Below are 72,089 nucleotides of genomic sequence, written 5' to 3'. Positions count from 1 at the left end.
GTTTTTCTTTTGTAACATACACTGTAACATGCAAATCAAACCAATACAAGTTTATTTTCTGCCTTTTAGCTACTGTTAAAGTTCTTGTTCGTTTATTCTATTCTTCATTCACGACTGGGTTCGAATCGAGAGCCTAGTCGAGGACGAGGTCATCACTCAATGTAAGTTCAGGCTTGGCCATAACATCACAATTGGTTTGATCATTTATCTAATATTTTTAATCATTTGTGTTGAATTAAACCACGTATCCTTAAAACCGCGTACAAATTTAATTGTTATTCAATTTTGGGGTAAACAAACTAGAGTTTGATGAAGTTGGTAGGGATTTTCTGAATGGGAAATAATGATAAAGGCAAGGTTAACGTGTTGAGAGTGGAGTTATTTGATGAGTGTAGGAGTTAAGTGTAGTTAGAAGTTGTGTTACTTATTTGTTAAGAGTTAGTTAGTTAGTTAAATGAGTGAGCTGTCATTAGTTGGTTAGTGGAAGTTAGCACTATATATAACTAAATGTACTGGTTAGAAAATATACACAGAATTTATTTGATCTCTCTCTTCTGCAAGCTTCCATTTTCCCCAATACTCTGCGACTATTTTCTTCAATCTCCATTGTTGTAGTTTCTTCATCTCAAGCTCATAATTTGACATGGTATCAAAGTTATGGGCGATTGAAGCCTGATCGTTTGATTTCATTGGAAATTCACCGGAGTTTTGAAGACCATGGCTGTCGATGACACTTTGCTGGAGAAGTTGAGCCACAATCATCCGTTGTTTTTTACGGCGAATGATAACTCAGGTGCGGTACTGATTTCACTACAACTGCGAAGGATAAAGAATTACTCTATGTGGAGCCGAGCGATGAAAATTGCGATCCTTGGTCACAACAAGTTAGGGTTCATCGAAGGGACATGCAAAAAGGGAGAATTATAGTCCAAATCTCATTGATTTGTGGGAGCGATGTAACATCATTGCCTTATCATGGATAATAAATTGTGTTTTAGCTGACTTACTAAGTGGAATTGTCTATTCCTCAAATACATGTGCAATTTAGAATGAATTGAAGAAGTGATTTAATAAGGTAGATTGCTCTAGGATTTTCTAGATTCATAAGCAAATTGCTATGATGCCAGGGTACTAGCTCAATATCAACATACTTCTCAAAGTTAAAGTTTCTTTGGGCAGAATTTGATTGTTTGGCCCCAATTCCGGGATGTGACTGTGCTAAATCGCGTGAATTTGTTGCTTTTATGGAATGATTCAAGCCATTACAATTTCTCACGGGACTTAATGAGTCTTATGAATGGCCACGTAGCCAAATCATTATGATAGTGCCAGTTCCTATTTTGAACAAGGCCTACTCCATGCTCACTGAACGAGAGAGTCTGATAAGTAGGGATTTTGATCGCTTATTTGCTCTCTTTTACTTGCGTTTGAGCTAAAAAATACTTAAAGGTATTCTTGAAAACTAACAAAATGTGCTTACTTGCAAGAACATTGGGAAACGAGCCAAAGAAGTCAAAATCAACTCAAAATAGAGTCAAAAGTGTACAAGAACTAAAATCCGGCAAAAAGGCTAGCAGTACGGACCGCACAATTCTAGTGCGGCCACAGAATGAAGAATCAGAGAGTAGTGTTTTGGGCAGCTCAGGAAGTGCAGACCGCACCGAAATTGTGCGACCGTAGGAGGTCAAGTGCAACCGCAGTCATTATTATGTGGTCCGCAAGATTGAAGATTTAGAGAGTTGTTTCAAGTCCAAAAGCAGAAGAGTGCGGACCGCATCACTTTTGTGTGGCCGTATAATCAGAAGTGCGGCCGCACCCACTTTTGTGCTGCCGCAGAAGCCTGAAGTTCCAAGCCCAAGTTCCTAAAATTGCGGACCGCACGATAATTGTGCGGCCGCAGAAGCCCATTGTGCGGACCACACCAAAATTATGCGGCCGCACAACCTTTGCAGGGGCATTTTTGTCCGATATTTTTAGTTTACTATAAATAGTACTTTTTGTCATTTTTAGGTTAAGTTCAGTTTTCCAGAAGTGCATCTGAGCCGCTCTCTTTACTTCTTTGAGTAATTTTGTATTAGATTAACTTCTAAACAATAGATTTTCTTTGTTTAATTAATTATTATGCATTCTATTTCAATTTCTTCTTGTATTTCTTTATTTTTCATGAGTTGCTAAATCTTTAGCTAGGGTTGTGATCCAACCCTAGTGTGGGTACTTAATGGGTATTTAATTTTAGGGCTTGTATGAGATTGGGTTTGTGATATTTAGCCTTGTTTATGCTTGAATTCTAGAATTAATGGTTGTAAACATTGATTCATGCCTAATTGACTTAGTTTCTACTTGAGAAAGAGAGATTAAGTCTAGGAAAACTTGGCTAACAAGGAATTGGGGTGAACTCAAGAAATTGATAGCTCCAATTAAAGGGTCAAATCTAGAGATAGTAAGACCCGACTTGAGCATATATCACTTGATTTGTGCAATACCCATTTGAATTTGAGAAAGCCAAATTGGGCAAAATCACTCAAACTACCAAGAGGTATAGAGTGGAAAATTGCGTGTGATTGTTATATCACGACCCTGACTAATCAAACTTGCCCTAGAGTTTACAAACCGTTAGGTAACCACCTAGGTGGAAGTTACGACCCTAGATCCTTTATCATTTGAAAAACAACCAAAACCAAAAATATTGTCTTCTAGTTTATTAACTGCAATTAATAGTATAAAGTAGAAATAGAAACACCAAACAAAAATGTGAAAGTGCAATTTGAGACATTTATACAATTACACTAGGTATACACTTAATCCCATTTCTAACTCCCTGAAGAATCGACCCCGACTCACGTTGGGTTTTATTATTGCTGTGACCGCCTCACTACCTAATTATGGTGTGAGTTTGGGCGACATCAAAGGAGCATGTCTACTGCTTCTGCCTCTACCGAAGGACCAGAAATGACATCTCTAATGGCTGCTAGGAGAAGAGGTAAGCAAAGACAAAAGAGGAACTATATTGTGCAGTGTGATTTTTGCAAAATGAAGGGACATACACATGCAGAATGCTTCAAAATCATAGGATATCCAGCTGACTATAAGCTTAATAAGAAGTTTGGGAACAATACTGTTAACAATATGACAATGGAAGATCATAGAGGAATGGATTTTGGTGGAAACAACAGCAGCACAAATACTACAACTGGTTTACCGACTCCATACTTCACACCAGATAATATAATCATATTTTGCAGTTACTTAACAAGGATGATAATGCAGAAAGCTCAGCCAATATGGCAGGTACTATCAAAGCATTATTGGTTAATTCTGATTTTAGAAACTGGATTGTGGATACAGGAGCAACAAATCACATAATTTCAGATCTAACTATATTGTTTGAAAGGATCAATTGATTCCAATGGTATGCCTCTAAGGCATTCTTAAAGAAATAAACAACAACCAACATGGATGACATAGTTCATCATAGGATCAAAATCTAAGAGCACAGCACAACCACCACATTTTATTCATCCCTCTATTGCTTATGACTTACTAAGACCTTCGTACTGGCAATCCTTAGCTACCTTCACTTCCATAGTGGAACCTAAGACATTTCATGAAGCATCTAAGAATCCACTATGGATTGAGGATATGAAGATAGAGTTGAAGGCTCTTGAAAATAACAAGATCTAGGAACTAGTTGCGTTACCCCCCGGCAAGGTGCCTATTGGGTGCAAGCGGGTATACAAGTTAAATACAAAGCTAATAGGAACACTGAAAGATACAAAGCCCAGTGAGTGGCTAAGGGATATTCAAAATGAGGGGTTAGACTACAATGAAACCTTCTCCCTGATAGTGAAGATTGTTAATGTTAGGGCAGTGATGTCTCTAGTAGCAATGAAGGTTGGCACTTGAACCAAATGGATATCTACAATGCCTTCCTTCAAGAAGACTTGTATGATGAAGTCTACATGTATCTCCCACAAGGTTTTGCAAGCCAGAGGGAGAAGAATGTAGTATGTAGGCTTGTCAAATCCTTATATGGATTAAAGCGAGCAAACATGCAATGGAATGTCAAATTGACAGATGCACTGCTCAATCTAGGTTTCGCTCAGAGTTCACTAAACTATTCATTGTTTAACAAAAGACCAGACAAGAGCATTATAGTAATCTTAGTCTATGTTGATGACATGTTAATCACATGCGGTGATATGAATTTGATAGAGTCCACTAAAAAAGATCTACAATAATTTTTCAAGATAAAAGACCTTGGTGAATTGAAGTATTTTTTGGGAATTGAATTCTCTAGATCATACAAGAGAATTTTGATGAACCAAAGAAAATACACCTTAGAGCTAATTGCAGATTTAGGCATGAGTGTTGCCTAACCAATTGAGACTCTCTTAGAGTTCAATCAAAAGCTTACAACAAGGGAACTTGCTGAAATTACTGGAACCACAGAAAATGAGTTTTTGGAAGACAAAGGGCAGTATCAGAAGTTAATTGGTAAGTTGCAGTACCTGACTATGACTAGGCCAGATATTGCCTATGCAGAGCAAACTCTTAGTCAATTCATGCAATAACTTAAAAGATCCTATTGGGAAGCAGTCTTAAGAGTAGTGATGTATGTGAAGATGGCACTTGGAATGGGAATATTAATGAGTAGTAAGAAGAGCAATACATTGACAACATTCTGTGATGCTGGTTGGGCATCATGCCCGTAGTGAAGCATGGTGAGTCACTCATTGCTTGGAAAGTAAAACAACAAACTACAATATCAAGAAGCTCAGCAAAATCTGAATACAAGAGCATAGCTTCTACACTATCAGAACTTATATGGATAATTGGTTTATTTAAGGAACCGGGAGCTGAAGTAAGGAAACCTGCTAATTTATGTTATGATAGCAAAGCAGCATTACAAATTGCGACTAATCCAGTATATCATGAGAAAAAAAACATATAGAAGTAGATTGTTAGTTCATAAAGGAGAAGATTTAACAAGGGTTAGTGCAAACACATCATATCAGTTCAAATGAGCAACAAGCAGACATTCTAATTAAAGCATTGTTGAGATCACAGCTTGAATATATGGTCTCCAAGTTGGGAGTGCTTAATATTTTTTGCATCTACCAGCTTGAGGGGGAGTGTTGAGAGTGGAGTTACTTGATGCGTCTAGGAGTTAACTGTAGTTAGAAGTAGTGTTAATTATTTATTAAGTGTTAGTTAGTTAGTTAAATGAGTGAGCTGTCATTAGTTGGTCAGTGAAAGTTAACACTGCATATAATTAAATGTACTAGTTAGAAAATTACCACAGAATTCATTCGTTCTCTCTCTCTTCTGCAAGCTTCCATTTTCCCCGATACTCTGCAGTTATTTTCTTCAATCTCCATTGCTGTAATTTCTTCATCTCAAGCTCATAATTTGACATAACAACTGGGAAAAAAAATTCATCCATAACAAAAGAAAAGAGCTAATTATTCAAGTTGTAAAAATAGTATTAAATTTTTCAATAATAAAGTCACTCAATTTAATTCAACTTTTTCAAAAAATAAGTCGAAAAATTAACTTTCCGGTGCCTGAATGATGATGTGGTATGCCGCGTCATCCACTAAAGTTTCGAATTTCTCAAATATCATCCAATTTACAAAAAAATTCAACATCTCCCTTTGTTTCTTAAATAAATTTCGTACCACACAAATAATATTTACTCGAAAGATATATTTCAAAATAAGAAGACATAATTTTACTAGCAAATTGACAGATGCACTGCTCAATCTAGGTTTCGCTCAGAGTTCACTAAACTATTCATTGTTTACCAAAAGACCAGACAAGAGCATTATAGTAATCTTAGTCTATGTTGATGACATGTTAATCACATGCGGTGATATGAATTTGATAGAGTCCACTAAAAAAGATCTACAACAATTTTTCAAGATAAAAGACCTTGGTGAATTGAAGTATTTTTGGGGAATTGAATTCTCTAGATCACACACGAGAATTTTGATGAACCAAAGAAAATACACCTTAGAGCTAATTGCAGATTTAGGCATGAGTGTTGCCTAACCAATTGAGACTCTCTTAGAGTTCAATCAAAAGCTTACAACAAGGGAACTTGCTGAAATTACTGGAACCACAGAAAATGAGTTTTTGGAAGACAAAGGGCAGTATCAGAAGTTAATTGGTAAGTTGCAGTACCTGACTATGACTAGGCCAGATATTGCCTATGCAGAGCAAACTCTTAGTCAATTCATGCAACAACTTAAAAGATCCCATTGGGAAGCAGTCTTAAGAGTAGTGATATATGTGAAGATGGCACTTGGAATGGGAATATTAATGAGTAGTAAGAAGAGCAACACATTGACAACATTCTATGATGCTGGTTGGGAATCATGCCCGTAGTGAAGCATGGTGAGTCATTCATTGCTTGGAAATCAAAACAACAAACTACAATATCAAGAAGCTCAGCAAAATCTGAATACAAGAGCATAGCTTCTACACTATCAGAACTTATATGGATAATTGGTTTATTTAAGGAACCGGGAGCTGAAGTAAGGAAACCTGTTAATTTATGTTATGATAGCAAAGCAGCATTGCAAATTGCGACTAATCAGTATATCATGAGAAAAAAAATATATAGAAGTAGATTGTCAGTTCATAAAGGAGAAGATTTAACAAGGGTTAGTGCAAACACATCATATCAGTTCAAATGAGCAACAAGCAGACATTCTAATTAAAGCATTGTTGAGAACACAACTTGAATATATGGTCTCCAAGTTGGGAGTGCTTAATGTTTTTTGCATCTACCAGCTTGAGGGAGAGTGTTGAGAGTGGAGTTACTTGATGCGTCTAGGAGTTAACTGTAGTTAGAAGTAGTGTTAATTATTTATTAAGTGTTAGTTAGTTAGTTAAATGAGTGAGTTGTCATTAGTTGGTTAGTGGAAGTTAGCACTGCATATAATTAAATGTACTGGTTAGAAAATTACCACAGAATTCATTCGATCTCTCTCTCTTCTGCAAGCTTCCATTTTCCACGATACTCTACAGCTATTTTCTTCAATCTCCATTGCTGTAATTTCTTCATCTCAAGCTCATAATTTGACATAACAACCGGGAAAAAAAAATTCATCCATAAAAAAAAAGAGCTAATTATTCAAGTTGTAAAAATAGTATTAAATTTTTCAATAATAAAGTCACTCAATTTAATTCAACTTTTTCAAAAAATAAGTCGAAAAATTAACTTTCCGGTGCCTGAAAGATGATATGGTATGCCGCGTCATCCACTAAAGTTTCGAATTTCTCAAATATCATCCAATTTACAAAAAAATTCAACATCTCCCTTTATTTCTTAAATAAGTTTCGTACCACACAAATAATATTTACTCGAAAGATATATTTCAAAATAAGAAGACATAATTTTACTAGCAATAACTTTTGCATCCATTTATCCTTTTTTTTGGGGTCAGAAATTCATTTATCAAAATACACGTATTTTAACTATATAATAAGCAAAAGACATAGGTACGACAAAGGGTATTACGGTAAATTTAAATTGCTATATGGGGGCATTAAGATAAAAGTACAAACTTATAGACTGCCAGATGTCCCACTTTAGATACCACGTGTATTAGCTTTTGGCTTTCTTGGCCATCTGAGAAAAAGTTTTCAATTCTTGCTCCATCTTTGACCTTCCACTTTCTCCTTCCCCTTTCTGGTGAGCTTCGTCTTTCTTCTTCCTCTTTGCTTGTCACGACCCAAAACCCGAGCCCGATCGTAATGGCTCCTCTTGTGAAGACAAGGCCAACCGATACATTCTCCATTCATTTTAAGCAATTTAAAATAGTACAAATTAAGTCATTAAACATAATAAAATCCCAAAATACAGTAAATAATACAATTTGCGGAAACAACATGGCCCGACATCGGGGTGTCACCAGTTATCAGCATCTATCAATATAATACAAGTATGAAGAGTCTACTCAAATTATTACAGAACATTAATAAGAGAAAAAAATGAGATAGGGGGGAGAAGTACGGGGCTGCGAACACTGCATCGTGAACTCCGGAATCTGTTGGAAGCTCTCAACCCTTGCCAACAGGACCTGAAGCACCTGAATCTGCATACGGGGTGCAGGGAGTAAAGTGAGTACTCCAACTCAGTGAGTAATAATAATAAATGAAGACTGAGAAATAAGAAATCACATAAGGCACATCACAGGCTATAAGGAAGCAGTAAAAGCTAGTAAAAGTAATGAAATAGTGAAAATATGCAAAGTCTCTTCACTTTCAGTTTAAGCTTCTTAAAATCCCTTTTTAAGCAGTTAAGCAAGTAAAAGACAGGCAACTAGAAAAGGTAAACACATAAAGAGACGCCCCTCGGGCACAATACCAACAGAATCAGCCCCTCGGGCAACACATGGAACAATAACCAGTCCATCGGGCTATATCTCACATCACAATAGGTACCCCCGCTCACTGGGGGTGTGCAGACTCCTGGAGGGGCCCCTTACGGCCCAAGCGTAATATCAAGCCATCTTATGGTATCATCACTAGGCTCTCAGCCTCATATCAACAAGCCACCTCATGGCGTACAAATTTCAGGCCCTCGGCCTCATAATCATAATCAGTGTTTCCTCACAACATAGTCCCTCGGCCTTACTCAATCAGAATCTCACAAGTCACTCGGGCAACAGTAAAACATGGTGCTCAGCCCAAAATATCATTTAAGTGTTAAAGCAGAGTAAACATGGCTGAGTTATGAAAACAGTAGAATATAGCATGACTAAGTACAAGTATAAAGTCAAAACAGTGAGAAAATATTAGTAAAAATCCCTTAAGGGTTCAAATAAATGACACGAGGCCCAAATATGGCATTCAACCCAAAACATGATGATAACAAATAGTTTTCAATCAAATACATGGTAAAACAGTCATTCTGGATGGACTAAGTCATAATTCCCAACAGTGCACGACCTCACGCTCGTCATCTAGCGTGTGTGTCACCTCAATATAGCACAACGATGTGCAATCCAGGGTTTCACACCCTCAGGACAATATTTACAATCATTACTCACCTCAATCCGGCCCAAACTCTAGCCCGTGATGCCTTTACCCCTCGAATCGGCCTCAACTCGCGTCAAATCTATCCAAAATCAGAATCACGATGTCAAAATACGCTAAGGGAATGAAGCCCATGCGAAAATAATCAATTTACAAAACAAATTCCGAAATTACCAAAACTCGACCCCCGGGCTCACGTCTCGGAATTCGATAAAATTTACATCAATAGATTCTTTACCTCCCCACGAGTTCATACATATCAAAAGTACGAAAATCTGACCACAAATGTTCTCTCAAATCCTCAAATCTAGGTCTCCAATACCAAACCCTAGTTTCCCCAATTTTAACCCTTAAATTCCATTAATTATAGCTCTAATCCGTGAAATAATACCATAGGAACGAGTTTTAGGTCCAAAATCCTTACCTCAATGAAACTCCCTTGAAATCCTCCTTCAAATCGCCCAAAAAGCTCCAAAAGCGACTTAGAAATGGTGGAATAGCTCAAAAATCGCGAAGGAAATAATTTATACCTTCTGGCCCAGGCATTTCGTATCTGCGGCTAATTCCCCGCTTCTGTAGTACCGCTTTTGCGGTCCTTGAACCGCTTCTGCAGTTTCCACTTAAGCAGCCAAAATTGCATCTGCGATGCATTGCCCGCACCTGCGCCATCGCAGGTGCGGCTCCTTAACCGCTTCTGCGGTCCTTGCCTACCTAGGCTCTTTCGCTTCTGCGACTGGTTTCCCGCATCTGTGGTCCCCAATCCACAGGTGCGGAAACAACAGAAACAACAACATTTGCATCTTCACCAAACTCTCAATCTCTCAGTCAACCATCCGAAATCACCCCGAGGCCCCCGGGACCTCGACCAAAAGCACAAATAAGTCACATACCACCATCCAAACTTGTACCAATCTTCAAAACATCTCAACAACATTGAAAAAACCAAAACACATCGGATTCAAGCCTAAGTTTCCAAAATCTTCCGAATTCCATTTTTGATCAAAAAGTCTACCAAACCACGTCCGAATGACCTGAAATTTTGCACACACATCCCAAATGACCCAACGGAACTACTGCAACTCCGGAATTCCATTCCACCCCTATATCAAAATCTCACCTATCAACCGGAAAACGCCAAAAATCCAATTTTGCCAATTCAAGCCTAAATCTACTCTGGATCTCCAAAACATATTCCGATCAAGCTCCTAAGTCCCAAATCACCTCCCGAAGTTATCCGAACCATCAGAACTCACATCCGAGCCCTCTAACACATAAGTTAATATCTGGTTGACTTTTCCAACTTAAGCTTCCTCAAAAGAGACTAAGTGTCTCAAACCTTACCAAATCCTTTTCGAACCCGAGCCAATCAACCCGGTCACATATAGAACCGATAGACAAATCAATAAGAAGCAAAAATAGGGAAAACGGAGCGGTAACTCATGAGACAACTGGTTGGGTCGTCACATTGCTTTTTCTTTACTGATTTCACCTTCTTCCACTACTAGAAATCCGGAAAAAAGCGACCGCAAAAAGCGACCAAAGTTGGTCGCTATTGGGCTAAAAAGCGACCAAAAAGCGACCAAAAGGGCCTGGTAGCTATATTGATGGTCCCTTTTATTTAGGGACCAAATTTGGTCGCTAATTAGCGACCAACTTTGGTCTCTAAGCTAAATGGACCAATCTTTCCGGATATTGACTATAGAGACCAACTTTGGTCGCTTTATTAATTTAATAATATAAATTTGGCGACCAAAGTTGGTCTCTAAATATAAAATACGTTATTTATTTATTTATTATTAATCATTAAAAAGCGACCAACTTTGGTCTCTAATCCAAATATTATATTTTAAAATCTGGAAATTAGAGACCAATGTTGGTCGCTTTTTTATTCAATTATTTATTTATTTTATTAAACTAGCGACCAACTTTGGTCCCTAAATACATGAATTTAATTTATTTTTTAAATATTAGCGACCAACTTTGGTCGCTATATCACCAGAAATTTTATTTTTTTAATGAAATAGCGACCAAGTTTGGTCGCTTTTTGTAGAAATCTGGGTAAATAGCGACCAACGTTGGTCGCTATTCTCCAGAAAATTATTTTTTTAACATGAAAAGCGACCAAATAGAGACCAACTTTGGTCGCTTTTCTGTGTATTATTTTGGCAGAAACTGCCTGTTTTGCCAGCTACACCACCTGCCAGTCATACCAAAACTTTAACAAGCAACAACAACAACAATTCAACAACAATTCCAATAACAATACCAAACAACAAACCCAACAACAACAACAACAACAACACAAAAACAACATTAAAAGCTACATTAAAACCAAGAAAGTGTAAATTTCAATAGAACTACCAAACTAAGTTAACTTTTATTACAACCCAATGGAAAACAAATTGTTTTTGTCTAGTTCAAATTGTCTAAAATTCATTCATTGTTTGGTACATCATTATCATCACCGTCTGATGAAGTTTCATCATCATCACGGTATTGAGAAGGTTCTACTTGTCAATGACGGGAAGAATGATCACGGGGAGGACGGGAGGAACGGCCACTTGGAGGGCGGGACGAACGAGCACGGGGACGGGCAGCCTCTGGCAATGATGGCCGAGACCGGGGAATCGAAAAAGATCCATCTAGGAGATTTTTGATCTGCTCTTGCATGCTCTGGCACTAAGCGACCACGCCAATATACTGAGCATCTTTAAGCTTTTCTCTTTCCTTGGATGCTTCTAGCTCGGATGTGAGCTTTGTCACATTCTCCCGCATAGCGGAGAGGCTCTCCCCATCAAGTTGCCCGGCGAGGAAGTCCCTATTCCTTCCATTCCACACCTATAGCGATGGAATGTCTTAGTAGGAAGGTCGTATACCTTCCCCCATTTTGGACCGCCTGCAGCCTGCGTCCATAGTCTTTCAACATCCTCAGCCGAAAGTTGGAATGGCGCGCCCGACTCATTAGGTAGTTGGCTGCGTATGAATTCCTCAGCTTCAACTCTGAAGCGATCCTATAAGAAAAAGTAAATTGAATTAGTATTTCAAAATTTATATAAAAGTAAATGAAAATACTTAATGAAAAGTGAAAACTTACATGTACAGTCGAGGCACGTCCCTCGACCCACCTTTCTTGATCCATCTCTTTCTTCTTCTTCACAATATGAGTCTCCCTGAATAGCTCATCTTGGTTCATCGGACGGCCCAACTTCTTTTCCTGAAAACTCATAAATTTTAATTAATAAATAGAATAGATATACTTTGAAAATTAAAATAAATTAAGCAATTACGTACCATTCTTCTTTTTATTGTCCCCTGGCTGACCGCACCTCCAGTGTGCAATGATCCTCCCTTCTCAGATACGCGAGCTTTCTTTCCTTTTTCGCTCTTCTGTAAGAACTCTGCAGTAAGCCATTGCCTTTGCAAATCATCCCAAAACTCCTGAAGCAACCAGCCAGGCTTCTGGTTCAGCTGTCTAGCTATGGAGAAAGAATGCAACAACCGCTTGCGAGCTTTGAGATTAAAATTTGCTGCCACGTCCGCGCTATACTGGTGTTCCCATACACACTTGCTCTGTATTTCAAAATTTAAATATTATATGGAAATATCATAAATATAAATAATTATACTGCTTAAAAGAACATTTATACCTTAAATTCATTGAAAATTGCCTCCTTCAGTGAGAATGGGAATTCACGCCAAGACGCATAAGGGGCATCATAAAGCTTTCTGGTTGCTTTGGTGATTATCCTCGTAGTAATATTACTCGGGAGGAACCTGCAATTTAATAAATAAAACAAATTAATATCTTAGTAAAAACTGTACAAAAAAATAAACATAAAAATAACAAATAACTCTTACCCATCACTCTCAGGGACTATGATGATCCTGCCATACTGATCATAATGCACCTCCTCGTCAGAAGCAGTAGCAACATCAGCATCATCGTCTGAAACATGTGTATCAGAGGCATGTGTGGAAGGAGTAGGGGGTCAGAGCTACTATCCCGCAAGTGAAGGCCTCCAATAGGTGGAGTCGCTGATGACGATAGATGTGATCCCTATGACTGCGACATAGCTGCACGGATCGCAAGTGGCTGTGATACTGACTGCTGTGACCCGAGTGGCTGTGACACTGATGGCTGTGATCCATGTGGCTGTGACATGGATCGATGCGATCCATGTGATGTTGCTGGGTGGGATCCACGTGGTATTGAGGCAGGTGGACTGTATGTCGGACGCACAATCCGATGGCCCTGTGAAGAAACACCCGGGATTTGCACGAAGGTGTAGGGCTGGTGATGTTGTGGCAGCTCAGTATAGCCATGGGGTAGAGGCTGTGTCATAGTGATAGGCAAATCAGAAGATGGTGGAAAAGATTGATGAGTAGTATCTTCTACCCTCCTCTTTTGCTTCCTAGCCTTTTCTCGACCCCGAAACCACTACCTTCATTGTTACCTCGACCCTTGCCTGTCATCTGCATAATATAATACATATTTAGATTGAAACATATAAGGAAACTATCTATAAATGAGAGTTATCGAAGAAACCAACTTTTTAAAGCTCATCGACGTATTCTTCCTCGTCAGAGAATTCTTCTTCCTCACTAGTTTGAGCTTCATCAGTTGATTCTTCTTCCTCGTTTTCTATAATTCTTACTTCATTTATATCAACTTCTTCCAATATGTGTTCAGGATGTTCCAAATCATTTTCTAAAAGTTCGTCCACTATTTGGTGAACACTGGAGATATCGTTTTGATATGCAACATCCAACACATTCTCGACTTCGACCCTACCTACAGGCTTAGTTTTGATTACAACCCACCAATCGGACTTATTCCGCCGAAATGGATAAGGAGCATAATACACTGGCCTAACATTATGTGCAATTATGAAAGGATCATAGCGATCATACTCTCTCGTATGATTAACCTCAATTATGTTGTATTGATTGTGTACTCTCGTACCTCTTGTTGGATTTGGGTCAAACCACTTGCATCTAAAGAGAATAATTTTCTTAAATGGCCTACCTGAATATTCTAGTTCTATTATTTCTTTGAGCACACCATAATAATCAATATCTCCAACTTGGTTGCCATCACCACCTTGAACCCACACCCCACTGTTGTTGCTTTTTTTATTTTTAGAGCAACCCTCTGTATGAAACTTATAACCATTCACAACGTACTTGGAATATGTTGTGACCTCAACCCCAGGTCCCCAAGATATATCTTTTAAAAATTGATTTACACCATTATTTGGATCATTTACGTACACATTGTTAACAAAATTCATAAGTTAGCATAACTTCCAAACATTGTTTACCTACATAGTGTTAGAATATTTTAAGGATATACTTACAAATTGTTTGGACCACCTATGAAATGCCGTATATACAGCATCTTGGCCAAATTGACCTACGAAGTGATTGTGACACATCAAGTATTTTTAGCAGTTGCATTGAGATGTAATCACAGTAAATTTTATATTTTGATAACTATTAAATCAATACTTACTTGAGAAATGGTACTACTTCGGGACAATTTAGCAACACATGAAGTGTAGCTGACTTGAACTCCATATCACTCAAATTTCTCTTTCTACCATCCTTAGAACATCGGCCTGGTTGATTGAATATGGACATAGGCGGATATAATAGATCATTCGTAAGGTCGACCGTGTGCCTGTTGGGCCTATTCCTAGCACATGGCACGTTGCTCTCAAAATAATAAGAACAAAAATGAGCAGTTTCCTTTGCAAGATAAGCTTCGCATATAGATCCTTCAATTATATTCCTCTGCTTAACAAATTGTTTGCATTTGCCAATTGTCCTACATAATTTTAGGTTAGCCAAGAATATTCAAATAAAACAGAAAATTATATATGGACTATAATATTACCTCTCAAAGGGATACATCCATCTGCATTGAACAGGCCCTCCAAGTCGTGCCTCGTGTACAAGGTGGATTGGAAGGTGTTCCATCACATCAAAAACCCCACATGGAAATATCTTTTCCATCTTACCCGAAGTTACACGAATGTTCTGATCCATCCGGCGTAGGTTTTCTTCCCTTAATGTGGAAGAACACAAGTCTTTGAAAAACAAATTAATCTCAGTGATGGGTTTCCAGATTCTTTCAGGCAAACCAAAAAACGCAATAGTCACTAAGGTCTCCATGAAAACATGACAGTCATGACTTTTCAAATGGCTCAACTTCCCTACCTCCATATCAACTTTTTTCTCAAAATACGACGCATAACCCTCAGGCATCTTCAATTTCGTTACCCAATCACAAATCTGCCGTCTTTCCTCCAAAGTGAATGTGTAACTTGCTTTGGGCTTGAATAACTTACCATTGTTTGTTGTCTACAAGTGTAATTCAGGCCGCCTGCAATATTCTTGTAAGTTCAATCTAGCCTTCGGGTTATCCTTTGTCTTACCTTTAACATCCATCACTGTGTTGAACAAATTGTCAAAAATAATTCTTCTCAATATGCATGATATCAAGGTTGTGACGGAGAATATTATCCTTCCAATAAGGCAACTCCCAAAATATACTCTGTTTGGTCCAATTATGAGTAACACCGTATCCGGGGAATCTATGCGGTGGAACTTCAGTAACTTTACTGAAGTTCTGGACCCTCTCCCAAATTTCATCACCTGAAAGTATCGGAGGTGGATAATCATATTCCAGTTTATTCTTTTTGAAAGCATTTTTCATCCTTCTAAACTCATGACCCTCAGGCAAGAATTGACGATGACAATCAAACCATGATTGCTTTCGGCCATGTTTCAAAGTGAACGCTTTACTATTTTCCATGTAGTAAGGACAAGCTAGCTTCCCAGCAGTCATCCACCCAGACAACATTCCATACGCAGGAAAATCATTAATTGTCCATATTAAATTAGCACGCAAATTGAAATTCTGCTTGGTTGATATGTCATATGTTTCAACACCATCGTACCATAATTGTTTTAGCTCATCAATCAAAGGTTGCAAATATACATCTATCAAACTTTTCGGATTACGTGAACCGGGGATAATACAATTTAAGAATATATATGGACTAGTCATGCACAACTCGGGTGGTAGATTATAAGGTGTAAGAAAGACAGGCCAACATGAATACGGTATCGCAGATACAGAAAAAGGCATGAAGCCATCCGCACACAGACCTAACCGAATGTTCCTTGGTTCACTAGCAAAATATGGATATGTCCTATCAAAGTGCTTCCAAGCTTCTCCATCTGAAGGATGGCACATAACACCAGGTGGTCTTCTATTTTCAAAGTGCCATCTCATATGAGGAGCAGAACTCATCGACGCATATAAACTCTTTAGCCTAGGTATAAGAGGTAAATAATGCATCGCCTTGATAGCGACCATCTTCCCGCAAGCCTCTTGAAACGAGACTTTTCGCAAAATTTACAACTGCTTAAATTTGCATCATCTTTATAATATAACATGCAACCATCTTCACAACAATCAATTCTCATTGACGAAAGTCCTAACTTAGAAACTAATCTCTTTGCCTTATAGAAATCACCAGGTAATTCGATTTCCTCGTCAACTAGTTCACGCATAAGGTCAATGAAAGAATCCATGGCTGCTTGAGAAATATTCCAATCAGATTTGATACTTAGTAATCTAACTGCAACAGACAACTCAGAGTGCGGACGTCCTTCACGTAGTGGACGACTAGCTTCCTCTAACTGTTCATAAAAATGTCTTGCTTCATCATTAGGAGTTTGTTCAACATTTTCGTTGGGCTCACCCCCAAAGTGCATTCCAAAAGCATTCGCAACCATATCATGAATTCTGGAATCACTATTTCTATTCTCCCTCGACCTACTACTTTCACCAACAACCATGTTATGAAATATCCCATGGCTACCATCCATCTCTCCATGATTAGTCCACACAAAGTAATTCGCTATAAACCCCACCATATAAAGATGAACCTTAACTTCCTCTGGTTTTCCAAACTTCATACAGTCGCACTTAACACAAGGGCACCTAATTACTCCTTCTTTTATGTATGGCGGAAGTGACATTGCTTGTCTAACAAAGTCCTCAACCCCTTCTACAAAATCCTCCCGCAATCCCCGCCGATTAGGATAATTCCTATTGTACATCCAAGAACGATGTTCCATCTATTTAAATAAAGCAAGAACAAATTAAATTAGTTAATTCATAGCCTAATCTTTTTTTAGTTAACTAAAAGTCCAATTCATATCCTATTATTGTTGCTTCATAAAATGAAATTTAACCCCATATATAAATTAGTCTACCTAAATAGTTAATTTATTTGAACCCTAAAAATTGCAAATAATATATAACATGGAGAAATTGAACCCTAACATGGAGAAATTGAACCCTAACATGGAGAAACTAAACCCTAACATGGAATTAACTTTGAACTAAACATAGTTGAACAAATAATATATAACTTTGAACCCTAATATATTGGAATTGAACCCCTAAAATCACTGTTTTTCGGAAAAATAAAAGAAAGAAAAGAGAAACTAACCTTGGGAGTGGAGGTCGCCGGAATTTGCTGCTGCCGTCAGGGGTCGCCGGTGGCGGGGGTGTCGCTGCTGCTGGAAGTCGGAGGGGAGAAGGGATTTTGAGTGTTAGAGGAGAAAGATTTTAATTTGGGGAATAATTTTGAAAGAATGGACCTGAAACCCGTTTTGGCTCATGTTAAAAACTTGGTCGCTATTTTGGTAGCCAAATTATTTTTGACTGTTTGACCAAAATAGCGACCAACGTTGGTCTCCATTTTTGACTGTTTGATCAAAATGGCGACCAACTTTGGGGTATGACGTGGGGTATGATGAATATGAATCTAGGAAGAAGAAGAGTTTAGAAGGTAAGATAGGTGGTGATGAGCCTTATTACCTCTCAGATGAAGCTGCTAGTTTTGAGACAGATCCAGATGATGTTGATGATGAAGGTGAAGGGGAGGTTCAACAGAAAGTTAAAGCTAGAAGAAGAAAGATTAAAAGAAGAGTAATCTTTGACAAGACTTGCAAGAAAATTGCAAGTGTGAGAGATTTCAGAGAAGCTGTAACTAAATATGTTGTTCAACAAAAGGTTTCTATAGAAAAGTATGTAAATGAACCTACAAAGGTGAGAGTTAAGTTCAAGAAGGCATCTTGTTCTTGGCTTCTAGTTGCTAGTTATGATTCTAGGACTAAGGATTTTGTAGTCAAGAACTACAATCCAGTTCACAAATGTGACCCTACTAACAGAAACAAGTTATGTAATTCAAAGTTCTTGCCTAAAAGGTTCAATGAGAGGATAAAAGAACAACCTAACATTAGAATATTCAAGTTTCAAGAGTTGATTAGAAAGAAATTAGGATTATATGTTGGGAGGACAGTTTGTAGGAGGGCAAAAAATATTATGTTGAATGAGATAATGGGTGATCATAAACTGGAGTATGGCAGGATTTTAGATTATAGGGATGGGTTGCTTAGATCTAATCCAGGGAGTACATATATAGTGAAACTTAGTGAAGAAACTTTTGAAGGTGGGAAGAAAATGTTTGTTGGGCTCTACATTTGTTTTGATGCAATGAAGAAGTCATACTTAGCTGGTTGTAGGCCATGCATTGGATTGGATGGAAGGGGTATGTAGAGGCCAACTACTTGTAGCAGTTTGCAAAGATGGAAATAATCAGATGCTTCTACTTGCTTGGGCTGTTGTTGAGATTGAAAATATGCATACTTGGAGGTGGTTTGTCAACATTTTAAAGAGTGATCTTCAGCTTGGAGATGGTACAAATCTGACCATAATAACAGACATGCAAAAGGAAATCACTTGTAGTTTATTGTTATTTTTCTATTGCTATTTCACTTAAAACTAACTACCATTATTCATTTTCCAGGGGCTTGAGAATGCTATAGCAGACCTTCTTCCAAATTCTGAACATAGAATGTGTGCAAGGCACATCCTAGCTAACTGGTCTAAGAAATGGAGGGGCATAAAGAGAAGAAACTGCTTCTGGAGGTGTGCAAGGTCTACCTATGAGTGGGAGTTGAAGAAAAATCTGGATGACATGAAGAAATTGACGACTAAGATAGTTGATGCACTGTTGTATTACAACATTGAAAGATGGAGTAAGGTGTATTTCAACACATTCTACAAGTCTGATAGTGTTGACAATAATATGGCAGAATGTTTCAATGCTTGGATTATGGCAGCAAGGTAGAAGACTATAGTGACAATGCTTGAAGAAATAAGGGTGAAGATGATGAACAAAATAGGTCAGCTCAGACAGTTTGGAAACACTTGGATTACTGATTTTTCACCAATGGCCATGAAAGTCTTGGAAGAGAACACAGAAAGGTCAATGAAATGTAACATTTTCTGGAATGGTGAGCATGGATTTGAAGTGAAGCAAGGATCAGGTGCAAGTGAAGTGAAATAGCATGTGCTCATGCAGTTGCTGCCCTGCATTATAAAAATTTGGAGCCTATGAACTATATTTTTCACTGGTTCAGTAATGCCACTTACATGAAAACATACAGTTACTTTTTTCAGCCTGTCTTGGGTATGAATATATGGCCAAAGTCACAAAACCCAACTGTTATACCACCTCATGTCAAGAAAATGCTTGGAAGGCCAAAGAAGATTAGAAGAAAAGAGCCTGGTGAAAATAAAACAGGAAAATTGTCCAAAAGTGGAGTGGAAATGACATGTAGCAATTGTCATAACAAGGGTCATAACAAGAGGGGCTATGCAAAGGATGCTAGAAGTAATACTGCTGCAACTTCAGCAAGTTCTGTGCCTACAAGTGTTGGTAGTTCAAAGCCACCAAAGCAAAGTACTAGAAGAGGAAGGGGTAGGCCAAAAGGTTCTAAAGAAAAGGTGAAGTTCTTCCCTTTAATGTCTTCTTTCTCTTTTTTAAATAATTACCAGATTTTTACTTTTGATTATTTCATGTAGGATGTTGGTACTAGCACTGATGTAAGAACACAACCAAGGATGGTTGGGATGGGAGTTTTACACACTCAAAGTGGCTTCAAAATTCAAAATGTAAGTCTAACACAAACTCTCATATTTAGGTGATTTCATTTGTATGATTTTCTGTTGGGTTTTGGCAGTCTGGAATGTCATTTACAAACTTTAAGAATGTGAGGTCCTCGGCAGAAGTAACTGGAGATCTAGGACATCAACCAACACTGACATCAAGGCAGCTTCAACAATTGAGAGGCAAGAAGCTCATTCAAACAAGGTCTAGGGCTGCTAAGTTGAGCCAGGAAAGCACCACTGCAAATCAACCCAGTTGATGAAGCTATGATTTTGTTGATGACTGTATTGCAATAGACTGCATTATGCTAAAAGTTTAAGCAGCTATAGACTGCACCTGTATTTTGATAAGGATTTTTAGGTAGCCATAGACTGCATTTCGCTGCTGCTATTCTGTATTGTTAGATTTGGTGTCTGTTTTGCTGCTGCTACAATGACAACAAACAGCTGTTTTGTTAACTCATTTTGTGACTTTATGCAACAAATGCATATATGATGTTTTGGTGATCTATGAGTTGTACAAGTTGATAGTATGTGTGTTTGCCAGGAAATGAAATACTTTGGTTGGTGACAAGGAAACTTAGTACTGTTGTGTGTCTATTGTTGATTGCCAATTTCTGAAGTTTATGTAGTATGAAGTTTACTTCCCAATATAAAAACAACGCTTCTTTAGAAACAATAATTGATAAGTAACAACAACATATACATATTGAGATGAGAATACTACAAAATATTGAAATGACAAAACTACAAAAGGCTTACATTCAAATCAAAGGTCCATTGTAAACATACAAAATAAAACCTACAAGCAACATCTACATTCATATTGAGATGACAAAACTAGATTCACAATGGCAACCTCATTGCATCTTCTTTCAATGAGATTCCTGGATACTCACAAGCAACAAGAATAATACATATCCCCAATATAATGAACCAAAGTACATTTTCCCTAGCCTTTGACTTAGATAATTTACTCTTCCACTTCTTTTCCTTCTCTTTCATCTTCTCCATATTGTCACACCCCTTTTACAAACCTCACTAACCCTCTTAAACTAATAAAAAGATTTAGTAAAACTTGAAAAAGGTTTTCAATCCGAAAAGTGACAAAATTATGTGTTCAAAAGGATTAACTCAGAGTCGCCACCTGACATTTGATTTCAGTGTGTCAGGTCACCGTTTTTTCTAAAAATAATTTTTTTCCTTTCAAAACACTATAGACTCTAAAAACTAAGTCTACACCAAAGATTCGGGTAAGGGGGTTCATTTGACTCGGGGAGAAGGTGTTAGGCACTCCCCAAGTCCCGTGAAAATTACGGTTGCGTACTCGATCTAGTTGGCTTTTAAAATATTAAAGTTGAGGTAAAACTAAACACAGAAAAGAAAAACAAACACACAAGAGTCTCAAGGTCGTCCCCACCTAATATAAGAAAAATGAAAAATGAAAATAAAAATAAAAATATTAAGAGTTCTACTTTCCGCCTCCAAATACAAATACTTCGGGGCATACCCCGGATAAAAATATAAACAAATCCTACAGGGCATTCCCCGAATAATAAACTAAAAAAACGACCTCTCGCCTCAAATAGAAATGAGATAAAACCTAAGGTTTGCCTACCCAAGTGATGACGGGCTAAGCATGCTTCTAACGAAAAACGATAAATAAAAGCAATAATAAAATATTCTAAATCTAAATTGTCATTCACATTTAATCCCGAATCCCTCTATCAACTCTTGAAATTCATCAACCATTTCCAAATCCCTACGGCCTACTTATTTCTTAAAAAATGATTTAAATCCAAGTCTTACTTTTAATTTGGAGTCTCATCTAAGGTTGAATTAGATTTAAAAAACTAAATCTCGTCTCTTCTTCCAAGCCAACATGGGGTTACTGGCAGAATAGTCAAACCAAAGGAACAAGAATAAGATAGCAAATCAACTTTAACCCATTCAAGACATAGAGCATCACAAAGGAACATAAATCAGGCAACAAATCAAACCTTAATTCATCCCAAAGTATAGAGTAAGATAGAAAAGAGAATAGACCTTTAATGGGCTTTTTCCAATAATAGAATCTCCCAGAATCTGGCGACGAGAACTCGACCGGAGCAGCGAACAATGATAGAAAATGGAACGGCGACCGGAAAACCTCTTGACCGTACCTCAATCGGATTCAAACCCAACTCCAACACTTAAAGAAAAATTCATTCTCAAGCTCCAAGCTCTGGAATCGGAAAATGAACAGATTCTTTTCAACTCGATTTTCTCTTCTTCTTTTTTTAGCCAAAACCCGACATTGAAAACAGAAACGAAAAAGCAATTCGAATCCAATTTTCAACCCAGAAAATATCCTTTCTCGTTTCTTTGTGTTTATATGTGTGTTAATGTTTACCGGCGAGCTCGTCACTGCCTTGGCGAGAGGAGGAGAACCTGGCGACTTCTGGTGGTCAAAGTTGACGGTTCTCCTGTAATGGTGCTGCTTTGAAGAAGAAGATAGCTTGAAAGTCTTTTTTTTTGTTCGAAGGGCTGGTCTTTGGTCTTAGAGATGCTAGGTCTAAGGTTTTTCTTGTTATTTGTCTAGTTGAAGAAGAAGAAACAGGCAGCCATGGATCCCTCAAATTCTGCAGCGCTGCTTCCTTTTCTTTCTAGTGTACAGGTTTTTGCTCCTTAGGCGTAGGTCCCCTAGCCATTTTAGGTTAGCTTCTTTTTATAGGTTTAGGGTTTTAGGGTATTGGGCTTGAATTGTTATGGGCTAAAAATTAGGTTCTAAGACTCCTAAAATTGTGGTCCAACACCTTAATTGACTCCTTTAATATAAAAATACTACATAATGCAAAAAATAATTCTAATTAATTAAATTAAACTATATTAAAACATGAAACTATTTTTGTGTTTTCAAGATTATATAAAAATTAAAATGAGATACTATTTTTGTATATTTTTTATTTAAATTTATAAAAGATATGTAAACTAAAATATTTTTGTAATTTTCATTTATTTTTGTAACAAAATAAAGTAAAATAGTTAAAACTAGGTAAAATAACGATATTAGGCCTAAACTAAATATCTAAAGGCTAAAACATGTAAAATCTTAGGGAGGGTCAAAAATCACATGTCTACAGCTGCCCCTCTTTGACTGAAAATACGAAGTATTTTCAGACAAAGAATGACGAGACAGGTTTTTTGACCCCACCCTTATTTAGAGAGACCAAAATCTAAAAGAGATGAGAATGTGACCGAGCTTTGGTATCTGAGCTGCCTACATATCCTTGGCTATAAAGGAATCAGGTCACGTGTAGTTCAGAAGTGAATGAGGTGATTAAGTGTACTGGGGTGGAGAGTCGATCGAGTGCCGTTGAGGTTCCGATCCGCGGTTCCTGCCATTACATCGAAAATAAAAGGAAACATTACAGCAAAGTAAAAGAAAAATAAAAGATCCTATGTACTTCTTGTCTTGAATCTCTACTTGATCTTCAACATGAGACTGAAAAATGGACCCTGTTCTTCAGGCGGGCTCTTGATGATTCTTGAATTTGCGAATTGAAAGTAACTCCCCTTGTTCTCCAGGTGGGCGCCTGCGACCAACTTGAAACTTGAAATGAATTCCTTCATTCTCCAGGTGGGTGCCTGCCAATAACTTGAACTTGAAATATCTTCCCTCATTCTCCAGGTGGGTGCCTGATTATGGACAATTTGGATTGTATTCCCTCGTTATCCAGGTGGGTGCCTGATTGCCAAAAACTTGAATTGTATTCCCTCGTTATCCAGGTGGGCGCCTGATTTTCAAAACTCGAATTGTATTCCCTCGTTATCCAGGTGGGCGCCTGATTGCTAAAACTTGAAACGTATTCCCTTGTTATCCAAGTGGGCGCCTGATTGCCCAAACTTGAACTATATTCCCTCGTTATCCAGGTGGGCGCCTGATTTCCAAAACTCGAATCTATATTCCCTCATTATCCAGTTGGGCGCCTGATTGCCAAAACAGTCAAAACAAAAGAAATATTTTGCCCCAGTTTGGGATCTGGGCATATTTGTGATTGTTAATCGAATTAAATCTCATCTTAAGAGTGATAACTTTAAAGCTAAATTATATTTTCTAAAGGTAAAACTTATGCTAAAACTTAAAATTAAATCCCATTATCCAGGAGGGTCCTGAAAATTTAAAAACTAAATTTCATTATCTAGGAGGGTCCTGAAAATTTTAAATTAAATCCCATTATCCAGGAGGGTCCTGAGAATTTAAAAACTAAATCCCATTATCCAGGAGGGTCCTGAAAATTTCGAATTAAATCTCATCTTAAGAGTGATAACTTTAAAGCTAAATTACATTTTCTAAAGGGAGAACTTACGCTAAAACTTAAAATTAAATCTCATTATCCAGGAGGGTCCTGAAAATTTTAAACTAAATCCCATTATCCAGGAGGGTCCTGAAAATTTTAAATTAAATCCCATTATCCAGGAGGGTCCTGCAAATTTTAAATTAAATCCCATTATCCAGGAGGGTCCTGAGAATTTTAAAAACTAAATCCCATTATCCAAGAGGGTCCTGAAAATTTAAAAACTAAATCCCGTTATCCAGGAGGGTCCTGAAAATTTTAAAACTAAATCCCATTATCCAAGAGGGTCCTGAAAATTTAAAAACTAAATCTCATTATCCAGGAGGGTCCTGAGAATTTAAAACTAAATCTCATTATCTAGGAGGGTCCTGAAAATTTAAAAACTAAATCCCATTATCCAGGAGGGTCCTGAAAATTTTAAACTAAATCTCATTATCCAGGAGGGTACTAAAAATTTAAAAACTAAATTCCATTATCCAGGAGGGTCCAGAAAATTTTAAATTAAATTACATTATCCATGAGGGTCCTGAGAATTTAAAAACTAAATCACATTGTCCATGAGGGTCCTGAAAATTTAAAAAACTAAATCCCATTATCTAGGAGGGTCCTGAGAATTTAAAACTAAATCCTGTTATCCAGGAGGGTCCTGAAAATTTAAAAACTAAATCCCATTATCCAGGAGGGTCCTGAAAATTTAAAAACTAAATCCCATTATCCAGGAGGGTCCTAAAAATTTAAAAACTAAATCCCATTGTCTAGGAGGGTCCTAAAAATTTAAAAACTAAATCCCATTGTCCAGGAGGGTCCTGAGAATTTAAAACTAAATCCCATTATCCAGAAGGGTCCTGAGAATTTAAAACTAAATCTCATTATCTAGGAGAGTCCTAAAAATTTAAAAATTATATCCCATTGTCCAGGAGGGTCCTGAAAATTTAAAACTAAATCTCATTGTCCAGGAGGGTCCTGAAAATTTAAAAACTAAATCTCATTATCCAGGAAGGTCCTGAGAACTGAGAACGAACTTACCTGAGCCATGATCTCATCTTTGAGGATTCTGGATAGAATTTCTTGCTCCCTGAACCATGCTTTTCCATGGGAGGTCCCTGTGGATTTAAAAATTTTCTTGCCCCTGTTTCAGACAAATAAAATCTTGTTAGTTTGAAAACGTGGTGGTTAGTTTGTGGCATCCTTGCTGAGTGTCTGCTTCCGCCACTGCCATGCTTCATTCTGATTAGCTACTTCGGGCTAGCAAGAAGTTATTTGACCTTTTGATTGGAACTGGACCACAACACCTCTGCATGACCTGAATCTCTCAAACTCACTTGTTGCATTGTGTTTTCATTTTGAAAGTTGTTGAATCCTTGTATTTTCTCAAAATTCAAGATTCACTTGATTGCTTAAACCTCAGTTATCACCATACTGCTTATTCTAAATCAAGTCAATTGTGATGTACCTAGCCGGACCCCGCTTTGTGCAATTTAGAAGCTAGTAGTAGGCTTTGAAATCCTTTCCTTCTTGTTCAACAAGGGCTGACTCAAAAGAGACCCATAAAGATAGACTCAAAGAGTAAAGTGAAATGATTTTTGACAAAAGAAACAAAGGAAAATTTTGAGCACAGATGACTATATGAAGAAGAATGAGAAAAAAAAAGACTTATCTGAGGGAAGCAGCCAGCTCCAATGATCATGACATGCATTTCGGATTGATCATCCTAATCCGTCCAACCAATCATATTTTCAGTTCATGTCCTGTCTTCATACTTCAAAACCGGGCTTTCACTGATCCAATTTCTCTGTAAAGTCATGAGCCTCATTCGACTTGTAGCGTCCCCAAGGGTTTTCACCTACAAGCCTCTCTTATTTGTTCATCTCTCAACTCACCATTGCCTTACGATGCCCGCAAGGGTTTTCACCAATAAGACTTTCTCATTTTAAATTTTCTCTCAACTCACCATCCCTTACGGTGCCCGTGAGGGTTTTCACCAATAAGACTCTCTCATTTTAAATTTTCTCTCTTGCGCCCGTGAACAAAGTGTTACCTATGATGTAAATCATACCTCTATCTCGCTTGACCTGGCATCCTCAAAGATTGATCGGAAGGTCTTTCTTTGGACCGTAATGTAGGCTTTTGGACAAGGTTAGAAAGAAAGGGTGGCATGAAGGCTCAAACTAACTTAAGATGAAAAGGGGTCAAAATTACAACTTTTGGAATCAGATCTTTTCAAAACCAAAACTTCTGCCCCAGTTTCTTTGGGTCCGGGGAGTTTTAATTTTTATTTTGATGGGACCGAACCGTGAGGTTGCCTACGTATCCTTAAAAGGAATCAGGTCGAATGTAGTTCAAAAGGAAGTTGTTTGTTTTTGTTGCTTTTCTTTTCTTTTCTTTTTTCTTTTTTTTTCTTTTCTCTTCTTTCTTTCTTTTCCTTTTTTTTTCTTTTCTTTTTTTTCTTTCTTTCTTTCTTTTTCTTTTTTTTTCTCTTTTTTTTCTTATTTTTCATTCATTCATTCATTTTTTTTCATTCTCTAATTCTGTTACTGATTCCAAGAGAGGAGTATGAAAGAAAATAAATAAAGCTCAAAAGGGGTAACAAAGGATGAAAGTGTTTGGGTAGCGGAACAAAATGCCTCATCATTTCAACTTTGAACATGCCAAGTACAAAATACAACTTAAGGTAAGCAAAGAAATCATACATAGTACCTCTTAACTACATCAGAATTGATAGCCATATCTACATATTTGCCTTCTATGTCTGTTAAATACAAAGCACCATTGGGCAACACTCTTGTCACAACGAATGGCCCCTGCCAGTTTGGGGCGAACTTGCCTTTGGCTTCCACCTGATGAGGAAGAATGCATTTCAATACTATCTGGCCCACTTCAAATTTTCGAGGACGCACCTTTTTGTTGTATGCTCTTGTCATTCTCTTCTGATACAATTGACCATGACATACTACAACCAATCTTTTCTCATCGATCAAACTCAACTGCTCTAGCCGGGTTTTGACCCACTCATCATCATCAATTTCAGCTTCTGCAACGATCCAAAGGAATGGAATCTCAACTTCTGCAGGTATAACTGCCTCAGTTCCATATACCAGCAGATAAGGAGTTGCACCTACTGAAGTGCGAACAGTAGTGCGATAACCCAGTAAGGCAAAAGACAACTTTTCATGTCACTGCTTAGAACCTTGAACCATCTTACGAAGTATCTTCTTTATGTTCTTGTTAGCAGCCTCAACAGCTCCATTTGCCTTGGGGCGATACGGGGTGGAGTTCCGATGCATGATCTTGTACTGTTGGCATACCTCTTTCATCAAATGACTGTTGAGATTAGCAGCATTGTCTGTGATGATCACCTTGGGAATTTCGAACTGACAAATGATATTTGAATGAACAAAATCCACTACTGCCTTCTTGGTCACGGACTTGAAAGTTACAGCTTCGACCCACTTGGTAAAGTAATCAATGGCCACCAGAATAAACCTATGCCCGTTTGATGCTGCCGGCTCAATTGGTCCAATAACATCCATACCCCAAGCAACAAAGGGCCAAGGTGCAGACATTGAGTGTAACTCAAATGGGGGAGAATGAATCAAATCACCATGCACCTGGCATTGATGACACTTGCGAACAAAACTGATACAATCTCGTTCCATGGTGAACCAATAATAACCTGCTCAAAGTATCTTCTTTGCCAAGGCATACCCATTCATATGCGGCCCGCAAACTCCAGAATGCACTTCGGCCATGATAGTTGAAGCTTTTTTAGCATCTATGCACCTCAGCAGTCCTAAAGCCGGAGTCCTCTTGTACAAGATTCCTCCACTCAAGAAAAATCCACTAGCCAGACGTCGAATGGTTCTCTTTTGGTCAACTGTAGCATGTACTAGATATACCCCCGACCTGATGTATTCCTTGATATCGTGGAACCAAGGTTCGCCATCGATTTCCTCTTCCACCACATTACAATAAGCATGTTGATCATGAACTTGGATATGCACGGGGTCGACATAAGCCTTGTCCGGATGATGTAACATTGACGCTAGAGTAGCCAAGGCATCAACAATCTCATTATGAATCTTGGGGATATGTCTAAATTCAACCGACCTGAATCATTAACAAAGATCATGTAGGCACTGTCGGTATGGTATGAGCTTCAGATCTCGAGTCTCCCATTCTCCTTGAATCTGGTGAACCAACAAATCTGAATCTCCCAGAACAAGTATTTCCTGGACTCCCATGTCTATAGCTAACCTCAAACCTAGAATGCATGCTTTGTACTTAGCCATGTTGTTGGTGCAATAAAATCGAAGCTGGGCTGTTACAGGGTAGTGTTGCCCTGCTTCAAAGATAAGTACAACCCCTATTATGACCCCTTTCATGTTAGCAGCTCCATCAAAGAAAAGTTTTCAACCTGGCTTTTCATCATAGTCAACCTCGTCAACACACATGACCTCTTCATCAGGAAAATAAGTCTTCAGTGGCTCATATTCATCATCCACCGGATTCTCGTCCAAGTGGTCAGCCAAGGCTTGGGCTTTCATCGCGGTCTGAGTCACATAGATGATGTCAAACTCTGTAAGTAAAATATGCCACTTCGCCAGTCTTCCCGTGGGCATAGGCTTCTGAAAGATATACTTTAAAGGATCCATGCGGGAAATAAGGTAAGTAGTGTAGGACGACAGATAATGCTTCAACTTTTGTGCCACCCAAGTTAGGGTGCAACATGTCCTCTCAAGCAGAGTGTACTTAACCTCATAGGGAGTAAACTTCTTATTGAGGTAATAGATTGCTTGCTCCTTCTTTCCCATGATGTCATGTTGACCCAATACACAGCCAAAAGAATTATCCAAGACTGTCAAATAGAGAATTAAAGGTCTTCCAGGCTCTGGTGGGACCAGCACAGGTGGATTCAACACGTACCTCTTAATCTTATCAAATGCTTCTTGACATTCGTCAGTCCACTTGACCGCAACATTCTTTTTCAACAGCTTAAAGATGGGCTCACAGGTTGTCGTGAGCTGAGCAATGAACCTGCTGATGTAATTTAACCTTCCAAGCAAACTCATCAGCTCTGTTTTGTTCTTTGGCGGTGGTAACTCTTGAATGGCTTTGATCTTTGACGGGTCTAACTCAATACCGCGTCGACTGACCACGAATCCTAGTAGTTTCCTAGACGGGACACCAAATGCACATTTTGCTGGATTGAGCTTGAGGTTGTACCTGCGGAGCCTTTGGAAAAACTTCCTCAGGTCCTTGACATGGTCAGACTGCTTCTTTGACTTTATGATCACATCATCTACATAAACCTCGATCTCCATATGTATCATGTCATGAAATATGGTGGTCATCGCCCTTATATAAGTTGCCCCAGCATTCTTTAAACCAAATGGCATTACCCGATAACAGTATGTTCTCCATGGCATGATGAATGCTGTCTTTTCTGCATCTTCCTCATCCATCAAGATCTGGTGATATCCCACGTAACAGTCCAGAAAAGACCCAATCTCATGCTTGGCACAATTATCGATCAGAATGTGAATGTTCGACAATGGAAAATCATCCTTTGGGCTTGCTTTGTTAAGATCACGGTAATCAACACAGACCCTGGTCTTACCATCCTTCTTTGGTACTGACACAACATTGGCTAACCAAGTGGGATATCGAGTGACTCGAATGACCTTTGCAGTAAGCTGCTTTGTGATTTCTTCTTTGATCTTCACACTTATATCAGTCTTGAACTTTCGCAACTTTTGCTTGACAGGAGGGAATACTGGATCAGTTGGCAATTTATGAACTACCAGATCGGTGCTCAGGCCTGGCATATCATCATATGACCATGCAAAGACATCTTTGTACTCAAACAATGTTTTGATTATTTCCTCCTTAACTTGCGGTTCTAAATGCACACTTATCTTGGTTTCCCTAACATCATCCTGGTCCCCTAAATTGATTGCTTCGGTCTCACTCAAATTAGGCTTTGGTTTTTCTTCAAATTATTTTAGCTCTTTACTGATTTCCTCAAATGCTACTTTTTCATCATATTCTATTTCATCATTATATTCTACTTCTTGAATTGTTATTTCAGAATTAGATTGGCTTTTAAAACTCGGCTAAAAACTCTTCATGCATGTCATGTCACTGTAACCAGCATAAAAAGAACTGTACAAAAGAAAAATAACAAAATAAAACACTATTAAGAATAACGAAAAACGGAAAATTGCATTTCATTGAAAAATAAAAGGATAAAAGGGTTTGAATATCAAAACAAGCAAAAACTAGAAATCTGAATTACAACCCTGGAATAACCCAGATAACATAAAGGAAAACAAAGCAAACTACCAAAACTCCTTCCTGGTGGGGAGAGGATATCTTCCCAATTGCTAAGCTTCACGTTTGGACCAACGAGCTGCACATTTGCTTTACTAGAGCCTTCACCAACTTTTACCATATTGACCTCTTCGAACAGACTTTGGAACCTCTTGATCAGCTCTTCATCAACATCGACCACAAGTTTTGGGATTGAGAAGGTTGGAGGTATTTCGGTCCCTGGCTTGACAAAAGACTTAGAGATGTGTGGGACGGGCTTGGGGAGCGACCATACCTTCTGTTTCAGATTTTTAACCCTTTTCACGTCCTTCTCTATGGGCATGAATCCCAAACCAAATGTACCAGGATTCCCACTAGGACGCACTGGATGCACAATACCCTGCAGAGATGGGCCCAAACTCTTGCCCGGCACAAAACCATTCTTCAACATTTCATTCGCAACCATGACGGACGCGGAGGATAGCTTAGGACCTGGAATGCATTTTCCTTCAGGAATTTTCTCAACAGACACTGTTTCGAAAGTCTGATAGACCCAAGGTCCCTTATCATCTTCAGCTTCGATAAACGGAACAATTGTGTCATTACAAGCTAACAAGTCCTCATCACCGTGCACAACTATTTCCTGCCTGTCCCATTCGAACTTCACCATGTGGTGCAGAGAAGACGGAACTGCCTTAGCAGCATGTATCTAGGGCCTACCCAACAACAGATTGTAGGAGACAGCCACATCTAACACTTGGAATTCCATGGTAAACTCAACTGGACCTATGGACAATTCGAGCATTATATCTCCAACAGAATCTTTACCTCCCCCATCAAAGCCTCGAACACATACACTGTTCAAGTGGATTCTTTCGGTGCCAATCTTCAGTTTTTGTAGAGTAGACATGGGACAAATATTCGCACTAGAGCCATTATCAACCAAAACCCTTGAGACAACAGAATCTTCGCACTTCACCGTGAGATAAAGAGCTTGGTTGTGTTCTGTACCCTCCATAGGAAGTTCATCGTCTGAGAAAGTGATCCTATTTGCTTCGAAGATCTTGCCAGCTATCTTTTCCAAGTAGTTCACCGTGATCTTATTAGGAACATGTGCTTCATTCAAAATCTTCATCAAGACCTTGTGATGTTCATCTGAATGTATCAACAAAGACAAAAGAGAAATCTGAGCTGGTGTTTTCCTTAACTGCTCTACAATGGAATAATCCTGCACTTTCATCTTTTTCAGGAACTCCTTAGCCTCTTCCTCGGTGACCGATTTCTTTACTGGCATTTGGCTATCCTTGAATTGCTTGGCTTTCCTTAATTCTTCTGGGGTAAAATATCTCCCAGAACGAGTCAATCCTCCAGTTTCATTAGCTTCTTCCTCTATTTCTTTTCCTTTGTATGTCACTATCACTTGTGTATAATTCCACGGAACAGCCTTGGCATCCACCACTGGCAGCTGGGTTGTTGGTTTAATGATGATATGGGTAATATGAGCCCCCTTCACAACTATGATAGACTTACTTGGAATCCCTGGTACTACCACTTTTGAACTTTCCGAACTTGCCCTAACATCTTTTGACAGCCCTTTCACGACCAACACTGGTGGTTTCAAATTGAGCGAGCTCAGCTTTTCTGTCACCCCTTCAACTATCAAGGGCTTTGCTTTGGTAGAGTCAGGAGCTTAACCAAATTACTTTCACTGGCCCGAATCATCATGACGGACTTAGAAGACTTCCTGGGCTCCCCGTCCTTGTGAACTATTTCAATCATATATGTCTCTGCATGGGCTGGCAAGGGTTTTGGTTGATGTTTGGTGCGTCTGGGCTTTGGACTACAATTTGGTTGGTATCAACAAACTCTTGGATTGTCGTTTTCAAACGCCAGGACTTTTCTATGTCATGCCCTGGAGCATCAGAACAATAGGCACATATTAAGGAATAGTCGAGGTTCTTTGGAGGGGGATTCAGTATCTTTGACTCAATCGGCCTCAAGACGTCCAACTGCCTTAACCTTTGAAACAAACTAGCATAAGACTCTCCAAGCGGGGTAAAAGTTTGCTTTCGTTGCTGCCTCTCCCTTCTATACTCCGGCCTCGGTCGAAAGTTTAACACAATAGGGTTTTGGTAGGGTTATGGATGTGGATAGGTATTTTGTGGAGCTGGATAGGTATTCTGCGGAGCTAGAGCACGCCATTGCGGGTAAGGAGGAGGTTGAGCATATGACTGTGCATGGTGAACAAGGTATTGGGATGGCATGGTTGAGTATTGGGGGTTTTGCAGGGAAAAGTAATGTTGAGGTGGATTATATGGAGCTTGGGCGTAGGTTTGAGGTCGGGGTCGAGGATGGGTGTACTGATGAGGTGAACCCCTTTGGCCATGCCATGATCCGGAGACAACCATAGCGACATCTTCCTTCTTCTTTTTGCCTAGCAAACCTCCGGTACCACTCTGGATTGCCTGGGTGGTTGCTTTTATAGCAGAATAGCTCATGATCTTGCTCGACTTTAGCCCCTCTTCCACCATTTCTCCCATCTTCACTACATCATTGAAAGACTTACCAATGGCTGAGATCAAGTGGCCATAGTAAGTGGGGTCCAGGTCTTGAAGAAAGTATTTAACCATCTCGTCCTCTTCCATCGGAGGGTTGACTCGTGCAGCTTGCTCCCTCCATCGGAACTCATATTCTCTAAAGCTTTCACTGAGTTTCTTTTCCACCTTGGTCAGATGTAGGAGGTCTGGAACAATGTCTATATTGTACTGAAAGTGTCGGGCAAAGGCCTGAGCCATATCGTCCCAGGTGTACCACCTGCTAGCGTCCTAGCGGGTGTACCATTCTAAAGATGCCCCACTCAGACTTTGGCTAAAGTATGCCATCAGTAATTCGTCTTTTCCCCCAGCGCCTCTCATTTTACTGCAATAACCTCTCAGATGAGCTACAGGATCCCCATGTCCATCATACAAGTCAAACTTGGGCATCTTGAACCCGACAAGCAATTGGACATCGGGGAACAAACACAAATCCTTATAGGCCGCACTCACTTGGTTTCCCAACCCTTGCATATTTCTCAATGATTGCTCCAGACTCTGTACCTTCCTAAACATCTCTTCTTGCTCTGCATTCTTGGGTGGTTTGTCAGTTTCAACATGAGGCTCAAATTGGGGATTGTAAGAGTAAGGATCTGGGACTTTGAAGGTGGGTTCCGGTACATAGTAGTGGGCAACTGTAGCCGGGAATGCGGGCTCACTAGAGGATCGGTGGAGGGTAGATTGTGAAGGGGGTACAAAAATAGGAGCAAATTTCGGAGCATGGTACGAGGTTGTTTTGGCTGGCGGAGCATGAATAGTTTGGGCTGAAGTGTCGGGGTAGTTGTGGTAAGGGGTAAAGCCAGGTGCGTGTTGTGGGGAAAGATCAATGGTATTGGGCATCTGGGATTGAGAGAGTGGTGGAATGGAAGCAGGGTTTTCTGTGTAGTTGGTAGGGAACGAGGGTGGAGGGTGTCCCTTAATCCAGGCTTGATATATTTTTGCTATCTAATGCTTCAACCTCCAGACCTCCTCTTGCAGTTTCGATTCCGACTCAACAATCTCCCTTGGTGGGTCTACAACTCTAGTGTCTGTTTCCTTGATAACCATAACTGTTTGACACTTTGATCGGGTGTTGTATGGATGACTTGCCAGGATGCCAACAAACTAACCACCTTCCTGAAACTTAATAGAGATAACAGAGGACAACAACACAAAACCACCACGTTAGCGTTAGAGCATTTATCAAATAATAATATCACATTACGTGCAATGTACCTAGCAACGATTAACGGTTCTAAAATGGCTTTGAGAGTCGCAGGGTCATATGACATCATCCCAATTTGCTCATTTCAATCCTTTCTTCTCTTTCTTTTCCAACACCTCTTATCATTCTTTTCTTTTTCTTTCTCTTTTTATTTTGAACCAAAAATGATTTGATCGAACCCGATGTAGGTTGCCTACGTATCATGTCCCTCATGAATTAGACCAAGCGTAGTTCTAGAGAAGTGGTGGAAAATAAACTGAAAACAAAATCTTTTTGGGATTTTTCATTTAAAACTTTTCGATATTAAAATACAAAGGGAAATACGATAATGAAAGACATGACAGACTCAACTACACTACGACAGACTCTGACACTACCTAAAGGACTTGATACTTCTAGACAAGACACGAAAGTAAAAGACAACATAAGACAATCTCAAAACACCTAAATAAAATGACTCATCAAGCTGCTCCTGAATGCGACTGTCCTGACCGGGATGGTCCTGGGCTGTCCGTCATGCTCAAACTCTGTAACATGCCTCGTAAAAAAACACTGATGCTGGGAATAAAGGCCCTGGCGTGTGCCCCCGCATCCTGAAGGCCGACCCTAAACAAATACTGTCCATGATGCTCCACGTTTGCTGTCAATCCCGCTAACTGAGACTTTATCAACTCAAGCTTATCCCATGGATCTTGGTCCGATGCCTCCTCAAAATCATCTGTCTGAACTGCCCGACCCCTAAGTTGTGATGGCAATGGGGTGCTGACCCCTGGCGGAACGGACTGTAACCAAATCAAGTACTCCTGAGTACACTTGGGCCTGCCAACGTCCTCTACTAATGTATTTTTTTTAATCCTCTTTGCATTGTTCCAGTATTGCACATACCTGATTTCATCAACCGCCTTTTTGCTAAAATTTATGATGTGCCTCCGAAGATTCAAAGTTGGAGGCTCCTCTTGTCTTCTGCCCAATTGTCGTATTACCCTAACGGGAGTGTACGGCTTGACACACTTGAGTCCTATCAGCATCAGGAAAGGCTACATGAGGCACCCTACCAAGATATCATCCAAAGGTAGCCAAAGGTAAGCCCACAAAACATTCCCATTTGTCATCAAACCAAGGGACTCAATCCAAGCCGTGACGCCTACTGGGTACGTAAACTTAGGAGATTTCATCCTACGTTTGATGCATACCACCTGATCCCTCAAGGCACGGTCGATGGGACAAAGTAAGGAAGCGGTGTGCAAATGCTCCATCATCCACAACTGTAGCAAAAGGTAACTTCCCTCAAAATATCTGACACCTCCCCTAACCTCACTCAGGGCTCGGTACAACTCTGCTAAGATCATCGGCACAACGGTAACGGTTTTGTGTTGCTTCTCATGAAATAGTGCCATTACCACTGACTGTAGACGGGTGCTAATGTGCCTCTCATCAAATGGAAAAACCAATAATCCCAACAAAGCAAGGCTGAAAGCTTCGAGGCGACATCTTTGCCACTTTGCCTTGGTTGTGCAGAACTCATCCCAAAAGATGTCAAAACTATCCTGTGGTCCAAATCTAGCAAACAAATAATCCAAGGATATCCAGGACTGCTCGAGACACTTTAAATGCTTATTATCTTTCAGGCCCAGGTCGCTGAGGAATCTTGTCCTAGAGTGGTCTCGGGGAAGTATCATGTCCTTGCCTATATAGCTTAAACTAGTGAAACCAGACATTTCTGCCAAGGTAGGGGTCATCTCACACTCTCCAAATCTAAAAATCAAATTTTGCGGATCCCAATAAGTCATCATCGCCGCCACTAAGTCTGGGCGGGGTGTGATATCGAGAAGGGAAGTTAGGGTGCCCAATTTCTACATTAACTCATGTTGCTCTAACGATGAAAACATTTTCCACCACTTGATCAGCTTCTTAGGAATCTTTACTACCATCAACACTTTGGATCGAATTAGCGGGTCCATACCTGAATGAAGCAAACATGGTTAGCGACTCGGGACACTACGTGACTCCACCACATTTCCTAGTGGACAAATGCAGGACACAACTTGGCTATATTTGCAAAATGGCCTAAGTGGCTGAAAGTGGCTATTAGCGTAAACTTGACAAAGTTGATCCCTAATGCATGAGAAATACTCCATTTAAAGCTTACATGACTCTAATATCCCGACAATCATGGTCTTAAAAATTACTTTGCGGAAATGGACCCTTTTTTTGTGAAAATGGCCGATGTGGCCAAATGTGGCTAGGGATACAAACACGACATGGATGGACCTTAAAGTGATATGACACCGAGTTATGAACTCAAGATCCTAAGACATGGGTAATTGAGCCACTTTTGCAAAAATAACCCTATTTTGCAAGAATGGCCGATGTGGCCAAAAGTGGCTAGACATGCAACTTTGACCGGAATGAACCTTAGAATTAAGAGGACACTTTATTGTAGACTCAAGATCCTAAGACAAGAGATAACAAACTACTTTGAGAAAACACTTCTATTTTTGCAAAAATGGCCAATGTGGCCAAATATGGCTATACATGTAAGATTTGGCTACGACCCCGGAAGCCAAGAACCTACTAGGAAGACCGGACCCTATGTGAGTTGCCTACATATCCCGCCCCAGAAGACGAGAATCAGGTTCGCGTAGTTCGGGAAGATTGGTCATGGAAGAAAGCCTTTTTAAAAAATGCAACTAATTTGGAAAAACCATATTTTTTGTCTTTTTGAGAAATGATGGAAAATGTAAACTCTTTTTGGATTTTCTTTTCTCTTTTTTTTTTTTTTGAATTTTTTGAAAATGATGGAAAATGTAAAATCTTTTTGGATTTTCTTTTTCTCTTTTTTTTTGAATTTTTGGAAAATACTGGGAAAGTGTAAAATCTTTTTGGATTTTTTTTTTTGAATTTTTGGAAAATAATGGGAAAATGTAAAATCTTTTTTGGATTTTTCATTTTCATTTTTTTTAAAAAAGTAGTGAAAGAAAAATATAACTGGGCCCTACTTGCTTCGTCTTTCACCCTTCTTTCCCAAGCATCGGTCCGCCAAATGACCTTTTACCCTCAAAAATGCAATATGTATCACATAGGGATGATTTAATATCTTTTTGGGCCACGGGCCCATTTTGACAAAATTTGGATAGGCTTCCTACAAATGGACACGGTACCTGGGACCGAGCCCTGTTAGGTCTAAATGACATGATGCAAATAAAAATGATCTAAAGGCTGACCTAAGTTTGGGGTTCACTAACAAGGCAATTCGGGGGAGCGTATGGTCGATGGTGGCTGCTCAAGCTTTCCACCCACTCCATACGTCCGACGGCCCCCCTCCTAAATTAAGGGTGACTCAACAAAGAGTTCGTGCACGCGACACGTACTCCGAGACTTGTTGCAGAAAGAAGACTCATGGTTATGCACATGATGACAGTTTATAAAACAGTAACACATTAAGAAAAGCGATAAACAAATAACCAACAAAACAAGGAAATAAGACAAACAAAGCAAATAAAGAAAACAAACACCTCAACCGAATATCCTAAAAGCCAACAAGATCAAATACCAGCTCGAACCTGCAATTCCCCAGCAGAGTCGCCAGAGATGTCACACCCCTTTTTACAAACCTCACTAACCCTCTTAAATTAATAAAAAGATTTAGTAAAACTTGAAAAGGCTTTTCAATCCGAAAAGTGACAAAATTGTGTGTTCAAAAGGATTAACTCAGAGTCGCCACCTGACATTTGATTTTAGTGTGTCAGGTCACCGTTTTTTCTAAAAATAATTTTTTTCCTTTCAAAACACTGTAGACTCTAAAAACTAAGTCTACACCAAAGATTCGGGTAAGGGGGTTCATTTGAATCGGGGAGAAGGTGTTAGGCACTCCCCAAGTCCCGTGAAAATCACGGTTGCGTACTCGATCTAGTTGGCTTTTAAAATATTCAAGTTGAGGTAAACCTAAACACAGAAAAGAAAAATAAACACACAAGAGTCTCGAGGTCATCCCCACCTAATATAAGAAAAATGAAAAATGAAAATAAAAATAAAAATATTAAGAGTTCTACTTTCCGCTTCCAAATACAAATACTTCGGGGCATACCCCAGATAAAAATATATACAAATCCTACAGGGCATTCCCCGGATAATAAACTAAAGAAACAACCTCTCGCCTCAAATAGAAATGAGATAAAACCTAAGGTTTGCCTACCCAAGTGATGACGAGCTAAGCATGCTTCTAACGAAGAACGATAAATAAAAGCAATAATAAAATATTTTAAATCTAAATTGTCATTCACATTTAATCCTGAATCCCTCTATCAACTCTTAAAATTCATCAACCATTTCCAAATCCCTACGGCCTACTTATTTCTTAAAAAATGATTTAAATCCAAGTCTTACTTTTAATTTGGAGTCTCATCTAAGGTTGAATTAGATTTAAAAAACTAAATCTCGTCTCTTCTTCCAAGCCAACATGGGGTTACTGGCAGAATAGTCAAACCAAAGGAACAAGAATAAGATAGCAAATCAACTTTAACTCATTCAAGACATAGAGCATCACAAAGGAACATAAATCAAGCAACAAATCAAACCTTAATTCATCCCAAAGTATAGAGTAAGATAGAAAAAAGAATAGACCTTTAATGAGCTTTTTCCAATAATAGAATCTCCCAGAATCCGGCAACGAGAACTCGACCGGAGCAGCGAACAATGATAGAAAATGGAACGGCGACCGGAAAACCTCTTGACCGCACCTCAATCGGATTCAAACCCAACTCCAACACTTAAAGAAAAATTCATTCTCAAGCTCTAAGCTCTGGAATCGGAAAATGAACAGATTCTTTTCAACTCGATTTTCTCTTCTTTTTTTTTAGCCAAAACCCGACATTGAAAACAGAAACGAAAAAGCAATTCGAATCTAATTTTCAACCCAGAAAATATCCTTTCTCGTTTCTTTGTGTTTATATGTGTGCTAATGTTTACCGGCGAGCTCGTCGCTGCCTTGACGAGAGGAGGAGAACCTGGCGACTTCTGGTGGTCAAAGTTGACGGTTCTCCTGTAATGGTGCTGCTTTGAAGAAGAAGATAGCTTGAAAGTCTTTTTTTTTGTTCGAAGGGCTGGTCTTTGGTCTTAGAGATGCTAGGTCTAAGGTTTTTCTTGTTATTTGTCTAGTTGAAGAAGAAGAAACAGGCAGCCATGGATCCCTCAAATTCTGCAGCGCTGCTTCCTTTTCTTTCTAGTGTACAGGTTTTTGCTCCTTAGGCGTAGGTCCCCTAGCCATTTTAGGTTAGCTTATTTTTATAGGTTTAGGGTTTTAGGGTATTGGGCTTGGATTGTTATGGGCTAAAAATTAGGTTCTAAGACTCCTAAAATTGTGGTCCAACACCTTAATTGACTCCTTTAATATAAAAATACTACATAATGCAAAAAATAATTCTAATTAATTAAATTAAACTATATTAAAACATGAAACTATTTTTGTGTTTTCAAGATTATATAAAAATTAAAATGAGATACTATTTTTGTATATTTTTTATTTAAATTTATAAAAGATATGTAAACTAAAATATTTTTGTAATTTTCATTTTTTTTTGTAACAAAATAAAGTAAAATAGTTAAAACTAGGTAAAATAACGATATTAGGCCTAAACTAAATATCTAAAGGCTAAAACATGTAAAATCTTGGGGAGGGTCAAAAATCACATGTCTACACATATCGTCTTGCAATTTCACCAATTGAGCCTCAATCTTCTTCATCTTGTCCTCTTCTATGGTGTTTTCAACCTTTAAACTTGTCCTCGGCTTGGCAAGATTTTCAAAGTCTTCTAATGCATTCTCAAGTTCACCCATTTTGTCAAACAATTTTGGAATAACAAATTTGGACCTAGGATCAATTTCGGAATCCCTCCAAACCCAAAAATCACAAGATCATGGACCCTAAGATGAATAACAAAAGAAAATTAATGAATGATAATTTTCACAACTCAATTAGTGAAAGAATTTTTACTATCATTTACCCCATAGTATGGACAACCCCAATATCTTCTTCCTGGGTTCCGAGGGCTCCAAGTTGTTAACAAAGGCAGCACATAGCCATGGTTGCATCGAATTTCTTCACTTGACTCATTTTCTTCCTCTTCCATGCAAAGCCTTGTCAAATTCAAGCCTTTTGAAGGCATTGCAACAACTACAACACAAAAAGACAATATCAAAGTCAGATAATTTGCATTTGCTTTCAAAGATAGGATAATTGGATTTTAGGACAAAGGCATAATAATAATAAAAGAAAGAAATTAGGGTTCTTAAGAAGGAGAAAGATTAATCTTTGCCTTCAAAGATTAAAACTTTATGCGGCAATTTGAGGGATTTTCGGCAGAAGAAGAAGAAGAAGAAGAAGAAGAAGAAGAAGAAGAAGAAGAAGAAGAAGAAGAAGAAGAAGAAGAAGAAGAAGAAGAAGAAGAAGAAGAAGAAGAAGAAGAAGAAGAAGAAGAAGAAGAAATTAGGGTTCTTCAATTGGGTTTGGTAAAATATCGGGGAAGAAGGGATTTTACCATTGGTTGGGGTTATATTAACGTTAAAAATTTATTTATTTCTTTTTTTGGGTGTTTTCAACGATTAAAAGAGTAAGGACGTGCTCAATTCGGTTGTCTAAGACGCACGGCTGGCCAAGCCTTGGAAGGGAGTAAATAAATATAATTCTTTAAACAACAGTGGTGTGTTAGGACACCTGTAAAGTTTAGGTGTGCAAATGACTTTCCACGACAAGTTGAATGGGGTCTTTATGCATTTTCTCTAGAATAAATAAGCTTTAGAATAAAAAAGAAGAAAATGAAGGAGGAGAAGGAGGAGGAGAAAGGGGGCTGAAATTGTTTAAAAAGTGGGTACAAGTTAAAAGTTTTTTAAAAAATGGGTATAGGTTAAATGGGGGCGACCAAATAAGGCGCCCCGTCTAATTTTTACCTCCTCTAACATGGGTGTTTTTTGTTTTCAGAAATTACGGGAGAAAAAGAAATCATTTTAAGTTGAGGCGTGAAATGCTGAAAGAGTGTTATAGTCTTCTCAAAGGTTTGTGGAATGATCAACTTTCAAAAGGATTGCATCTTCTTTTATTCAGTATGTAAATAGGTTTTCTCATGGAAGCAAGTCGAAGAATATAATATAGAAGTAAGCTAAAAGATATACTATGTTGAAGGCTTGCAGCTACATGTTGAGCAACAAAGTTGATCAATGGATGTACAAGAAATGAACCGTTAATATGTAGTGAATATTTAACAAGTCTAATAGTACTAGCTTTAGTGTTTGCACGTATATTCCGCGTCTATTTATAAAATATTATATACAAGTCAGAAAGTAATTCAGATTTCAATGATAATAACATATAACATAGCTTTATTCTCATTTTTTTTTTTGAGAATAACATTGTCATATTATTTTTTTGAGTATTCTTCAAGGAAAGAAGATTTATCCCCAAAAAGTATCTTGTTATTAATTGTACACTTGTTATTTTAGAAATTGATTTGGACTTTATAGAAGTTCATATTCAATACTTTGTAGTGACTGAAATTTTATATATTAGATCTCGACTTGGACTTCATGATTAGAGTGTCGTCGTGATTCTATCAACAGAATATCAAACCAAAAAGAACGCTTATTTATTATCAATTTGAAGTGATAATTCAGATTGTTAGGAAAATTTAAAAATTATTCTATTTACCGAAGTAGTCTATAAGTTGTTAAATTTAGGTAGAATAACTAAAACCACTCTCAAACCTGGCACCTAATAAGAGTCAATCAATATTTTTAAATATTTTTGTGATTGACACCCCAGTTAAGAATTCATTCTTTTTTTGTTATAATGGTCTCTATATCAATTGCTAAGAGCAATAAAAGCAATAACTACACTCATATATATTTCAAACATGAAAAAGAAACTTGGAAAGAAATCAATGTGGAGAACTCCTTAGGAAAATTAATATGGAATGTATTATAGTTATATAAAATAATTCAAATAAGGAAAACAATTTATCTAAGCTATAATTGATTTTAAATTTTTAAGTATTAGAATTTCTACATAGTTCAAATAATGAAGGATGTAATAATCAAAATTTCAATTGATTTTAAAATCTTAAATTAAGAAAAAATTAAATTACAAGTTTGTAAATCTATTTTTAAAAGGTACCACACTTGGTCCACGGATAGATTTCTTCTAAAAGCGAAAAATCATTCTCTAATCATTAAACAAAACAATCCACAATAATGAACAAACGTGAATAAGAATTCAATCTTTAGATTAAGCTAAAATCTTCAGCGATACCCTAATAATTACGAAATCAATGAATATATGATTGCATACAGTATGATTCAAAACATCTTTATGGGTTGAATCTCCTGTAAGAAAGGCGCTCAACGATAACATATAATCTATGAACAAACAAATACAAACACTTTTGACCATGTTTTGTAGTCCTCTTCAATTTCCGTAGTCTCTTACTGCATATGGACAAAACATCCTATAGTCTAATCTACCTACATACAAAATCTTATGATACTATGTGTTCCATACAATTAATGATTAAATACATGTGGGATAGTTCAAATTTATTTTTTCAAAATATCTAAGAAATTATACATAAGATAAAAAAAAAAAATGGTAACAAGGTGTGAAAAACACAACTAAAAGTTTTAATATGACTCATTCTATTTCGCCCAAAATAAAATATAATCAAGCTCCAAATAAAACTGTTTCCACGATGAACATGGATGAATCAATATGAACTTCACTTCTTTATTTATATGAGGAAAAAAATTGGACGAATAAAACTAAAATTACTCAGAGAATTTTCAAGTCCATTAAAATTTCGTGATCAATTACCGTTTTCTTATCAATTTAGTCTATATAGCAAATTTACGAAGGAAAATTAATAATTGAGCCTATTTTTGATGACCAGACCTTTGCTCGAGTTATAGGATACACAAATTAAATAGGACATATAGAATTAAAAAATTCCTTAGTCATTACAAAATAAAAAATAGAAGAACACACAAAATAATTCATACCCATTCAAAAAAGACAAAGAAAACAGGTACTCGTGCTATCTTCACTCTAAAAGATACTCATGCTATCTTCACTCTAGTGCTCGAAAGAATATGCAGAACATATAAGCGTTAATAAATTTAATAGATCATGAATAATAGAAAATCAGCCAATAAATCGATTCCATAATCAAGACGTTTTCACATATCAATACTTGGTAGTCACAAAAGTTCTATATGAAAAATATACAAGAGCTTTACATAGACAAAAATCAGCTTTTATGCTATAACACAAGAGAAAGAAAAATACAAAACAAACAAAGATAAATAAAATAAAGATCCAAAATTTACGAACCTGACCAAGAACGCATGTAGCGACGATTTGGTCGGAGGCCAATTTTAACTTGCATTAAAATACTTGTAATAGTTTACATGTTAGATTTTGATTTGGAATCAACAATAGCTCTATGAATCCCATTAAGATTATGAGGCCGTAAGAAACATACAATAAATTTTTGGCGAGTTGAAAGGAGTTATATTTGTATTGACATTGTTCAAAAAGGCAACATTTATTTAGAATTCTATTTTTGGTTAAGTAAAATATTATGCTACCAAAGAGAAAAAAGGACTCCTTAACTTAAAAGAAATGGTAAGAATTCTTAAATATTAAGATAATAATTAAATGACTATTTTGTCTATTGCGAACTCTATTTTTTAAGGGTAAAAAAGACAAATGACATTTCTCTAAAGACCTTCATGCTTTGAATATAGTATAGATATAGATAACTATATCTATATCTATAAAAAAATATATACAAAAAAATAAATGAACCAAATTATGATGATTTCTTAAATTATTGCACTAATAATATTATTTAAGACTTACATCATAATATAAGAAGTTATCATCAACCTCACATTAAGTATTAACTTAGTATAGTAAAAATATCCTTTTTAAACACTCGTAGTTTGCTTTAGGCGCGTTTTAATAAAATCATCATATCTACGGGTACGGTTCCTGTGACGTAGTTGTGGTACCTAATTCCCAAATTCGGGGGTGCATTTCATGTAACCCAATCATAATAACTTCGAATATTAATAAAATAAACATATCGCGGATCGCTGGTACATTTCATGTAGCGTGGTTTGCGGTGTGTTCCAAAACGGCAAGTGTACGACAATTGTAACTTATTCAAGAAATAATTCCATAAATCCTAAAAGCAATTTGAAATAATTAAAAGCAATTATAAGGTTAAAAATGCACAATAGGTTTAAAACTTGTAATAAAGTAGATAATTAGACCAATTTTAATAGTTTAAACGAACGTGCTCGAACCACGGAACCCGAGAATGCCTAACACCTTCTCCCGGGTTAACAGAATTCCTTATCTAGAATTTTTGGTTCGCAAACTTATAAAGTAAAGTCGAAATTTTCTCGAATTGGGATTTTAAAATAAACCGGTGACTTGGGACACCAAATAAACTATTCTAAGTGGCGACTCTGAAGAAATTAAATAAATAATCTCATTTCGAATAATGTTACTTTAATTGGAAAAACTCCCTTATATCCTTCCTCTCGGGTGGTAAAAAGGAGGTGTGACATCTCGTGGAAACTCAACAATAATGGGAGCAAATATTATTGAGGAAGCTTCAACGAGCAAAAAGCGAAAGAAGTTGTCTCCGTCAAAGAATTACCCAAGCAAAAAGAACTTCAAAGGTAATTGCCACAATTGTGGAAATATTGGACATAATGTTATCGACAATAGTGCACCAAAGAAGGACAAAAAGAAAAGCCAAGCAAACATGTTTATTCCCAACAAGTATGCCCGAAATTTTTCAAAAGCCCACATAACGGCCAATAACTCCTCCTCAGTAGTGGTGTAATTCAGTTGTGCATCATCAAGAGTCTTACTCGCATAGTATATGAAGTAAACATCTTATCCTTCCTTTGGCATAGCACTGCCCCAATAGCATCGTCACTTACATCGCACATAAGTTCAAACGGTAAGGACCAATTCAGTGTCGCAATTATGGGGGCAGGTTGAGAATAAGGAAGACATGGACAACTTGTGTGCCATGCTTTCTGAATGTAGCTTGATCGGAAATCCTATAGACTGGTGGATTGATTCTGGACCACTCGTCAGGTAAACAAGAAGTTATTTACTTTTTATGCTCCCGCTGGACCCAACGAGACAGTTTTTATGGTAAATTCTGCTACTGCAAAAATTAAGGGAACAAGCAAGATAGCTTTGAAGATGACTTCTGGCAATATTATAACTCTAAACAATATCCTTCATGTTCTTGAAATGCAAAAGAATTTAGTCTCGACATCACTCAGCATGTAACATGATAAAAAGACTTTTTATCATCAATTACATTAAGACTTTTTGCATGAACCAAATTATGACTTTTTACATTATGATGATTATAGGTTTAGAGTACGCGCGATGCGCATGTACTCATGTGTTGAATAAAAATTTCTTAAAATTGATATAAATATTATTTAAAAAATATGTTTTGCGTATAAGATATTAGGATTCACAATGTCAAATCTCAGTTTACATTTTCGTTGTTAGTATATTTGTACTTTAACTAAATATTTTCAAAGGTTTAATTCTAGTCTTTTATTAATTACTAGTCTTAGGGTACGCGCCTTGTGCGTGTACCTATATCAATAAATACATAATTTTTAAAAATTATGTAAAAAAATATTAATAATTTATTTGAGTTATTGAACAAATATTTTTAAAAAATATAAGTTTCTAAAAATAATTAATGTTTAATTTTTGTTGATATTGTGATGAAGCCCAACCACATTCCCCATGTAAAAGTTTCCTTCATTGTCTTTTATGCTATATCATGATATAATTTATTAACTAATATATGAAAGTAGAACGCGTAAATTCATAGTAATTAAAAAATCTGAATAAGGTTGAGATTTCTTTTAAAAGGGTGCTAACATAAAGCTTTAAAGGACTGTCATTTTGTTTACCAATTTAGTTATTTGTATGAATACGAACTATATTTAAAATAAAAGTAAGTTACATCTTAAATTAATTTTAATAATAAATAATTATACTAAAATAAAAGAATTCACAATAAAATGAAAAGAAAAAATTCACAAACAACAGAGAGACGACATAAAAGAATACAAAAGCAAAATTTCATAAAAGCTTATGGAAAAAAAAGCAAAATATAATTTGATTTTAAATTATAGAATATTAGGAGTTTATCATAATTCACATAAGATAAAGTTTAAAAGCTAAATCTTAATTAATTTCAAAATTCTAAATAATACAAGTATAATTAGATAATAATTTTTTCAATATGAAATCTATATTTAAAAGCAAAAAGACTGATTACGTACATCATAAAAATATTTATTTAACTTATGCAAAAACATCATAGCTTACATGAAATGCAAGAGTGTGTTCGTATTTTTTTATGGTTGCAATATATATTACAGCGTAATATACATGTATTGCATGTCAATTGTTATAAAATTAAAAATTTAGAAAATATATATTAAAAGTATATATAAAGTCTCGATTTATATTCAAGCTTTCGTCATTCCTGATAGCTTTTTTTTTGTTACTTTCTTTGCGGATCTTTGGAAGAAAATATAAAGAGGATATTTTACCTCTAACTCTACTCACTTATACGTCCATTAGAATGTAAAATTCCTGAATATAAGAAGATTATTAAACGATGTCATCCCAAAAGTACAAAATTATATTTTTTTTAACAATATAAGCTTAAATTGCTGCAAAAAGTCCTAAAATTTCCCACATTTCAAGATAATATAAGAAGTCATCATAATTTCGTGCTTTTATTTTAGTGCTTTTTTTCCCCTTTGGTAGCATAATTTCAAGATAATATTAAGTTAAGCAAAATTATGATGATTTCGTGCTTTTAGTGTATGTGCGTTGCACGTGTGTTTCGCGTCAATCAGTATAAAATATATACAAAAAAATAAAATATTATATACATTGAAACAATATCTTCTTAACATACAAAGATGATGAATTTAGTTGAATTAGTTATATAATATTTATAATTATAATATCTTGCGAAATAAGATATAAATATGTCATGTTGTTGTATCTCGTCTAACATTTCTTTGGATACCAATAATACAAATTTCGACTATCAATTAAACCAATGACAATATTATATTACCTTAGAATTTGTCAAAATGGTTATTTCATCAAAATATTGTAAACCTTAACTACTGGATATATATTTCTTGAAATTTTAATTTACTAAACAGTGCAATTTTTCATAAAACTCCAGTCACCTAATTAGGTCAGTATTGAGGAAGCTATTCTTTAAACAAATTTTCTCGCATCTTCGTCTAATGATATTAATTAAGTAGTTATTATTTTTCTTAAAATATTAAAAGCTTGAAAAATTAAATAGTAACTTAAATTTTTGAAAAGGAGATCTAGTGCATTCCTAAGATCACCCTAGAAATAATAATATTATTTATTAATTAACAAATAATGAATAAAAAAAATAATGAAGCTTTTAAATTAATGGTAACTTTTTCACAATTAATGTATCATCAAGATTGTAACACAAATATTTTACGTAGAAAAATGAAGGTAAGCTATTTTTATAACAAAAGAGATTAAAAATTTAAAAACTTGTTCAACATAAAAAAATATGTGGTATATGGTAGAGAATTATATATTTAAAGATTGATTTTTCTAATTTAGAGGAAGGTTTAGTAAACAACATTTATTATGAATATAGATTTAGTAAGTATAATCAGTTTTTCATTTTTATGAAGAATAATAAATAGAATATAATTTAATTTGTCAAGATTCTAAAATAAATATTTTAGGTAGGAAATAAATTTAAGTTATTTTTTTATATAACAAAGAGACTAAAAGTCTTAAAACATGTTATGATTTTTTTTTCCGGGTTTGGGTCTTTTTTCCCCTTGGTATCTATATGTCTATTTTTTACATGGTGATAAAATTTATATTTTATAACCAAGGTACAAAATATTAGTTCATATAGACTTAGAACCTTTCCAACTTTGTATCAAAATTAAAAGACAACAGAAGCAATTATCTTGTCTTAAAAGATATGACGTTGGTAAATAAAATATGGTTATATGGCATTGATAAATAGAATATGTTACTTGGATGTATTCTCGTTGGACAATTAAATCAACGTATAATGGTTGATTTTAAATTCTTAAATTTTTTAATTAATTTAAAGGTCCTAAACCTTAGGGAGATATTAAATGACTTTTTTTATCTAGTGTGATCTCTAATTTTAAAAGGGTAAAAAAGATGAATACATTTCGCTAAGGGTCTTCGTGCTTTTAATATAGTATAGATTTTTACGTGTAAGATTTACATACAGTAAACTCTTAATATTTTTAAAGATTTTGAACTTTTTACATAATTTAAATAAGAAAAGATTTAATAAGTAAATTTTTAATTAATTTTAAACTCATAAACGTAAATTTGTATAAAGTAAACTCTTAACAGTTTTAAAGTTCTAAATGGCAGGACTTTCTGCATAAAACAATAAGAAAGATTTTAATGCGTGAAATTTTAATTCATTTAAACAGTTAAATATAAAAAAACAATTAATTGATTATTCAAGGTACTTGACACACAAAAAGCCGTTAGTTTAAGTTTCAATCTTCTATTCTAGGTAAATATTAATTCATTGTAGAAATGTATCTGTTGTTAATGAAGGGATAGGGAGAAAACGTGATAAACGCACTTAGATTTTAAAGTTCTAAATATTAGGATTTTCTACCAAATTTAAATAAGGAAGGATTTAATACATAAAATATAACAATTAATTTTCAAATCCTAAATATTAGGAAAATGATTTAAATGACTATTTTGTTTAGTGCAAAATTAATTTTTAAAAAATAAAAAAGGCGAACGATATTTCGTTAAGGCCCTTCTTACTTTTAATATAGTATATAGTAGATATAGATTACTTCTTTATCCATACGACTACACCAAGTATGGAGTTATTTTATCAGCTTTGAATTTTGTCGATATATATTGTTCATGTACAAACAATGATGTCGGGCATACGCACGGGCACCAACATCTAGTTAGAATTAGAATTGCTAGTAATCGTTTGGATAGTAGGCCACATTAAAAATTAGCTTTAACTAATACTAACATGTACTATTATAGAAGTATTATTTTATACAATTAAAGTATTTTAATATGTTGTATTTTATAGGAATATGTTTTATATTTAAATTATTAATATCACAATTATAATCAATTGAGTTTATATGATATATACTGTCATCACAAAAAAAATTATACTATAAAATTATATTTTCTTGATGTAACAGGTAGCGATTTATCTTATTTTTAAGTAAAAAGTTCTTTTGGTGATATATAGTGTAATTGTTTTCAAAAATATTGACCATGTAATAACTTAAACTCTATAATAATTATAGAGGTCTACATTCACCGGCCAAGTGTCAATGCAGGAGAGGACCTTTGCGTCTGAATAGAGGGCCTACTTTCACGTGGCCCAACTTAAAATCCCTCCCTGTTTCCATCTTCTTCTCCATCTCTATATATACCTCCTCCTCCTCTCCCCATTACTCCTCTCATATATGTTGTAACCCTAGAATAACCAGAGAGTCGAAGCTAGAGAATTTCAGTTCGCCGCTGCGGAAGCTCCACAACCAATTCCTTCCGCTGCTGCGTTCTTCCTTTGAAATTCTTTCGCTCCGATTCTAACCATTAAGAAAAATGGCACGCTCTTTCTCTAACTCCAAGGTCCTCTCTGCTGTTGTGTCCGACTCTGTTTCTGCTTTTCTTTGCAGGTAATAATCGAAACATCCTTTTATGTACTGATGATATGAATGTTACCAACCCCTTTTCCCCTCCATGAAACAGAGGCAATCCAATAATTTTAAATTGGTGAGCGTGATTAGCGCAATTTCTCTGTGAACCTATATATATATAGCATCTGATTCATATACCGTGGTGCGTTCACAGTATTATTATAAAACTAGGCAGACCTAAAACAGGGGATAGGAGGAGTCTGAATTTTTATTTTTGTTTTTAATTTCGGTGATTTGCGGCGATGCTCGATGTGATTGAGATGTTTTTTTTTGACATGTGTATGTGAATGTTGTATGTGTAGGCGTGGATACGCAGCGGGATCGCAAGGGGCGCTTTCAGGCGGTGCAAAAGGAGGAGTGCCAAGGAGCAACATGATAATGAATAAAAGTGGAGAGGAATCAGTGAAGACATCATGGGTGCCAGATCCAGTTACCGGTTACTACAGGCCAGAGGGAGTTGCTAATGAAATTGATGCTGCTGAGCTTCGAAAGATGCTTTTGAAGCACAAACCTAGAAGCAACTGAAAAGCCATTGGATTAAAAGCAAAGCTGTGTCTTTATCGGATTTTTTTGTGAAATCTCCTCCTCGATGCTTACTGCTTTTTAAAATTGTAAGCTTAATATTGTTCTCCTATCTCTATCTTTTATTTGTGCAAAATGAACAACTTATGAAAAGAAAGCTTGTAGTAGTTAAATTCCGGTTCTTAGCTAGTATTTAGTTTTTGAATTAATCTTGAGTAAACAATCTGTACGATTTTACTGAAAAATTACAGTTATTCAGCGTTCGTAAATTAAAATGGTCTATAAAAACTTTATAAATCAAGTTCTTTTCCTTTTATTTTGCCTACTGCATTTACTAACGTAACAAATAGGAAGAGCCCAATACTATTTTAACGGACATAAATGTGAGCGGCTGAGCTCACGACTAGTGCTTTCATGCGAATATGAAGGTGTATTTTATGTTGGTTTAAGTTCTGTGTACGGCTATACTTTGGTCCATTTTAGCTTGACATAACATTCATTTGTGTGATGTCTAAATATATTTGATAACAGGAAAAACGAACATCTGTTACAACTTTTTTAATCATATCCTAGTACTTCATATATTTGGTATGACTAATATAATGTAATAAGTCCAACGACATCTTAAACTTAATTAAGAACAATATAAAATACAACAGGATTTTTGACCCCAATAGAATAATCCTTCTTCATATTTGAATTTTCGAAACAAGTCAATGGCATATACAGGAAAATAAATAGACAATAGACAATGTGACATTCATTCTTCCGTATCATCTGAATTCGCAAGCTAATCATTCCCTTATTTCACTGATTGGTCTATATATAGAATTTTAATAATACATTATACGACCATTAATGCAGTCAAACAAAAATAAATGGAGAATATTTATAAGCACCCAAATAAACGGAGAATATTTATAAGCACCCAATATTTACTCCAAATTGATGAGTGTCACACATTGTTTTTCATAGACACTTATCACCTATTCACGTTTAAGTTATATGCTTTTGCTCTAATTTGTGATTATTAGATTTTTTTTTTTTTAATTTGGTGTGAATACATATTGCATACTCCATCGTAAGGCCCTTTTTGTATATTATATGCCCCTTCACTTTGTCGGTTCTCCCTCATATTGTTTGTCTTCCGAAGATGGCAATATGCTTTTGAAACGACGAGGGGGCGGCCAAAATTTAGGTACATATTAATCAAAGGCTGTAATAAGCCATTGACTTGGCATAATCATCGAAAGCACTAATAACTTCTGAAAGGCTACCGTTGCTTACGCAAAGGTTAAAGCCTATGATTAGCCATAGAACAAGCAAGTAAAAGTACTTAGCTCTTTTTTGTTCTTTGTGGACTTCGCTCTTCTTGACCCCATCAGCCAAGAGGCCCACACCTTTGTTGGAATTGGTACTATTTCTTTTGAGCGTAGAATCGGGAGCAGATTATCTTTCAAAGCAGTATTTGTGTTCAGGTCCCTTTTTGGAAAAAGCTTACTCATGCTGTCTAATCATAGCCAAGTACTAATATATTGATGTAAAAATACATTAATTTTAATTGGTTAAATGAAAGTAAATTAAGCATATATCGTAAACCGCTAACCCTAAGAGGAATCAAGAATAGATTTCGTCACCTAAACGTAAGGATTGCTAAGATTACTTGAACCATAAACTCGCATTATCTGTTTCTAACGAAATTCACAGTAGTATCTCTAAGAAAGCGCTCCATTGTCCTCTAGCGAATTCTTAAAATACTTGATGGCCTCCATTTACTAATGGAATAAAATTGAAAAGAGGAAGGAAAAGAAAACAAGGTCCTTTAATTAACAAGAGTAATGTTGTCATTTTCATCGTGCTTATTTGTGTTTGTCTCGTGTGTCAAGAGTGACAATAGAAGCATGCCAGAAAGGGCAAATACAACGAATATAGAATGGGACATTCTATATAGACGCCCAACTTCTTCACGTTAAGTCTCAGAATATAGCAGATGATACCACTGACTAATAGCATTTTTGGCGAAGCTTCGAAATCAGCTTATTTTGAAAAGTATTTTTCTCAAAAGTAAAAACACTTTTAATGAAAAATAATTTATATTTGGCTAGTTAATTTTAAAAAGCACTTTTAGACGCATTAATATTTGATCAAACTTTTAAAAAGTGCTTGTAAATGCTACTTTTGCAGCTTTCTCAAAACCAGTTTTTTCTTCTACTCAAAAACACTTTTTCCTTGAAGCTTGGCCAAACATAACTTTGAAGAAAAATACTTTTGGCCCAAGAAAGAACTTGGCCAAACAATGCTACAAGTCTGAGTCAAGATGCATTGCATATTTTATGATATGATGAAGAATTCTAGTGCACGTCACCTTCCTTTTCCAAGTTGCTTCCAGTGGCGGATTTAGGGGGGCGCAAGGGGTTCACCCGAACCCCCTTCGCCGAAAAAATACAATGTATATATAAAGCAAAATCTATTTTTTACCTCTATATATTAAGTTTTGAACCCTCTTAACACAATCTAAAAGTGTAGTTTAGTGGTCAAGGGGGATCAAAATCTATATAAGGTCATGAGTTCAATTCCCACTAGATATAAAAAAAAAATTTTGAACCCCCTTCGTGGAGATCCTGCCTCCGCCACTGGTTGCTTCCCCCTTTTTTGACCTTTTGGCCTCTGATTTAACAGAGTACGAGGTACAGAGAGCTTTTGAGAAAGCAACGAGACAAACATACGCGTGATTCATACTGGGTGATGAACCAATTTGGCAGTCCTAAAACGTGGAAAAGATGGCACTGTAAACAGCAATTTCAAGAAGATTGTCAATGCATGTCAGAGTCAGATACAGTAGTAAATACATTTTTTTTTAAAAACATAAAAACAATGTAAATGAACACGGGAGTTTTCGACTTTCAGTTTTGCGCTGTAACTCAGATGAGGAGGAAGCAGGACAATGACCACTTCAGGCTTTCTGTCCACTGCACAATGTTACCTGATCTTTGTAATGAGTTGCAAGTCTGCAAGCACTCGAAAAAGAGTCATATATTAGACATTTTCTTTCTTATTTTCGAGGCAATGCAGAAGTCAAATACATTATAAAGTGCAATAGAACCTCGTTACTGAAAACCTGAAAAGTTACACTCTGGAAGATTAGGAGAGAGGATGGAGGTAATAAGCAGATCTTGCGGTAGCAGGTCACAGATACACTCACGCAATGTACTATACAAGTGCATAGCATTCTCGCCAAAGGAATTAGACCTCAAATCACTGTTTGATTAAACAGAGCCTCTTGGCATGTACAAACTCTGCCCCTCTTCAAATCTCCATTCTTATTTTTGCTGTCTTACGTGGAAGTCAAATGCGTACTAACACATTTGCGATTTGAGACCTTATTCAAGTTTTCACTGGACTGGACGGTGCTCTCAATTACATTTTGACCTGAAATGAACACTTAGGTTAGCCCTTCTACGTTTCCTTTACCATATTCTTAATTCTGCTTTCCACGTAGAGATTAGACATATATAAACGGACATAAATCGCCAGACAATACAGATATTCATGCAACTGATATCATGGGTACATGCAGTCTCTCTCTCTCTCTCTCTCCCGGTGGCTGTCATATTCTTATTAGTATTTCCATCCAAAAGCTTAGCCAACTACGTACATTAACATCAATTGCTTGATAGCATTAGGTAAACTAATAGCAAGCCTCTAATTCTCTTGTTTCCAAGCAAACAACCTTTAAGGAAGAACTAGATATCCTTGTCCTCATGCTATACAGCAACAATCATGAAGCGGGTTGTTGGGAGATACCAGTATGTATCAGCCAATTAGTATCTGCAGGCAGCAGCCTACAGTTGTGATCCTCACAAATGGCACCATGGTTGTATGTATGAGCCATACAATTGCAGTATTCAGTCATGGTGAATAAACTGCAGAAATTGTTCTGACTAGGATGTAATATACAGGGAAAGTTCTTGCAAACATCAACTATTAGCTAGAAGCATCAAGAAGGGGAGAACGCAAAACTAAAGAGCATTCCATCTAAAGTCAAGTGCTGAAATATGCACCAACGCATGTTAAATGAAGGATATTTAAGCTTTACCCACACACACACACCCTTCCACGGCAAAGAGAGAAAGAAGGTTTTTTTTTTTTTTTTTTTTTGGGGGGGGGGGGGGGTGGAAGGAACAAGCTCAATAGATCACAACACCTTTTAATTCAAACCAAGAAGTAAGAAGTGTTTAAATTGCTTGACTTACCACTGTATCATTTATCCAAACAAAAAATAAAGTAAACTTCTTTCACATTCTCAGCTGGATAAAACGCAATTCATCAAGGATTAAAAATTGTTGAGTTACCAAGATTTTTTAGACTAAAAGGCTCTCTTTTCTTTTCTTATGATTGGAAAGAAATGAAATGGGAAGATTTAAACCAATTAACGGATGCCCTGTGGGCTGTGCCCATTAGTCATAGTTCTACTGTTTTCTGTTATGTAAAGGATGCCTTGTGGACCATGAACATTCATTACTTTTGTATGAGAGGTTTTCTAAGTGTTTATTTAATCAGGGAGGTTTTCTAAGTGTTTATTTAATCAGGGAGGTTTTCTAAGTGTTTCAGCTAATATATTTTTTTTGGATAAGGGAGTGTTTCAGCTAATATAGAGTCAAGAACAACATAATTCAGTTGAAATAACTCTCTAATCACCACAAAGGAAAGATAAAACCTTCTCTAAACCTGTCAATTTTCCCGGGACAGATCTTCTGTAAATTAACACCTACACCTATGGACAGATACATGATACAGGCTTGTAACTCGCACACATGGTAAACACTGAGACAGTCTCACTTTGCTTTTAGTCCATTCCAAAATTGTCATTCACTTCTTTAAATAGACCCCCCTCTCCCCCCCCCCCCCGGGTTGTTTCTCCACCAGTTAAAAATGAGACCTAGAACAATCCTAAAAAAAAATATCAAACATATGCAGTGATACTATATCACTCTATAATTGGACCATGTTTTCTCTCCAAAACCAGACAACATATAATTATTAATCTTTGTGCCTTGCTAACAAAGAAGGGGCATGGTCTGCATATATTCTGTCATCAAAGATAGAGATCAAGCTCCTTTCTTTTTGTTCCTTTTCCTTATCTTCATTCTATCAAATTGGATTCTTTCATTTAATTTCAGGCCGCTACATATTGAGACATTGACCTTGTTAGAGAATTGCCATAACCCACACTAGTACACAGAAAGTCATTACAGAGCACAACCATGGCAATCACTATCAACTTCAATGCTCACACTACTACAGATGACTTTGAGGGCAAGCAATTAAAGCTTCATAGATCATTTTCACAGATTCATGGAAAATCCAACTGGGTAATCTGCTGTAGAATGGAGCACCTTCTGATCAGCATACAGATGCAGGTACCTCACATGCAGATACCTCACAGAAAGACAGTCAAAAATGGAAGTGGTCAATTTTCTATTGATAACACTCTAACACAAGATCAACAATTGCCATCACTGTTCCTCAGCAAGACATGTTATCTCGTACTTGTGGTTTTTTTTTTGTGTGTGGGGGAGGGGGGGGGGGGGCGGAAGGAGGAAACACAGATTTTCTTTTAAATGCCGGACCGCCAGAAAGAAGCACTCATTCGCTTCTCAAGGTAACAAGAAACTGTAAGGAGTTACCCTGCTTTCCATCAAACATTAGACAAAATGAAATCGCTTTTTCAGGTACACACCTAAGAAGAGGTCATCATAGAATAGTATTGGATGGTACATTAAATACTGATCAGATTTATTTTAAGCCATGCCTATCTGCTGATGGAAGAATCGAAATTTTCCAACAGACCATTTTTTTTTCTGATAAGTAGGTTTTGCATCACACTTGGTAACACGCGGTATTCAACTAACAGAAGACGGTTTTAGCTAGTTAATTGAATATCAAAAGCTAAAAAGAAAATCCTTCAATCATAACAATGTCACTCATCAAATAACCTAAAAACATACCAATTTTCATGAAATTTCGAGTGCTCCACCACAAATTGATACTAAGCATCTAAGAAAAACAACTTGTGTTCATCGTTGACTTTTCCCTCATATAATGACCAACCAACGAAAAATTAAGAACAAACGAGCAAATAATCATCACAAGATAAAGGAACTAAAACATGCAAGGACCATATATTGAAAGCCAGGAACTAACCTCTTTCAGCAAACTCAACCATCCTTTGATATGCAGCTAAACCGAAGAGACAAGATGATTGCTTCGAATCTTTTGAATTTTCACATTACTATTGCAGTCCAGTCCACAACCACATTGTGGACAAACCAAGAAATTGTCAACTGAAAAGCTTGCAGAAGCAATCCCAACAGAAAACTCAAGATTATCACCGTTTTTAACGACCTCCACAATGTTGAGCCACAAAAATAGAACTTTTACACTAACACCAGATAAGTTCGTGAGCTTATTTTTAGCTATGTACCCACTGATCTTGGATTTATACCTTAGTTGATAAGAACCTTCTAGAGAGAAACTGCAGGAGCCGTTAAGGTATGCGTTGAACTTGCCGGTGGTTTTATCGAGATCGTATCCAGTGATGCCCTTGGGGAGAATTCCGACGGGGAAGCCGTAGGACTCGAGTAGGTCGTAAGCGGTGAGGGAAGAGTTACCGTTGACTGCGGCAGCGGTGATTAACGGCGGTAACGTTGTGAGGAGGGAGATTAAGAGGGGGAACGCGAGAGTGACGGTGATTTGACGGGTAGTAGACATCGATTCGTCGTTAAATGGATGTTCAGGTGCAATTTCTCCGATGATGCGCCGGCGATGTTTGTATTTATATATGATTTTGGGAAAGTTTGGCAGAAGTTAAAAAAAAAAAAAAAAAAAAAAAAATCTGTGTAGTTGATGAGAGAGAGAAATTATTAGGGTCAATGCCAAACTAGATGTCTTGCACAACATTATTGATTAGGTATTGAATTTAGTTTTATATACTGAAAAGATAAATTACAAGATAATATCCTCTGATTTGTTACAATACGACAATCAATATCACAGCCAACCAATTAAGTTCATGTGATTGCAAACACACTTGTAGCACTTACCTAATTAATGTACATTTTCACTTCATTAAATCGCTTAATTATAGTAGCTTAATATTATTTTTCATAAATATTGAGTGCTAGTATATAAATTTGTTCATCTTTGGTGTAAGGGAGAATTGCGAGAATCCACAAAAAATAGAGTAGCCTCCCTAGAGCCCGACAATATTTACCAAGGTTTGACTATTATAGTCTATTGTTTTAACGAACAAATATTTAATTATCCATTTATTCAAATATGTAAATTTATTTTAAATTAAAAAAAAACTTTAATTCAGACCAGAAAAAGAAAAATTATATGCTTTGACCCTCCAAATGTAACAACCCAGTATTTTAATAGTGAACTTTGAAGTAACTTTTTAGTTATAGTTTAATATACTAATTTTAGAAGTAACATTTAGGAATTAAAAGATATAAGGGATGTAAATTGAAATATTATATAAGTGGCTAATTTTTCAACCCTTTGTATATTGATAACTTTGGTTACAATTATTAAATGAGGAGGAGTGGACCAAGCCCATTCTCTCTTATGGCTGCCACGTTTTAGTGACCTAGTAGAAAATTAGCATAACAGTTACCTCCTAATGCAAATGTTGATACCTTATTTATTTTAAATAAATACCTTTTAAAAAAATTATATTCCATAGCTATCTTTTGATTTTTTATAGTCAAATATCTATTTATGGTTATCTCCTACCCTTAAGTCATAAAATAAGCTTTGTATTATTTTTCTCTCTCCACTCAAATTTCTTATATCCTTAACCAAAAGCTTCAGCCGAGGACCCCTAAAAAAACCTGCCCACCCCCAATCTCTCACCCACCAGCAGCCTCATCTCGTTCTCATTCTCTTCAATGGAGGATATTGAAGATATTGAATAATTTTGCAGGAGCTTATTCACAAGCCTCGTAAATAGTAAGGCAAAGGATTCAACGCTCCCCCAGAAAATTTCTAGTCCTTTTTTGCACTAAAATGCAAAAATTGGAAAACACATGTCCATCGCCGTAGAGACTGTGGACTGATGACGGTGGCTCCGGCGGCTTCAATTGTAAAGAATATGCTTTTTGAAGCCCACGTGAGGGTATTATGATAACAGGAACAATGGCGTTTCGAGTCAGAATCGTGGCCCTCTCGACGAGACGACATTAGGGTTGTTCTTGAACAAAGACGGCGGAGTATTGGGGCTGAGCAACTTGAACTTTCTGTTAATATATTTCAATGTATTTCAATGTATCTCGCTATATTTTCATCTATTTCATTGTTCATTGTCTTTTTTTTCATTGTATTTCAATGTATCTCGTTGTATTCCATGTATTTCATCGTATTCATGTCTCGTTGTATTCTATGAATGTATTCATATTTTTTTAATTAATATAATTTATGTATTCAGATGTATATATGTATTTAAATTGCTCTGTTTTTGTTGTATTTATCGGCTAGGAAAAATATTCAGCATATTTTCTCTGAAGATTGCTATATTTTTTGGGTATTTTTCGGTTGAGAATCTTTTTTATAACTGGAAATATAAATTTTGTGTGTTATAATTGAGTTTGTTGAGTTATATTAGGAGTGATTACGTTAATTGATTCACTTTCCGTTAAAAACAGTGTAATCCCCTGTTTCACGCCATGAATTGTGACGATCCGGCCAGTCGTCTCATGAGTTACCACTCTGTTTCCCCCATTTCTGCTTCTTAGTTCTTTGTCTATTGGTTCTATATGTGATCAGCTTGGTTGGCTCGGGTTCGGAAAGGATTAGGTAAGGTTTGAGACACTTAGTCTCTTTTGAGGAAGCTTAAGTTGGAAAAAGTCAACCGAATGTTGACTTATGTGTTTGAGGGCTCGGATGTGAGTTCCGATGGTTCGGATAGCTTCAGGAGGTGATTTGGGACTTAGGAGAGTGATCGGAATGTATTTTGGAGGTCCGAAGTAGATTTAGGTTTGAATTGGCGAAGTTGGTATTTTGACGATTTTCGGTTGATGGGTGAGATTTTGATATAGGAATCAGAATGGAATTCCGAGAGTTGCATTAGTTCCGTTGTGTCATTTGGGATGTGTGTGCAAAATTTCAGGTCATTCGGACGTGGTTTGGTTGGGTTTTTGATCAAAAGCGAAATTCGTAAGATTTTTGGAAACTTAGGCTTGAATCCGATGTGTTTTGGTTGATTCAATATTGTTTGAGGTGTTTTGAAGATCGGTATAAGTTTGAATAAGGTTTTGGGATATGTTTGTGCTTTTGGTTGAGGTCCCGAGGGGTCTCGAGGTGATTTCGGATGGTTGACGGAGAGTGGGAATTTTTGGTAAAGCTGCAGATTTTCTGCTTCTGGTGTTTCCGCACCTGCAGATTGGTGACCGCAGGTGCGATGCCGCAGATGCGATGAAGAATACCGCAGAAGCGGAAGAAGGTAAGGGAGGCAGAAACCACAGAAGCGGTTGGAGAACCGCACCTGCGATGGCGCAGGTGCGGATAGTGAATCGCAGATGCGAAAATGAGGATTTAAGTGAGGACCACAGATGTGGTGGTCTTGACTGCAGAAGCGAGAATTTGGCCGCAGATGTGAAATCCCTGGGCCAGAACATATAAATTGTTTCCTTCACGATTTTTGAGCTATTCCATCATTTCTAAGTCGGCTTTGGAGCTTTTTGGATGATTTTGAAGAAGGATTTCAAGGGAACTTCATTGAGGTAAGGATTTTGGACCTAAAACTCGTTTCTATGGTATTATTTCACGGATTAGAGCTATAATTAATGGAATTAAGGGTTAAAATTGGGGAAAACTAGGGCTTGGTATTGGAGACTTAGACTTGAGGATTTGAGGGACCATTTGTGGTCGGATTTTGGTACTTTGATATGTATGAACTCGTGGGGAGATGAGGAATCTATTGATGTGAATTTTATCGAATTCCGAGATATGGGCCCGAGGGTCGGTTTTGGTAATTTCGGGATTTATATTGCAAATTAATTATTTTCGCTTGGGCTTCGTTCCCTTTGCATATTTTGACGTTGTGATTCTGATTTTGGATAGATTCGACGCGAATAGAGGCCGATTCGAGGGGCAAAGGCGTCGCGGGCTAGAGTTTGGACCAGATTGAGGTGAGTAATGATTGTAAATGATGTCATGAGGGTATGAACCCTGGATTGCACATCGTTGTGCTATATTGAGGTGACGCACACGCTAGATGACGAGCGTGGGATCGTGCACTATTGGGGAACGTGACTTAGTCCGTCCCAAATGACTATTTTACCACGTATTTGACTGAAATCTAATTGTTACCATCATGTTTTGGGCTGAATGCCATATTTGGGCCTAGTCCAACTATTTGAACCCTTAGTGGATTTTTATTGATATTTCCTCACTATTTGACTTTATACTTGAACTCAGTCATACTATAATCTTTTGTTTTTCATAAGTCAGCCATGTTTACTCCGCTTTAACATTTAAATGACACTTTAAATGATATTTTGGGCTGAGCACTATGTTTTACTATTGCCCGATTGGCTATGAGATTCTGACTGAGTAAGGCCGAGGGCCTATGTTATGAGGAAACATTGATTATGATTATGAGGCCGAGGTCCTGAGATCTGTACGCCACGAGGTGGCTTGTTTATATGAGGCCGAGGGCCTAGGGATGATGCCACGAAATGGCTTGATATTGCGCTTGGGCCGAAAGGGGCCCCTCTAGGAGTCCGCACACCCGCAGTGAGCACGGGTACCCATTGTGATGTGAGAGATAGCCCGAGTGGCTGGTGTTGTTCTGTGATATTGCCCGGGGGCGATCCTTTATGTGTTTATCTTTCCTATCTGCTTGTCATTTGCTTGCTTAAATTGTTAAAGAGGCATTTTTATGAAGTTTTAAATGGAACTCAGTAATTTTGCACATCTTTAATGCTTCACTATCTTACCGGCTTTTACCGCTTCCTTATAGTCTATAATGTGCCTTACGTGATTTTTTGCTTTCAGTCTTTATTTATGATTATTACTCACTGAGTTGGAGTACTCAGTTTACTCCCTGCACCCCGTGTGCAGATTTAGCCGTTGCTGATCCTGCTAGCAAGAGTTGAGAGCTCCCGGCAGATTTCGGAGTTCACGAGGTAGCTGCTTGGCGTCCGCAGTCCCGTGTTTCTCCCCCTCATTATCTCATTTATTTTCCCCTATTAGTGACTTTGTAATAGTTTTGTAGACTTTCAGACTTGTACTAGAATTGATAGATGCTCATGACTGGTGACACCCCGATATCGGGCTGTGTTGGGTTTTATTCCGCAACTGTAATGTTCACTGCTTACTTTGGGATTATTTATTATGTTTCATACTTAATTTTTATTGTTTAATTGCTTAAAAACTAGAATGTGGAAAATGCCGGCTGGCATTATCTTCACGAGAGGCACCATCAAGACCGGGTCCAGGTTTAGGGTTGTGACAAGTTAGTATCAGATCCTAGGTTACATAGGTCTCACGAGTCATGAGGAGGTTTAGTAGAGTGTCGCGAATCGGTACGGAGACGTCTGTATTTATCCTCGAGAGGCTGCAAAATCTTTAGGAGAACTTCATATTCTTGAAACTCTTGTCGTGCGAATTTGTTAATTCGATTACTAAACTTCTGTTATTCTATTCTCTCACAGATGGTGCGGACACGCGCTACCGGTCAAGATGGACGACTACCAGTGCCACCAGCTGTGGCCACTAGAGGCCGAGGACGTAGTCGTGGTCGCAGTAGGGGCAGAGGTGTAGCCCGCACAGCAGCTAGGACATCACCTGTAGATCCACCAACCGCCCTAGTTCAGGATCAGGTCCTAGTTGTGGACGCTCCAGCAGCACCAGCTCAGGCACCAGTTGTGCCCATTGTGATTCTAGGTCTTCAGGAGGCCTTGGCTCAGATTCTATCAGTTTGCATTGGCCTAGCTCAGGCGGTTTCAGTCACTACAACCGCAGCTACTTCTCAGGCTGGGGGAGGCAATCAGACTCCCGTTGCTTGCACACCTGAGCAGTTCGTGCAGGGACTTCAGACACCGAGGGCACATCCAGCCCAGACGGTTGTAGCTGCTCAGGACTATGTAGTTCCTGCCATGCCAGAGGACGAGCAACGTAGGTTGGAGAGGTTTGGTAGACTTCAGCCTCCGACCTTCAGTGGTGTAGAGGGTGAGGATGCCTAGGGTTTCTTGGATAAGTGTCAGAGGATGCTTCGTACAGCAGGTATTTTGGAGACCAGCGGGGTCACTTTTACTACTTACTAGTTTTCTGGAGCTGCCTTCACTTGGTGGGAAACTTTTGAGAGGCGTAGGCCTATTGGTGCAGCACCCCTTACCTGGCAGCAGTTCTCCGTTCTCTTTCTAGAGAAGTATGTGCCGCAGTCTCGCAGAGAGGAATTGTGCAGGCAATTTAAGTGGTTGCGTCAGGGAGAGATGACTGTGATGCAGTATGAGATGAGGTTCTCCGAGTTAGATCGTCATGCGATTTGGTTGGTTCCGACAGATAGAGAGAGGATTATGAGTTTTGTTGATGGCCTCACTTATCAGCTTCGTATTCTCATGACCAGGGAAAGGGTGACTGGTGCGACTTTTGAGGAGGTTGTGGACATTGCTCGTGAGATTGAGTCTGTTCGTCGCCAGGAGCGAGAGGAGGGGGAGGCCAAGAGGCCTCGAGGATCTGGTAGTTATAGTGGTGCTCCTTTGAGAGGTCAGTTTTAGCACGGCAAAGGCCATCTATTCAGGCATGCTCAGCCAGCTCGCCCAGGTTATCGTGGGGCGTCATCGGGTCATGGTTCTCACAGTTCTCATCAGGGCCAATCATCACTTAGTTCCCTTCTAGCTCAGAGTTCATCCTGTGCTCCATCAGTTCAGGGCTCTTCTATTCCAGGTGCATTTGCTAGTCACTCCGGTGCTAGGGGTTCCCTTCAGTCCCCTTCTCCAGCACCCGGGAGTTTCTATGAGTGTGAAGAGATGGGTCATATGTAGAGGCAATGTCCTCATCGTCTTACGGGTTCATCTTAGTAGTGGAGTCAGCCATCGTCTTCAATGCCAGTTACTTCCCCACCACCCGCCCAACCAGCTAGGGGTGGAGGTCAGTTAGCTAGGGGTCGCCCTAGAGGGGGGATTGATCAGGTGGCAGTCAGGCCCGTTTATATGCATTTCCAGCTAAACCCGATGCTATCGCTTCCGATGCTATCATACATGTATTGTTTTAGTCTGCCACAGAGATGCCTTTATATTATTTGATCCCGGTTCCACCTTTTCTTATATGTCATCATACTTTGCTCGTTATTTGGGTACGCCCCATGAGTCTCTTGCTTCACCTGTTCATGTATCTACCCCAGTAGGCGATATTGTTATTGTAGACTGTGTGTACCAGTCGTGTGTGGTAACTATAGGGGGTCTGGAAACCCGAGTGGATCTTTTATTATTATGTATGGTGGATTTCGATGTCATTTTGGGCATGGATTGGTTATCTTCATATCGTGCTATTCTAGACTGTCATGCTAAGATAGTCACATTGGCTATACCGGGTGTGCCACTGATTGAGTGGCGAGGTTTGATTGATTATATTCCCAGTAGAGTGATCTCATTCTTGAAAGCCCAACGTATGGTTGGGAAGGGTTGTCTTTTGTATCTAGTCTTTGTGAGGGATGTCGGTGCAGAAACTCCCAGTATTGATTCTGTCCCCGTCGTGAGGGATTTTCCCGATGTGTTTCCTACAGACCTGCCGGGTATGCCACCGGACAGGGATATTGATTTTGGTATTGACCTAGTGCCGGGCACTCAGCCCATTTCCATTCCGCCGTATCGTATGGCACCAGCGGAGTTGAAGGAGTTAAAGGAACAACTACAGGAACTCCTCGATAAGGGGTTCATTTGGCCTAGTGTGTCACCTTGGGGTGCACCGATTCTATTTGTGAAGAAGAAGGATGGCACTATGAGGATGTGCATTGATTATAGGCAACTGAACAAAGTAATAGTTAAGAATCCTTTGCCTCGCATTGATGATTTATTCGACCAACTTCAGGGAGCGAGAGTGTTCTCCAAGATTGATCTCCGTTCGGGTTATCACCAGTTGAAGATCAGGGACTCGGATATTCTTAAGACAGCTTTCAGGACCCAATATGGTCATTATGAGTTCTTGGTGATGTCTTTTGGGCTGACCAGTTGATAACTAGGGATTATGATGCATTTTACACTCCTTCTTGCTTAAGTTTTGATTAGAAATGTGTATAAAATAGTCCCAAAGGCTCAAATGTTGTACTTGATTGCAGGATTTGGTCAACAAGGTGACAATTTTTCAAAACCATCTCAAAAAGGAGTGAAACATGCACAAGTACCAAGAACAAGGCAAGCTCAGTATAACAGGACTAGTGCGGCCGCACACTATTCTGCGCGATCCGCAAAGAGGAGGTTCAGAGAGTGCTCATTTTAGGCAGCCAAGCAATGCGGCCGCAAAACATTTCATGCGGTTGCACTTGATTTTGTGCGGTCCGCAAAGCTCAAGTTCAGAGAGGTGCCAAGTTGGAGGAACATTACCAATGCTATCCGCGGTCCATTTTGTGCAGACCGTAATAGAAGCCACCACGGCCGCGGTGCATTTTGTGCGACCCGCGGTGGCCAACTTCAGAGAGCAGAGTGTTTCAGCCAAGAGCCTTAGTGCGACCGCACTCGATTTTTTGCGGTCCACACTAGACCCGTAGGGGTATTTTTGTCCAGAATTTTTAGCCTAGTATAAATAGTTTCTTTTCCCATTTTTAGGTCATCAGTTGTATTTTAACGATCAGCTGCGCTCGTGAACAGTACTCCTTTTCTATTTTGAGTAATTTTAGCTTAGTTTTATCATTGAATCTTCAAGTTTTATCTAGTAATTAATTATTATGGGTTTTTCTTCATCTATTTCTTTGTTTTCTTCTACAATCATGAGTGGCTAGACCCATTAGCTAGGATTGTGGCTCAATCCTAGTGTGGGTAATTGATGGGTCTTATGTTTTAAGGCTTGAATATCTATGGGTGTTTGATATTTGGACTAATTTATGGTTTAAATGTTGAATTAGTGGTTGCACGCCTAGTTGATTTTGGCTCTTCTTGAGAAAGAGAGCCTAAGTTTATGAAATTGGTCCAACAAGGAATTTGGGCGTATTCAAGAGATTGATAGCCCCAATTAAAGGGTTAAACCTAGAGATAGTAATACTCGACTTGAACGTCTATTGCTTGCACAAATTATCATACTCAATTGGTCTTGAGAAAGTTAATTTGGGCAAAAACACTCGAACTACCGAGAGGTATAGAGTGAGTAGTATCGTGCAATGGTTATATCGTAACCCCCAAATATGACAATTTAGCCTTTGACTCGAGAGTCCGTCAATTACCCACCTAGGACGAAGTCACTTCCTTAGTGCCTTTTACCTATTGAGACAACCTTCAATAGTTTACACTTAGCTTTACTTAGCCTAATTTAGCATCTTAGTAGTATAAATTTAGAAGTAATATCAAAACCAACAATGTTGAGAAGTGCAATTAGGAATAACTACGCAACTCCAATTTAGATAGACACTCAATTCCAATATCTAGCTCCCTGCGGAAATCGATCCCGACCTTCTCGGGTAAAAGTTTTTTCGAGCACTTTTGCTACATTGTAGTAGTAGAGGGTTGGCCTCGATCACCTTTTGGCGCCATTGTTGGGGAGCTAACGGTTTTGGCTATCTATCTAAATAGTTTTGTGTATTGTTATTCTTTCCTTCTGCGTTACTAATTTGTACGTGCCACAACTTTAGGTACAAAATGGCAGCAAACAACAATGACCCTCTTGTAAATGTGATTACGGGGGAGGAGGTAGATGATGTCGGAGATGATGAGGTGTCTCTTGTACCTCAAGGACAACGTAGAGGCCGCTAGGCCAATGCCAATGACAATATTCCAGACCCTCCTCCGCCACCTCCAAGAGTCGCTCCTCGGGTGCTTCCAAACCAAGGCTATGCAAGTGCAATTGTCTCACCCCAGATTCGGGCTGGCAATTTTGAAATTACCAATGTGATGTTGACATTGCTGGAGCAGCGTGGGTATTTTCACGGGCTCTGCCAATCAAAATGCTTACAAACATCTCAAGGGTTTTGTGGATACATATTGGGGGAGCAAGCAAACTAATGTGTCCGAAGATGCACTTCGGTTGAGACTTTTCCCATTTCACTTAGAGGGAAGGCATTGGATTGGCTTGAGCGACTTCCCAACCATTCCATCACTACTTGGGATGAGTTGGCGGACAAGTTCATTGCAAAGTTCTTCTCACCGGGGCATATGGCAGCATTGAGAGATGAGATCTTAGCTTTCAAGCAGGAGCCCACCGAACCATTATATGAGATTTGGGAGCGCTATAGAACAATGGTAAAGGAATGCCCCAACAATGATATGACTGAGGCGATGATCCAACAAACTTTCTATCGGGGCATTAACACAACAAACCAGTGCATAGTGAACCAACTTGCTGGGGCAACTTCATGAAGCTGACTTATGATGAGTCTTGTGACATTCTTGACAAGATGGCTGACACTTCCTCCGCTTGGCAAAGTAGAGCCAATGTGCCACAGGGAGATCCCACGGTCACTCATTTGCATAAAGAGTTACATGATCATGGGCAGGCTATAGCTGAGCTGACAACTACAATGAACCAACTAGCAAAGACACAGTTGCAACAAGTTCAAAATCCTCGCCAAGTTAATGCCATGGAGGGTGTCAACATGCTAGTTAACAAAAAGGACAAAGAGGTCAACAGAACCAAGGGAATTCAGAGCAATTTGACAATGATTGTGGTGGATTCCAAGATGATAGTTATGATGGGCAGAATGAAGAGGTGCAATACGTGAACAACTATCAATGCCAAAGGGGCAATTCTTCCAATCAACAACAATGGAGACCCCAAGGCAATTGGGGCAATCAACAACAACAAGGTAATGGTAACTGGGGGAACAATAACCAAAATTTCAATTGGGGCAATCAGAACAATCAGGGTAATTGGAATGGCAACAACAACAACCGGGGTGGTAACAACAATCAAGGTGGTTAGACCAATGGCAATCAAGAAAATCGGGGGCAAGGCTTTCAAAGGCACCCAATGTACCAACAACCGAACAATCTACCGTCATTTCCATCCCAAGGTCCTAGTTCTTCCAACAATTATATAGGGAGAATTGAAATGATGTTTGAACAGATGATGAAAAAGAATGCGGACTCTGAGCTCAATTGTCTTCCCACAATACTTCAATCAGAAATTTGGAGGTTCAGTTAGGCCAAATCTCACAGTCCTTGAACACTCGCCTTAAGGGGGCTCTACCAAGTGATACGGTAGTAAACTCGAAGGGTGGGAACAATCATGTTATGGCGGTAACTATAAGGAGTGGACGAGGAGGTGATGTGAATGCCTCCAAACAAAAGCAAATTTTGAGTGATGAAGTTGAGTTGCAAGAAGATGAAGTTCCTTTGGTGGTTGAAAATGTGATTGATAAGAATGTGAATGAAGAAGTGAGGATTAATATTCAAGATGCCGAGGTGGAAACTCAAAATGACGTGAACCCATCTAGGGAACACGTAATAGACATGCCGGAGCTGGTTGTGCCTAAAGCCAAGGCTCCATTGCCAAGGCCACCTCCACCCTATCCTCAAAGGCTCGCGAAGTAGAAAAATGAGAATCAGTTTAAAAAGTTTATTGATATGTTGAAGAGCTTATCCATTAATGTGCCTTTGGTGGAGATTCTTGAATAAATGTCGAGCTATGGTAAATTCATGAAGGACTTGGTGACAAAGAAATGATCCATGGATTGTGAAACTATAAAGATGACCCACCAAGTTAGTGCAATAGTGCATTCAATGGCCCCAAAGCTTGAGGATCCCGGTGCTTTCACCATTCCTTGCACCATTGGGAGTGCGGACTTTGCTAAGGCTCTATGTGATTTGGGGGCCAGTATCAACTTGATTCCCTACTCAGTTTTTAAGACTTTGGGTATTGGGCAACCGAGGCCATTTTCCATGAGATTGCAAATGGCAGATAGAACGATGATGAGACCATTAGGTATTATTGATGATGTCCTTGTCCAGGTGGACAAATTTATCTTGCCAGCTGATTTTGTGATCTTGGATTGTGAGGTAGATTATGAAGTTCCAATCATATTGGGGAGACCTTTCCTTGATACTAGGAAGGCCTTAGTTGATGTGGAAGCAGGGAAACTCACCTTCTGGGTGGGTGATGAAAAAGTGGTCTTTCATGTGTGCAAGTCAATGAAGCAACCCAACAGTTCTGAGGTGTTTTCTTTTGTGGACCTTGTCACGACAGTGATAGTTGATGATACCAGTGCAATGATTAATGTGGAGGACCCTCTAGAGGCCGTATTGTTGAATCTTGATGTCAATGAGGATGAAGGCCGAGTAGAGTGTGTGAATGCTTTACATGGGATGGGCTCTTACTCTTATGAGCCTAGGAAACTATCTTTGGACCTTGAAAATAGAAAGACTCCACCAACAAAACCTTCAATTGAGGAACCTACGGTGTTGGAGTTGAAGTCGTTGCCTCCACACCTCAGGTATGAGTTATTAGGCCCTAGTTCTACTTTGCCAGTTATTCTTTCCTCTTATCTTATTAACATGCAGGTTGATGCCACATTGGCGGTGCTCCAAAAGCGGAAGAAGGCAATTGGATGGACTTTAGCTGATATTCGGAGGATAAGCCCCGCATTCTGTATGCACAAGATTATTTTGGAAGCTGATGCAAATCCCTCCTTGGAACATCAAAGGAGGTTGAATGAGGACAATGCTAGCTTTTATTTGAGGATAGCCTTATTTGGATATTTTGATGACTGTACATATGACAATATTTTATGCTTTCTTTCTTTTTTATCTTTGGTATGTATATAATTTTAGCATTTCATTGCACTTTTCGTACTTTTTAGTTTAGGTTTGTATAAAAAGTTACGTTCTTATGTATATATTCATCCCCCCTATTGTATATTCGATTAAATCCCCTCTTGTACATATTCATTTTACTTTCCACATTTTTTTCCTTTTTTAGCTTCTTATTTTATGTTTGTAGCTTCTTGTTTTGAGTTTTTGCAGTAAGCCTTTGGTTTTCTTAATGCCATGGTTCTTTCCAAAGGTAGAATTTGTGTGAACCGGGTGGCTCTTCCCGATGATGGATGGCATGACAACCTTCTTAAGGGTTTGAGTTTGTTTTCCTTTTTGCTTTTTAGTAGTTAGTTGGTAAGGGTGCCTCAAGCAAAGCTTTACTTGGGCCTAACACATTTGCCTTTGATCCTATGGTCAAAAACAAATCATTGTGTATAGGATGGTGAAAGTTGTGACCTTGAGACTCTTGTGTTAGCCGATAATCATCAAGGGATTTTTCGGGAGCATTGTGTACTCAAATCTTATCTAAGGTTGTTGTGGGCCCCCGACTCTGTGTCTTTAGCAATCCCATAGCTTGTGTGGTGAGAACTTGAATTGCAAGTCCAACTCCTGAGCCAATGGTCTAGAACTTGCCCTGAATGTTTGTCTAGGTGAAATCCTAAGTGTAATTTGACTTGAGATATGATTATAGGCTCTCCTTGATCCGAATGATATCTTGAACACTTCCATAGCCTACCAATGATAAAATCCCTAGTCAACCCTTTTGAGCCTTAGACCTTTTTCCTTCAAGAACCACGATACAAGCCTTTACCCATTCTAAAGATACCCTCTCTTGGAACCCGATCTTTCCTTAGCACATGGCAAAAGTATAAGTTTGGGGGGAGAGACGAAGATTGCAACAAAGTGGTAAAAAAGTACAAAATGAAGAAAAAGAAAGTCAATGAAAAAGAAAGAAAAGCAAAAAGACAAAAAGAATGTTCAATGTAGAAAAGAATGAAGGGATTCAATAAAAGCAAAGAATGAAAGGTGTGGAAAGTTGAGAAAGGAGAAAAGATTTGAAATGAATAAGAAAGAGTGACAGTGTGTCTCTATAACCCATTAGAAAGAAGTAAAATGACTTAAAAAGTCAAGTGAATGTGTGCCAAAATACAGCAAAAGAAGTGCTAAAGGGAAGATGAAACCTACTTAGACCAAACATTTCCTACCGTGAACCAAAAACCTTCACTATATCTCCACAAAAACCCTATATGATCTTGAGTTGAATGAAGCTTACATTAGTGGTGACTCACATAAGGGGCAAACATATGGTACTTAGAGCCGGACTTGTGACTTTTCCTTGAGAGAGATAAGTGTATTTCCATTAACCTCGCTCTGAGTGCTACTATTCCAAAGGTGAGGTTTGCTTAGGGAGAGTCGAGGATGTATGAGTTTGGGTTCCACAATGACCAAAGTAATAGAAAGAGTTTCTTTGATGTGTTGAGTCAACTCTTGATACTTTTGTGTCGCACTAAATCCATGGTGTTTAAAAGAGTGAATGTTGTTCATGATTCATTTGAATTGAGGGCAATTGTTAGTCCCAATTGATGTTAGATGAGGTCACTTTCGGTCAGCTGAAGTTTCTTGGATTGACTCTTAAGGGGTGAGTCTTATTTTGTTTGCTTGAGGACAAGCAAAAACTTAAGTTTGGGGGAGTTGATAACTAGGGATTATGATGCATTTTACACTCCTTCTTGCTTAAGTTTTGATTAGAAATGTGTACAAAATAGTCCCAAAGGCTCACATGTTATACTTGATCGCAAAGTTTGGTCAACAAGGTGACAATTTGTCAAAAATAGCTCAAAAAACAGTGAAACATGCACAAGTACCAAGAACAAGGCTAAGCTCAGTATAACAGGACTAGTGCGGCCGCACACCATTTTGTGCGGTCCGCAAAGAGGAGGTTCAAAGAGTGCTCATTTCAGGCAGCCAAGCAATGCAGCCGCAAAACATTTCATGCGGACCGCACTGACTTCATTGCGGCCCAATTGATTTTGTGCGGTCCGCAAAGCTCAAGTTCAGAGAGGTGCCAAGTTGGAGGAACATTACCAATGCTGTCCGCGGTCCATTTTGTGCGGACCGCAATAGAAGCCATCGCGGCCGCGGTGTATTTTATGTGGCCCGTGGTGGCCAGCTTCAGAGAGCAGAGTGTTTCAGCCAAGAGCCTTAGTGCAGCTACACTCG

At 37.9% G+C, this 72,089-nt stretch overlaps 3 protein-coding genes across 5 annotated transcripts; 1 reads left to right on the top strand and 2 right to left on the bottom strand.

The window, feature by feature from the left end:
- Positions 1-11,724: 11,724 nt before the first annotated feature.
- Positions 11,725-17,178, bottom strand: LOC138877703 (uncharacterized). The gene is made up of 5 exons (XM_070157332.1): positions 16,473-17,178; positions 12,904-12,991; positions 12,693-12,819; positions 12,337-12,615; positions 11,725-11,883 (listed from the first exon to the last, which is right to left on the bottom strand). The coding sequence occupies exons 1-5, from the start codon at positions 17,176-17,178 to the stop codon at positions 11,725-11,727; spliced, it is 1,359 nt and encodes a 452-aa protein (XP_070013433.1).
- Positions 17,179-50,145: 32,967 nt separating this feature from the next.
- On the top strand, positions 50,146-51,046 carry LOC104223194 (protein SENESCENCE-ASSOCIATED GENE 21, mitochondrial-like). Its single transcript, XM_009774568.2, has 2 exons — positions 50,146-50,367; positions 50,691-51,046. Exons 1-2 carry the CDS (start codon positions 50,294-50,296, stop codon positions 50,911-50,913), a joined length of 297 nt encoding a protein of 98 aa, XP_009772870.1. The 5' UTR covers positions 50,146-50,293; the 3' UTR covers positions 50,914-51,046.
- A 2,645-nt stretch (positions 51,047-53,691) lies between these two features.
- LOC104223193 (uncharacterized protein At5g01610-like) lies at positions 53,692-57,804 on the bottom strand. Of its 3 annotated transcripts, none has more exons than XR_011402247.1 (3): positions 57,115-57,804; positions 54,014-54,339; positions 53,692-53,918 (listed from the first exon to the last, which is right to left on the bottom strand). XR_011402247.1 is itself a non-coding variant. In XM_070156162.1 (2 exons), exon 1 carries the CDS (start codon positions 57,679-57,681, stop codon positions 57,151-57,153), a length of 531 nt encoding a protein of 176 aa, XP_070012263.1. In that variant the 5' UTR covers positions 57,682-57,803; the 3' UTR covers positions 53,692-53,918; positions 57,115-57,150. The 3 variants fall into 3 exon arrangements, 1 of the variants encoding a protein (XP_070012263.1); XR_011402246.1 differs by having other exon boundaries at positions 54,029-54,339; XM_070156162.1 differs by lacking the exon at positions 54,014-54,339 and having other exon boundaries at positions 57,115-57,803.
- Positions 57,805-72,089: the final 14,285 nt, after the last annotated feature.

This window comes from Nicotiana sylvestris, chromosome 9, assembly GCF_000393655.2.
Source record: "Nicotiana sylvestris chromosome 9, ASM39365v2, whole genome shotgun sequence".
Classification (NCBI taxonomy): Eukaryota; Viridiplantae; Streptophyta; class Magnoliopsida; order Solanales; family Solanaceae; genus Nicotiana; species Nicotiana sylvestris.
The sequence above is the reverse complement of the archived record's forward strand: the minus strand, read 5'-3'. Positions and strand labels throughout refer to the sequence as shown.

Coding starts and splice junctions, on each gene's coding strand:
- LOC104223194 (XM_009774568.2), top strand. CDS start 50,294: ATGGCACGCTCTTTCTCTAACTCCAAGGTCCTCTCTGCTGTTGTGTCC. Junction 50,368..50,690: donor GTTTCTGCTTTTCTTTGCAG/GTAATAATCGAA, acceptor TTGTATGTGTAG/GCGTGGATACGCAGCGGGAT.
- LOC104223193 (XM_070156162.1), bottom strand. CDS start 57,681: ATGTCTACTACCCGTCAAATCACCGTCACTCTCGCGTTCCCCCTCTTA.
- LOC138877703 (XM_070157332.1), bottom strand. CDS start 17,178: ATGTACAATAGGAATTATCCTAATCGGCGGGGATTGCGGGAGGATTTT. Junction 12,992..16,472: donor TGATGCAAATTTAAGCAGTT/GTAAATTTTGCG, acceptor CACATGTTTCAG/ACGATGATGCTGATGTTGCT. Junction 12,820..12,903: donor ATAGTCCCTGAGAGTGATGG/GTAAGAGTTATT, acceptor ATTAAATTGCAG/GTTCCTCCCGAGTAATATTA.